The sequence below is a fragment of the Mixophyes fleayi genome, chromosome 11 (assembly GCF_038048845.1).
Source record: "Mixophyes fleayi isolate aMixFle1 chromosome 11, aMixFle1.hap1, whole genome shotgun sequence".
Taxonomy (NCBI): Eukaryota; Metazoa; Chordata; class Amphibia; order Anura; family Limnodynastidae; genus Mixophyes; species Mixophyes fleayi.
Genome location: NC_134412.1, coordinates 70,975,654 through 71,036,245, shown reverse-complemented (window position 1 = coordinate 71,036,245; position 60,592 = coordinate 70,975,654). Strand labels below are relative to the sequence as shown.

At 41.0% G+C, this 60,592-nt stretch overlaps 1 protein-coding gene across 7 annotated transcripts; it reads right to left on the bottom strand.

Annotated features, from left to right (window-relative positions):
- Positions 1–11,406: 11,406 nt before the first annotated feature.
- Positions 11,407–41,206, bottom strand: C11H1orf159 (chromosome 11 C1orf159 homolog). Of its 7 annotated transcripts, none has more exons than XM_075191519.1 (13): positions 41,112–41,206; positions 35,077–35,171; positions 34,591–34,709; positions 33,730–33,834; positions 31,691–31,814; positions 31,479–31,551; positions 27,902–27,971; positions 21,271–21,372; positions 17,651–17,716; positions 16,671–16,805; positions 14,980–15,005; positions 13,716–13,746; positions 11,407–12,024 (listed from the first exon to the last, which is right to left on the bottom strand). In XM_075191519.1, exons 6-13 carry the CDS (start codon positions 31,548–31,550, stop codon positions 11,927–11,929), a joined length of 600 nt encoding a protein of 199 aa, XP_075047620.1. In that variant the 5' UTR covers position 31,551; positions 31,691–31,814; positions 33,730–33,834; positions 34,591–34,709; positions 35,077–35,171; positions 41,112–41,206; the 3' UTR covers positions 11,407–11,926. The 7 variants fall into 7 exon arrangements, with proteins under 7 accessions (XP_075047620.1, XP_075047618.1, XP_075047619.1 ...); XM_075191517.1 differs by having other exon boundaries at positions 35,117–35,171; XM_075191518.1 differs by lacking the exon at positions 41,112–41,206 and adding an exon at positions 40,942–41,094 and having other exon boundaries at positions 35,117–35,171.
- Positions 41,207–60,592: the final 19,386 nt, after the last annotated feature.

Below are 60,592 nucleotides of genomic sequence, written 5' to 3'. Positions count from 1 at the left end.
TCCTTGACAGGTGCCATTGTTATGAAATAATTAATGTTATACAATACACTTGTTAGTGGTTTAATGTTGTGGCTCATCAGTGTATATAGTGTGTGTGGGTGTAGATATGGTACATATATGTTTTTCAGTTGCAACAATAAAAATAAAAGTCAAGGGATAATTATCCATGTATAATGAATACATTTGCATATTACAACATTGGAATTTCCTGTTCAAGAGGATGTCTTGGAAAATCTAGCAGGAACATTAGGAGGCAGTTAAAATTATCTGTACTTTGATCTGTAGTTGTGGAACAAGCTACATTATTGTTTGCTATATTTAATTGCAACTTGTACATTATCTATTCGTGAAGTATAAAATACTTCTACTAACCTGCAAGATCATCAACAAAACTGCACCAACATACATCTCCTGTCCTCACTTGTCTCAAAATATCTCCCAACTCAACAACACCGTTCTGCACAAGATCTGCGTCCCTCATCCACTCTCATTACATCCTCCCATTCCCGTTTACAGGATTCTTTTCGAGCTGCACCCACTCTCTGGAATTCCCTCGCTCGCACAGTAAGACTTTCTTCTGGTGTACAAACCTTCAAGTGTTCTCTGAAACCCCACCTCTTCAAGCAAGCTTATAATATTCCTCAACTACCCGCTTAACCTCCCTAGGTTACCCTATTACTACCCTTTACACAATTCACAAAAGACAACACCACTCTGACCAACATTTCTGTGTGACTGGATCATATAGCATACTAATGAATTTTTATCTTTGTAATCTGAATGGACCAAAATGCAGCATGTAGACTTAACCTTATGTGTCTGACTCCCAATGACCCATAGATTGTAAGCTTACGAACTGGCCCCCCTTGCCTCTCTGTCTGCATTACCCAGTATAGTCTATTACTATGTTCGTCCCCAATTGTAAAGCGCGACGGAATTTGCTGGTGCTATATAAATAAATGATGATGAAGTTCACTGTCTACATGACTTTCTATCTAATGCTCTTTATTTGAAAATCAATTTATCTAAAATTATAAAAGTCCTGAGTGAACAGGACAGTTACCCAACATTGGTATTACCCCACCAGAATGAAGTCAATTAGCAGAATGTCCTGTTTCCTACCTGTTCTTGCAGCTTTCACTACCTTATGTTTATCGTGTCTTACGTTCAGTAGATGCTTGTCTGGATCCTGGAAAGTTGGGTATGTACATATATGGAAAGCATAGCAATGAGTGAACACTCTAGGCCTCCTTAGCCCTTAACCAGCCCAAACATTAACTCAAAGCACCAATGTTTAATTATTATTAGTTTTTATTTATAGGATGCCATAAAATTTCCACAGTACAGAAAACAGACATTGAAGCATACAAGGTAAAATAGTATCGAACGTTAAACAAAAAAAGAGCAGGACTTCAAATGCTCCAAACACAGCTTGCACAGTGAAGTTGGAGCAGAAAAATAGATAGAGAGACAAGGGAAAAGAGGGCCCTGCTCGTAAGAGCTTACATCGTAAAGGGATGGCAATCAGACAGGAGGCACAAAGAGAGTCGGAGGATAAAACGCAAGAGTAGTGAATTGGGGGGGGGGGGGGGGAAGAGGGTGAGGTAGTCAAGATTGGAGAGAAGGTGGATGGCTGGTAGGCTTTGAGAAACAGATTTGTTTTGAGTGCCCGTTTGAAGGAGCACAAATTAGGGGACATTCGGATGGAGCATGGGAGGTCGTTCCAATGGAAAGGGGCTGCGCGGGAGACATCTTGGATTCTGGGGTGGGATGAAGTGATCAGGGTGGAGGAGAGGCAACAAGAGCCACTGGCTGATCGCAGGGAAGGGGATGGAGTGTGAATGGAGACGTTAGAAATGTAAGGGACAGACTGGGAGAGGGCCTTGTAGGTGACAGTGAGAAGTTTGAAGAGGATTCTTTAGAGGAAGGGGAACCAATGTAAGACAAAGCAGAGAGGGGAGGCAGAAGAGCAGTGAGAGAGGAAGATGAGTCTTGCAGCCACATTCAGTATAGAGCTAAGGGCGGCAAGGTGAGAGGAGGCGGCAGGTCAGGATAAGGTTAATGTAATCAATACGAAAAATGATGAGTGCATGGATAATGGTTTTGGTGGCATCCTGAGATAGTAAGTGCCGGATGTTGGCAATGTTGCGGAGTTGGAAGCAACAAGATTGGGTGAGAGATTGAATGTCGGGGGCAAAAGAGAGGGATGTCTGGGCGCCAAGGATGACGCCCAGGCAACAGAGTTGGAGAACAGATGAGATGGTAGTGTTGCTGACAGTGATAGAGAGTTCAAGATGGGATGAAGATCTAGGAGGAGGGAAGATGATATTAATTTTGAGAAAACATGAAGATATCCAAAAGGAGGTGGAAGAAAGGCAGTCAGGTACACGAGAGAGAAGGCTGGGAGGAAACAGGAGAAGAGATGTAGAGCTGAATGTCATCAATGTACAGGTGATATTGGAGACAGAAAGTAGTGATGAGATTGCCCAGGGAGGTAGTTTACAGCAAAAAAAGTAGAGGTCCAAGAACCGAGCCCTGAGGAACTCTTACAGGGAGAAAGTCAAAGGGACTAGTGGAAGAAGGCCCAAGCGTGCCTGGGTTTTTTACGAGCATGGGGTCAGGCAGAACAGGTCAGGCGAAGCGTGGGGGTGGAGGCAGAGTGAGGACATCAAAGCAGGAGCGGGAGAGAACAGGTCCAGAGGGCAGGAGTGGAGAGAAGGCTCAAGCCGCAACCTAGAGAGGATGTCTGCGGCGTCCGGGAACCGGAACAGCAGACAGCATTGGGTAACATCATTTAGTAACCTAACAATTGGGGCTCCCTACCTGCATCCAGCCCCAATATTAAATTAATAGCCTTCACATTTAAAACATAGACCTTAAACCCCCACCCCCCCGAACCAACATTTATAGTATACACATAATAAATAGACCTATTTCTCCCCAAATGCCCAAACATTAATAGCAATTACACTTACTAAATTTATGTATTTCCTCCCAAACATTAAATAATTATTGGGGGTTATCTGACTGTGTACTGTTCTGCAATAAAGGAGGAGGAGAAGTAACATTCAATGTAATATAATAACCCTAACGAAATACTAACCTCAAAGGGATGTTATTCCAGATACTCTAAATAACTTTAAAAAGTACACCATTTTATTAGTCTTCATATAGGGGTATCTAATATAGTACACTTGTATTGCTCTATTTTTTTCCATTTTACTACAGGTATTCAGCTGGTTAATGACCATACAAATGTAACAGCAGATTGCTCATAGATAGTCATTGTTGTTATTTGTTAACTGTGGTGGCAGGAGCGCACTTTGTACTTGGTTTAGCTTTATTTAATAGTGAGTATTTACATTTAAGAAGTAGCCATCCTTCTCCTCAAACTCAGCCCCACATTTAATTAATAGCCTCTAAACCACACCAGCAATAAATGAGTAGGCCCCACCATAACCCCACTATTAAATAGCTCCTTCTTTCCTATAAATGATTAGTCCTCTACCTTCACCCTACCAATGAAATTAATAGCTCACCCCCCCCCCCCCCCCCACAAAACATTAAGTATCACATACCTACCCCTAAACTTACATTAAAAGCCCTTCCTCTATATTTACATTACAAGTTCCTCCCTTCGCACTTGCATGAAAAGGCCCCTACTCCCAGACATCATCATAATCATTAAAAGATCCCCTTCACATTTACCTTCTTCCATCTGGTGTTTTATTTTATCTCCTGCTATCTGCGCACATGAGACATGCTGGCAGTGAGGTGACACAGCGGTGGAGAAAGGGGAGCATGCCTCCCAATATGTCTGTCCCTACCAGCAGGTCAGGGAGCGCAACCATGGCAAATTGGGTTGTGGCCACATCGTGACAGGGCGTAGCTACCCTTTACATAGCTCCCTTCCCCCAACATTCCCACCCGGCGGTACAAACATGGCTCCGGGTGGGACAGCACCATAAAAATCGGAACAGTTGGGAGGTATGGGGGACCACAAGCTGTAAAGTGGCTGGTTTTGGGGGTGGGGCCAGCCAACATGAGGCAAACCTCTCATTAATGCAACTTTATTTTTAGTTATGTCAACATGAATGTTAGTTTATCTTACAATAGTACCCTGCCTGAAAATATAGAATTTGTTTTCCTTGGAGAAAAATAGAAATGTTGTCCTCGCTATCCACTACTACAAATTGTGTTCATGAATATGGACATTAAGGCATATAATACAGCTATTGCCACTAAGGGGTTAAAGAATGGCCTAATTTTTAAACCATGATTCTATATACAGACACTTACCGTATAGTGATAATGTTATCTTAACAATAAACATAGTTATTCCCCTAAAGCCAAACATAAATGAACAACTTAACACAGACAGTAATGAATCAGCAAGTCTCAGGGTAAATTTGGTAATAAGGAAATAAGGATAGAAGTAGGAAAAAAAAAAAAAAAGTGGGGAACATTTTCATATTAAGTTGAACAGAGTTTAGGAACCTACAATACTTCCCTTTCTTTAATCACAGATCACCGATTTTAAGAAAGATTGATATTGGATTATGAAAGGGATTGGTTTAGTGGGATCCCAATAAGGGTTGCAGAGGCCGCAGCTAAAGAAACCAGCAGCCACAGGTGGTAAAAGTGACAAGAACAGGTAGGACAGTCTGTCAAATGTTCGGAGTCTAGTGCAGGCTTGGCTAACCTGTGGCACTCCGGGTATTGTGAAACTACAAGTCCCAGCATACCCTTCCAGGAATAAGCTGCTATATATTGACAAAGCATGCTGAGGCTTGTAGTTTCACAGCACCTGGAGTGCCACAGGTTAGCCAAGCCTGGTCTAGTGGGATAATCCCGATTTTTGGTGACTGTTCTGCCAAAATCTAAGGTACAGGTCAAGACTGTGTATTCTTTATACACACACTGCATTCTTTATATACTACACTATGGTGCTAGCTGTCCTTTGTGGGCTGACCACTCCCCCTCTAGCATCTGGTCTCGCCTCTTTGATGGTTGGCCACACCCCCTCTGGTGGGTCCCTAGCGTTGCAGTCCCCTGGTGGGACCTTCATGCCCCAGTCCAACACTGTAAGTGAATTGAATTTGACAGTTTTACAAGGAAGGCAGTAGGAGAAGTGGGAGTATGGCATACCACCGTATACCAGCCCACTTCCACCACTGGGAGACAGTAAATGTGAGCCTAAACTTGTACATTTATAGCAAATCGTAAGCATCCTGCTTTATCCATATGAAACATTAGGAGGTGTGCAACATTTGTGAAAGTACCTATGGGCAAAATTTTTAATATTTTTTTTTCACAATTAGCCTGTTTTCTCCAAACATTGCACTATAAAATAAATCAATACATATTCTTATATACTACCAAAATAAATCCCTGACAAAACTGAATTTGCTTGGGGAAATATAAAAATGCTTTTATCCTGCATTATAAATTGTGTAAATGAATCTGGTCATTGAGGTATAATACAGCTACTTCCACTAAGAGGTTAAAGAAGGATCTAATTTTTAATCCATGATTCTGCACATATCTCTGAGCTGTCATATTCCTACCAGTATTTACCTGGTAGTGATAATGTTATCTTAACAACAATAAACATAATCATTTACCAAAAGCAAAAAATAAATGAACAACTTATACAAAAAATAATCAGGAAATCTCTTGGGTAAATTTGGTAATAAGGAAACGAGAGTAGAAATAAGCAATAAATACCGAATAAAACCATAAAGGGTACAAATTGCGTTTAAGAGAAACGAGGAACATTTTCCTACTAGGACGTTTGACAGTGTTTAGATAACTACAATACTTCCTTTTCTTTAAACACAGATGACCGCTTTTAAGAATGGGGAGGGCTTTCAGTCAATATAGGGTGGTATGATTGGGCTGTGAACAGCTGGCAACCAATCATATTAGCACATTTTAAGCATGGTGTTCCAAATTATGTAAAAATCGTTATCTGGAAGAATCCCAAGCATTCAGGATAATAAATCCCTTACCTGTACATACAATTCACATTCTTCAGTTGATCACAAGATGAGAAAGCTTTGTTATTAATTCGCCTGTTAAAAAAAAAAAAAGTTTTGTCTTTAAATAAAATTTCTATTTTAAAAAAAAATGATGGCAAAGCGCAGAGAATCAGCATCTATGGGATCTGCCGCTTAGTAAATAAACCCATATGTTGCAACAATATAAGTGGGAAAAAAAAGTACAATTAAAACAGCTCTTGATTAGATATCCAGACTTCCTGGAATTAATATAATTGATATATGGTGAAACCTGGGGGAAAAAAAAATTACATGAAAGTCTTTTATTACATGGAACAATACTTCCTTGTTTTTACATTAGTATTTCTCAATAACATCTAATTCTAAAACGACAATTCCATCACCCTATTCATACAGGTTCTCTCTAGATTGTTATCGCCATATTGAGATTATGGGCCTGATTCATTAAGGAAAGTAAGCCAAAAAAATGAGTCAATTTTCTCCTGGACTAACATGTTACAATGCAAGGGGAGTAAATTGATTTATTATTTTGCACATAAGATAAATACTGGCTGCTTTTTCAGGTAGCACACAAATACTTGAACATTTATTCGTACACTGAAATTTAAAGTTGATCTAGAACATTTCCTACCCCAAGTATAAATCTGCCAATTGCATATTAAATTTACCTCCCCCCCCGATGTAACATGGTTTTGCTAAGGTACAAAGTTACTTATTTTTTTTATTTTTTTTGCTTTACTTTCCTTAATGAATCAGACCCTATATGCTGAACAATCTCACTGGAAAATAAATGACATCAGGCCACAAGAGAGCTTAGCGGAATATTATTGAGTTGATTACATTTCCAAAAACGTAATATTGGCAAATAAACAGACCATTCAACTAATTACGCACAACACAACTAAATTGTCTGTGCAGTTTTCGGTGTGGACAGCTTTAATTAATCCACTGTTTTCCGATCTTGCTTGGGGTCATGTATAAAATGGTGAGTAGGGCCATTTGCACCAATATTTTGTTAATACGTAGAGTAGAACCCAGCAATTGTCAGGGGCATGTTTCACAGGACCTAGTGAGTAGAAGGGTAACGGATGAAGGGTAACAATGTGACCTTGTGAATCAGCATTTGTGAACCTTAAGCCTTGGTATACATGCATTTGTGACAAGATGGCTTATGTTTAGGAATAAGTAAATCTTGTGCCGGCTCATGGGTGGAGCCAGAAGTTTATATGCTGTTTAACAAGGATTTGAGTCTTTTGTGTGCTTTTGTTCTATCCATTTACCTATTTTAACCCCTTAACGGCCAGGGTACTGTGTAGCTTTGTGACCAGACACATTTTTTGCATTTTCTGGCATATATTGTTTTAAAACACTTGATAACTTACCATAAGTTATTGAGAGAATTTGTATAATTTTTCCCCAATCACAGACACTTTTACTGCTAAAGTCTTTCAATAAATAGATTTTAAATTTGATTATAAAAGCTAAAATTTAGACAAATAGTAAAAAAACAAAAAAAATGGAAATGGACGCCTATTTTTCCATGTTTATACTCATTTCCATTAGAAAGACACCTAGTAGGTCAGAATAGACCTTGTGTAACACTACAAATATATATATAATTTTTTTTTTTTTACAGAGGCTGTTTGTAGCGCTAACTGGAACTGGCATGTAGGCAAACTGCAAATAAAACACCAAAGCAAACAAAGAGCAAAAACACAGCGGACTTGGGTCTTCTCAGACTAGTAAAGTTTAACTGGGAGCCATGTGGTGTCTCAGATTGGAATGAACACATCTTGTATAAATTACACAAATGGACCCTATCCAGAAATATTTTAGCAGTCAGCAGCCACTAACGAGTGCTGTCATTATTCCTATAAGTCACGAAAACACAGCGCGTGTTTAAAACCCATGTCCACTTGACATAAAGACGGTGGGCACTCAAAGAGTTAATGTTTTACTAATACATTATTACACATTATTATTACTTTGAATGCATTTGCTTCTGAATCCACTGCACTGTCAACAACCTACGTTTACAGAGGTGCTCAGTAATACCGCTAAAGCTTGGTTAGCAGAAGAACGAGTCATAAGACAGCGTTGACAACTGCTGAGCATCGCAAGTGACTAATATCCAATCCGCTGACATTTCAGCATTTGACGCTAGTTACAAGAGACAGTTCGTAATTACCTGCAACATTTTCAACAATTATTAACAAAACCTTAACACAGGGTTTCCCAAACCCAGTCCTCAGGGCTCCCTAACAGTGCAGGTTTTCCTAATCTCCTTGCTGGAGCACAGGTGTATTCATTACTGACTGACACATTGTAACAGATGCACAGGTGGTCCTAATTATGTCACATGTGATCTGGAAAACCTGCACTGTTGGGGAGCCCTGAGGACTGGGTTTGGGAAACCCTGCCTTAACAGATGGAGTTCATTTCAAGAGAATGATCTTGTATCTTTTTAAGAAAACCTCTAGATACTTTACTATATGTTAATGTCAGCGAGTGTCGCATAAAACAGGGCCTTGAGCTGAATCATTGTGCATGCAGGACCAGCAACCAAGTGCAATATCACCATGGCTTTTTGACAGCTAATTATACCCCCAGTTCCCTGACTGAGTCAACAGTAAGTGGCTCCTCCCACTTCACAGCAGGCCCAGGTACTTTGTACCGGCTTCCCTCTCTGTGCCCTAAAGCTGGGTACACACTACAGAAATTTCAACCAACTTTTTATGCCAAGCGATTTTACATGCGATCGATGGTCCGATCGCTCGGTCCATGGACTGCATACACACGAGCCTTGTTTAGGACGATAAAGAGAAGAGCGGACGTCCCTTTAGCGACTTTTTACAGCCATGTTGTCGTGAGCAATGACTAATTTCGTACTCACTGTTGTGAATCGGTCGGCAGTTTATACACACTGCACAGCGGAAACGAGATTGGAACGAAAATATTAAACGGTACGACCAACCAAATGACGCGATAATCATCCCTTTGGGCAGACTTTCGACCATCGTGTCACTGCACACACTGACCCGACTTTTGAACGAGCGGTCGTATGTCGGCTGTTTGAGCAGATTATTGGATGAAAACAGTTTAATGTGTACCCAGCTTTAGGCACTTAAGCTGAGTACACTACAGACAATTTCTCCCCAAGCTTGCATGTGTACACACTTACAAGATTCACCTTCAGATCTGTGCTCTTCACCTGTCATAACCATCAGCTGAAAAGATCATGACTTTGTACATGCCATAGAGATCTATGGTCACTGCTGGCCGTGAGTCAATATAAAACTTCAGAACTTACCAAACATGGTTTCATCGTTTAGAGATTTTTTTTTTGTCCGGTAATAAAATCAAACAAAATTATACAATGTGCTTTGGTACGATAAAACATGATCTTGGGAGCGTACACACTAACGCAATATTGGACCTAACTTGTCTATTAGGTGATTGGCATAATAATTGGGTTAAAAACCTGTAGTGTGTACCCAGCTTTACACTAAATACAGGTAAACTATTGCAGAACCTAATATTACATTTCAAAACATTTATAGAGAGAAATAAAAAAGCAAAAAAAAAAAGCAACCTTCTTACGAAGACTGATATTTGAATAGACATTGATCCTGGGACTGTTGAATAAATGGTAAGAATTTCAACAAGTGTTTGGATATTCAACTTTTGCCATTGTGCTTATTAAACCACCAATAGTGATCATTTTCTCCTAAAAGATCCCGTAACATATTGGCGGAAACCCTGAGAGTCACATTAACCGCTTACAAGCAGGTATCCGTAGCAAATATACAAGCCGGTATATTTGCATCGCTTCATTGTTATTCCAGAGTTTTTTTTTTGTTTTTGTTTTTTATTACCACCTGTTTTTTGTGCGTAAAGTATTACACATTTTATCTATGCATGTTTGGAAATAAATTGCTCTCGATCTTAGATTCTGTGATGGTTTCTCTTTATTTTGGGTATGCGCAGCCACTCTCCTTATTCTACAATAGCGGATCACACGGTATGATCAGGTGTCAAATATGTCCAAAATCTATAAGCCAGCTAGAAGCCACCACATATGGCTATTTGGGTGCACCAGATCTGTGCAGAGCAGGAGAGTCATGTATGCAAAGATAAGCCATATCCGATGCCAATAAGCCGCCCCCCCAGACACATGTTAGGTTGGCCCCAATTTCCCCCTTCCCCTTAATATCTGTCCTGGTTAGAGTACTCTGCAGCTGTAGATGCTCAGTCTATCAACATATGGTATGCTGATGTTGCCATTATTATAGACTTGCATATATATCATCATCATCATCATCATTTATTTATATAGCGCCACTAATTCCGCAGCGCTGTACAGAGAACTCATTCACATCAGTCCCTGCCCCATTGGAGCTTACAGTCTAAATTCCCTAATATATACACACACTCACACAAAGACAGACAGAGAGGGAGACAGACAGAGACTAGGGTCAATTTTTGATTGCAGCCAATTAACCTACCAGTATGTTTTTGGAGTGTGGGAGGAAACCGGAGCACCCGGAGGAAACCCACGCAAACACAGGGAGAACATACAAACTCCACACAGATAAGGCCATGGTCGGGAATCGAACTCATGACCCCAGTGCTGTGAGGCAGACGTGCTAACCACTATCTCATTTCTATGTGGTAACTAATGACGACGTAAAGCATTATTGTGGCTTTCCAGTCAAATGAATTAAGCTTGAGTAGAACCGTGTTGCAATGTGGCATATTATATAGCACAGCGTCTCATAAGCACAACAATCTGCAAAGCTCATAAATTCTATTATATCTTATCCACCATTTGCATACTTCCTATAGGCTCCTATTGCTAGGTATAGGGAAAAAAAGGGTTATAAAGGAAAACTGTTAGCAATTGGTTAATTATGTAAACTGCGACAATATAAAACACTTGCAATCCTATTTATTTTTAGCCAATATCTTAGAGAACTTTATGGCTTCATGCAGTTAGCATGGTACATACGTCTATAGTTTCAGTGAATGAGTAGCTCAGCTAAGTAATGACAGAGGTAGGCCAATGATCATAGAGCTGGTCTCACATGGTTGTTTGGTCCGACGTGTAAGCAATTTCTTCAGGTGTTGGATCGTTTTAACCGTCTGATAACCTTGCACATGGGCCTTTGAAAGGTCATTGGCTGACTGAGTCATCACCCTGCCAGATCGGATGAGGTTGGATTTAAACCTGTCAGAATTGAGCCACACATGGTGACATTGTTGGGCAGTTTAGTTTCATTAAGCTGGAACCCCAAGTGTCACTGTCGTTGTTCTCACAATCAGGGGGTCCCAAAACCACTAAGGGCTCCAAACCCAATGTTGGGCACCGATTAATTGACTGCAACTGTATTTTTCCTCTTTTTATTATCCTGGCTGATCAAAAGGGATCTGAAATAAACGAACAGTCATTATTCTCATCACATGCACAACTATATATAAATGTACACACACTTAAAATGAGAGTCCTTTTAAAAACACTTTCCATAATTTATTAAAGCCATTCAGAGCTAAAAAAAAAAAAAAAAAAAACCTTCATATTAAAAACATGCTCATCATACATTGAAATTAATGGAGAACAAAAATGTTTCAAAAATTGTCATTTTTCAAAGCTGCTTATCTGTCAGGCTGTGATGGAAACGATGAAGAGTGAAGTATTCGTAATGTTCCCAAGAAACGGCTTCACAGCATTGCACAGATAAATTACAATTGAATCAGAGGTTTGCACTGTCCAAATCTCGCTGCATGGACTCAGTCTCTCAGCTCTTTCAGTAAGGAGTCTTTGCTTCATATTCCATTTGTCCACATATGGTCCTGCTCCTGGCTGCTCCGGCAGAACGAGACAATTCCAGGTTGTGCTGTACAGAACACTAAACGTTGCTCATGTGTGTATCTGCTGATGGGTCCAGCAGCACTGGGGCAGCTGTTCTATGCGATCTCTCACGTCTAACATATCTTTGCTTCCGAACTGAAAAACAAATTCATATCATCCAGAACCATTGAAGTAAAGTTTGTTGCTTCAGTATTTTTATACCTTTTTGTCACTTGTTGCTATGGTGTATTGAAGTAAAATTACAAGCATTTCATAAGTGTCAAAGGCTTTTATTGACAAATACATTAAGTTTATGCAAAAAGTCAATATTTGCAGTGTTGACCCTTCTTTTTAAAGACCTCTGCAATTCGCCCTGGCATGCTGTCAATCAACATCTGGGCTACATACTGACTGATGGCCGCCCATTCTTGTCTAATCAATGCTTGAATTTTGTCAGAATTTGTGGGGTTTTGTTTGTCCACCCACCTCTTGGAAGATTGACCACAAGTTCTCAATGGGATTAAGGTCTGGGGAGTTTCCTGGCCATGGACCCAAAATGTTAAAGTTTTGATCCCCGATCCACGTAGTTATTACTTTTGCCTTATGGTAAGGTGCTCCATCATGCTGGAAAAGGCATTGTTCATCACCAAACTGTTCTTGGATGGTTGGGAGAAGATGCTTTTGGAAGATGTTTTGGCACCATTCTTTATTCATGGCTGTGTTCTTGGGCAAAATTGTGAGAGCCCACAGATTGACAGCATGCCAGAGGTCTTCAAACAGAAGGGTCAACACTGCAAATATTGACTGTTTGCATAACCTTAATGTAATTGTCAATAAAAGCCTTTGACACTTATGAAATGCTTGTAATTTTACTTCAGTATATCATAGCAACATCTGACAAAAAAGTCTAAACCAGGCCTGTCCAACCTGCGGCCCTCCAGGTGTTGTGAAACTACAAGTCCCAGCATGCTTTGCTGGTAGACAACCAGTTGATAGCTTGAAGGGCATGCTGGGACTTGTAGTTTCACAACATCTGGAGGGCCGCAGGTTGGACAGGCCTGGTCTAAACTATGAGGCAGCAGACTTTGCGAAAGCCAATGTTTGTGTAATTCTCAAAACGTTTGGCCATGACTGTACATAGAGGTGATACAAAAAAAACCCAAAACATTTAACAGTGAGTAATCTTACTGTAGGACAAAATACATATCAGTCTGTGTATTACTAAGCTAAATAATAGAGACAAAATACCTGAACCAAAACAGTTTTGCAGGTCATTCATAGATATGTTGGAGCTAGGTGGAATGACTTAGGCCTGCCTGGGTCAACATTGGAGGAATAGTTTTAGATCACACTCATACAAGGCAATGCTGAGCCAATGTGACCTATAACAATCATACAATATTGCTATATATGGGTGTTTTGCAGGTTGCTAAATAAAGATTGCTAGACAATGAAGAAAGGAATTAAGGATAAGAATAATTTTGGATGAAATATCTGAAGTTATACCCAATTCTGAAACTTTACTTACCTGGGCTCTGGCATGGACGAGATTCTGCTGGTCAGAGGCTCAGTGCACACCTGCTGCTCCACTGGCTCCTGCAGGTAGTGTGTCGTTGGTGCAAAGGACTGGGTCTGCAGAAGTAAAGAGTCCACAGAAGTCTTCTGTGCACCACTGCCTGCAGGAGTCAGGAGAATGGTGGCGAATGCAGGACATGTGGAGACACCAAATCTAGCTCGTGATATTCCACCCAAAACTGAAATTTTTGTTTTGGCTGGACCTATTCTAAAAATTTTAAACAAAATGACAATGATGACAGTTTTAAGTTGGCACACTAAGGTTAAGTCACCTGAAGAGCTTCGATCTGGAATCATGGAGGCCTAGAGGAAAAAAAAAATATATAATTGAATAAAATTAATGAAAATAAGAAACTACACATGATGAATGGCAATCTGAATACCTAAAACGTAGACCCTTTATATGCTTAACTGCCAGGTTTCAAAAGGAAACTAGACAACCACTGACAACATATGTTGTTCTAGTAAAAACAAGTTAGTTAAATTATTGCAACTGGAAAACGACTGCTAGAAGGAATGAAAACAAGCATGCATCCAGCATGCTATATTGCCACCCTCCAGCACAGTGCTTTTATTGCACGTCAATATGTTTACATGGGCAAAGTATGCGCTATTGCTAGATATATGCAGTATATAAGGATGGTAGTGCATGGATGGTCTTGTACATTTACAATATACAGTAAATACTACTATCTGTGTTGAAATACACAGACTTATCTTATCCTCCCCTAGATGTATCCTGTGTCCTAATCTAGTTTGGAGAGCATATGGCAGCTTATGAGGACCCAAGCAGTCTCCTAATGCAAGAACACAGTAAGGATAACACACTTGGGGGTAAATGTATCAAGCTGAGAGTTTTCCGGCGGGATTGAAAAGTGGAGATGTTGCCTATAGCAACCAATCAGATTCTAGCTATCCTTTTGTAGAATGTACTAAATAAATGATAGCTAGAATCTGATTGGTTTTTCAAACCCACCGGAAAACTCTCAGCTTGATACATTTACCCCATGGTCTATGTTAACAGAGATTTAACCTCTGTATATTGGCGAAAGTAAAGTTTAGTATTCCTCAAGTCCCAGAGAACCTCCTGGCAACCCCCAATCTTACAGTGGACCGCTCACCTACACACTGGAGAGCGACCAGTTATGGGCAACCTGAAACATTTTGGTGGAGGGAGGGGGGGGGGGGGGGCTCCTTGTTAGTCCCTTTAACCTTCAAAAGGGCTGCACATTAACCTTAATGTCAGTAATAAGTTAAAACAATACATTTAATCAAAGAAAGATACCTATCTGTAATAACATAAGCGCAGGCAATTTAAACAAGTCGTACAAGCTATAAAACAGACAAATGTGACTTGTAAAGGAAGGTGCTGGGAGATTAAGGTGAAGGCTCAGAGGGCTGCTTGATGCCCATCACTGCTACAGAGAATGCCATTTGTGGGCTGAGCCAATATTCAGAAGACTGCATCCTATAAAACCCCACGATATCTCGAAAAGGAAGCATGTAACCATTTTTTTTGTTTTAGGGTTCCCTTACCATTTCACTGGGCTCCAAGATTGATGCTGCAGAGAAGGGAAAAAGAAAAAAAAAAAAAAGTTTGTTGGTAAATATGGACACATGATTTGTCCCAAGACTAACAAAAGGTATATGGAAGGATGCGGTCATGTACAAGCATGTTACACATTCGTTCATATATACACACAACCTAAATACTGTAAATGATTTGCCCCTTTCTGGCAAAGTTTTAAAATTCCAATTTGATCTCTGTGTATACACTAGTTATCTGGTCTGATATACAAATGATTTCCTTCGTTACCCACATGTCCGTTAGATTGCAAGCTCTAGTGAGCAAATCCCTCTCTATCAATTTATGCCGGTGGTAGTCAGTTTCACGGTACTGACTACCCCGACTGATGACAGCACGTCACAAGGAGTCCGACTGAAGAGTAGGCCGACCTGCAAAAAGTAGTACTTATCGGAATGCAGATGTCTTCAGCTGACGACTCGCTATGTTGCCGGCTCCCCAAAATGACGTCATCCTCAAGTGCGACTCGCCTTTAAGGCAGCGATGGACGGAGCCGCCTGTCATTTATGACAAGTACTATTGACAAGTTAGTACTATACTAGTACTAACACAGCGAGTCGTCATCTGAAGACATCTGTATTCCGATAAGTACTACTTTTTGCAGGTCGGCCTACTTTTCAGTCGGACTCCTTGTGGCGTGCTGTCATCTGTCGGGGTAGTCAGTACCGTGAATAGGTACTACACCCATTTATGCTGCTATATTGTTATCAAGTTATGTTCAATTGGTCTCCATTATCCATTGTGAAATATGCCCAACACACTATAAACAGAAGGCATTAGTTACTAATGCCTTCTATTTATAGCGTGTTATTAATGATTAGTCGCTTAAATTAGTAGCAGAATTATATCAAAGTCCCATGAAATGTTCTCATTCTGAGAGGAAAGCAACAACAGATTACAACAAGGTGAGGTGTTAGAAAGATAAAAACAAGAAAATTAAAAACGTAGTAAGACCGTTTGTTTACGGTATAGCAGAAAAATAGTTAACGAAAGTAAAAATAAAAACAATGGAGAGCAAAACTGAAGGAAAACAATGTTTACGACTGTTATGTAATATCACAAGCTGGAAAATAGGTCACTTGAATGACTAGCAATGTCTTACATGAAACAGGACATTTAATTATGTCTCAATGCCAGGGGTGGAAGGGGGTAGGGCTGAAAGATATAATAGTCACTCTATCCTAGTCATTTCTGCTTTATACTGGTCTGTAACAAATTATATTATGTGTTTAGACGGAGTTTAGCGTGACTTCAGTTTTATGAACACTTACAAAAGATAACTTCTTCATATTGTACCTTAGAAGGATAACTTGCGGTACTTTGTAGAGCTATGACCTGTATAAATGCATGTGCAGCTTTGTAGCATTATAGAAGCACAGTACTCCTTGGTGACAGAATACACTTATATCTACACCAGGCCTGTCCAACCTGCGGCCCTCCAGGTGTTGTGAAACTACAAGGCCCCGCATGCCCTTCCAGTTATCAACTGGTTGTCTACCGGCAAAGCATGCTGGGGCTTGTAGTTTAACAACACCTGGAGGGCCGCAGGTTGGACAGGCCTGATCTACACAATAGCTTCCATTATGCCACATATAATGTAATAGGGGCCTATATTTTAGGTTCTTTCCAACGTGAATCGCACCTTTGTTCCTTCTATAGAAGACTTCTGGTAGCATGTGTGAACGCTTGAGGTAAAAAAATGAGGCGACAGACAGAACGAGGAACAGACTGATGAAGAGAGTCCCCAGCAGGAGAGACGCAGCTATCCCGGGATTGCCTGTAAGCAGAAAACAGAATGGGTACATCCGCTTAATGCAGAATGGAGACTACAACACTGTTCCTCTGAATATTTGCTCCATTCCGCACTTGGTGGCAGCATAATGTTAAAGGCCATCGGCATAACATGCAATAATCTTTCCTAGTCTTACCCCTACCGCGCACCACAGCACAATGATATAACCGCTTTCATTTCCGATCTAGTCAGACTGTAAATTCCATGAAATGTGAATTCACAAATACAGCACAGGATGGGCATGACCAACAAGCAAAACTAGAAGGTTTAAGTGTGATCTATTTGCACAGTGTTGCAGAATACTGTTCACATATACAAGGCCGGGAGAATATATTTTATCTCCACATTAAAGTCTTTTATAGCTCAGAAAATAATCTAAGCTCTCCAAGTTAAGCTCGCCACACAAGTAGCGACCCTGCGTTCAGGTCTCACAGTCCAATATAACCACACATTACTTGTTTTCACACACTTATCATATTGTGATAAGCTAATTACACACACAAACAAGGTAAGTGTATTGATCTCCGCTGATCATTAGGTTAGAGGTAAGCCAAATCTGAGCAATACTGTGTTTTGGGCTTACTCGTTGTACCTGGTTTCCCCAAGCAAATAGAAACCACCCCTACACCTCACCACAAAACACAGTGGTGGTCTACAGAATGTTCTCTGGTAAGAGGAAGCCATAATACACAAGTGTTTATTCCAGCCACAAAGTACGATTATGTCCTATAGGACCACCCTGGTTGCACAACCAATGACTGACTATGCCTCCAACTCACAAGAAGTAATTCAGCAAGAAAACACAAAGAATATAGAACTTTAACACTTACTCAAGTGATGAGGAACAGGCGGGGTTAGGCTGATATTCGTATGGATTTCCAATGCATCAGCGGTAACTAACAAACAGCAAAAGCAAAACATGCTAGAATTAATGCTTCAGTAAATAAAACCACCATCTTGAATGTGTCAAAGATATTTCAAATTATGGATTATTAAATTTGCAATAAATAAAAGTGTACACTTAATATCCATTTTCCTGATAATTGCAGGTGAAGGATGGTGATTGTGTGCAGGAAAGAGGTTGCATGTACTTTGTTTTGCACACGTAGCATATAATGGATTAGCTTTCAGTCACATGAATGCATTTTAAGGTCACAGTTCCAAACGGTGTAGTCGGGGGTCCATACGCCACAGTTTGTGTATGCAGCCACACAAAGATTTCAGTGGGCCCAACACATACACATGATGGAATAAACTATTTTGTGAACTGAACAGTGAAGTGTAAGTAACAAGATGCCTCAAAAGTGCACATCTAGTGAAACACATGCAAGTCTGCTCCCCTGCTGTGGAACGATCTTTCTTTATTCAAGTCTATCAGTCCTCCTCCTAACTTCCTTGTCCTGGCTCTCTCCCCCAGTTAGTACCACCCTATTTGTGTCTCCCCCTTCCCTTTAGGCTGTAAGCTCTCATGAGCAGGGCCCTCTTTCCTTGTGTGTTCCTTCTACTATTCCATCACCCTCTGTACCTCTTGGCCTGCTTCCCTAGCCCTGTTTTCTTAAGCTTCGGCCTACTTCTCGCTGATTTCTACCATCCCTTTCACTATCTGCCCCAGGGTTTATCTGATTTGCTTTACCCTGTCACCTGTGTTTGTATCATGTGGTCTTGGTTCTGTTGTCTGTATATGTAATGTACGGCGCTGTGTACCCTTTGTGGCGTCTTATAAGTCAAAGACAATATATTATTATAAATAATAGTCTTAAAGCTGCATTTAATTCCTCTCTAATTCACATTCATTTGTAACCAACAAGCAGCATCAGTACCCATTTTATGTATTGGACAAAGTCCAAAGAGCCCGTATTATTTCTGGGAGTTGAAGGTATCAGCAAATCAAAGAGCAGATAGTGGTGCCCTTCTCTAATATTGGCGTTGTCCCAGCATATTAGACTCAAACTGTCCCTAGCAGCAAGCTCAAACCAAACACTGTGTTCAGAGAGACCTGAAGTTACACACCAACAGTCTGGATTATCTTGTAAACACCAACATTATCCAAACTCCTTAACGAATCCATGTCGGAGAAGTCTGGTGACCGTGTTAGAGCTACAGTACTGTTGTCACATTAGTTTAGGAAAACAAGAGCTACATAGCTGTAATTAAAGTCTGTAATATGAAGTAAGGGTTATGTAGTCACCAGCAACCCCTGATGGATGTTGTTGATGTTCCAGAAAGCAGCAAACAGGAAATATTTTCAAAGTGTCCAGTTAGTCATTAGTCGGTCTCCCAACAGAAAAGCCACACCGAATGCTGGTTCCCTTCCCATATGAAATGTCCTGCATCACCATATGAAATTGGCACCCATGAAAATCCGTTTTTGTGCCATGAGTCCTTTTAAACAGTCCCTCATCAAAACATTTTATTTACTAGTGGAAAATGACCATTGTGTAATTAGGATGAGGCTACTTTTTGTATCTAAACTTGAAAACTTCCCAAGAGCTCATGCAGACATGCGCCAGGAACACAGGACTGTACATCTTGCTTGTTTACCATAGTAAAAATCTACTATGTATTATCTATCCTGTGTTTCGAAACATGTGCTGTAATGGGCTGCAGGGCTGACGCATCTATAGAACGCTGGTCTAGGAGTGTAAGCCTCTCACACAACTATACTGCCGGATGTGGAAGCAACAAAGAACAGCATATTCTGAGATATACACAGCCACTTACCATGTCAATTCAACAGACACGTCTGCACAGTACAAAATAAACTCATCAAAGCATGACTCTCTAATAAACTGCATACTATAACACTTTACAATGTTTTCCCCTTAGATTTCAGTGGGAAATAAATGTGCAAACAAGATAATACTCCTTTTTACGACTTACTCAATTAAAATGATGAATTAACATTGTACAGGAATACTTTCAGTATTTCACAGACCAAGAATTTACTGGTGTTTATTTACTACATATGCAGAATTCTTACTAGATCAGCACAGCATGGTATACACGCCGAGTATTCAGAAGAACAAGGTGGACAGGTTGTTTAAATAAGCAAACATTTTGCAGAAACATTATCGGTATACAAATGATCAGAAAAGATTTGTGTGATATTACTGTCAGTTGCCCCACCCAACTCCAAGCGTCCTGTCCCCTACCAATCTGCAGGTCTGTATAAGACATCTACTTCGTTTTAGAGATCTAGACCTATTTGTAAACCTCAATCAAATCAGTGCATGATAGCTGGACATCTAAAGAGGGAAGGTGCATTCATGCGGTCACTTTAGGAGGGAACAACCGACCCTGGACTCGTCTCCAACACAATATGGAAGACCTGACCGAAGGTTCTACAGCACTCTGCACTGTGCATATTGGGCCCTCCTTTTAGAAGCCACTCTCAGACATCCCCTCCAGGCACAGAAGGGCATCTGGGGAGAACGAGCACTCACTATGCTGATAAGGGTAGTTTTAGAGATCTTGAGTTGGTAAATGTCTGCTAATTAGTTGAGGGCGCACTAGCACAGTTGCCTGCCAAATCTCAGTTGTGTTCACTCAGATGAACTTTTAATAAAAGGACTTAAATTATAGTCTGCAAACATTTTGCTATAATACAATTATGAACAATACTGTCAAGATTGCTGGCACCATCTTGTGCCATTACAATAACATTAAAATATACATTTTCTACATCAATTACTTATCTATATATAAGAAGTTCTCAATTCTTTTATTTTCAAACTGTCCAAATATCATTAGCTTTTTGTAAGTTAGCAATATAAAGCTATTTTTATTTTGCAAACTATTATTGGTCAGACAGAAGATGACCCCCCTCACAGTACTGGGGTCATGGGTTCAATTCTGTCCCATTAATGTGGAGTTTGTATGTTCTCCTTGTGTTTGTTTTTGGAGCGTTTGAGGAAGCCCGCGCACGCACGCACACACACACACACACACACACACACACACACACACACAGGTAGACTAATTGGCATCTGGAAAAATGGTGTGTGGGGTAGGGAATATCGAATATAAGCACTAATGGGGCAGGGATAGGTGTGAATTATAACATGCTCTATACAGTGTTGTGTAATGGGATTGGTGGTATATAAATAAAACGAGTGTAATAGTAACCTGTGGAACACCTGCAGTGAAACAGAACAAAACAGCCAACACCACCTTGTCAGGTGGATTGACATGTCTATTTAAGTGTTAGGGAACAGTGTAATGTCGACACTCCTGTCTAACTGGATGCACTGCTTCAGCAGCCACATGCAGCATAAGAACAGACTGATGACAGTAGTGTCAGAGGCATCTGGAGAGAAATACATTGGGAAATGATAGGGCTGAGGGTGCAAAACAAACACCCGATTACAACAGTTTATTATTGGGGAAAAAAGAAAAGAAACATGTGCATCCCTTAGGTACTACATGCAACATGTGCTACTGATTGACTTACTGTTCCTGCACTCTGTCAGATTCTGCGGGATTTCCAAGCTTGTTTCATTAGCACATTTAATGCAGGAAATGCTTCCGTTACTAGTCCATACACGATAACACCCTAGTGTAAATAAACACAACAGTTACAGGATGTTAAACACATCAGGAATCATTTACTATAATTACTAAGGTTGCTGTTCAGAGTCTTACAAATTCCATAGATCAGACATTGAAAAAAAAGTTAAAAACCATGTATATATATTGTAAGGAAGCATCTTAAAGATTGCAAGCTCTTCTGGACAGATGACACTCTTAATGTACACACGACCAAGATATTATGTATAAAGCTTATTTGTCTCTATAATTTGCAGCAGGATATGGTGACTAACACGACATAATACACACTACCTGACTTTGTTTTCTGCTTGGCATTTCCATGCCAAGCAGAGAGTGCATCATTGAAAAGCAATCCTGCACTCATGAGCCCTAACAAAAGGTGCAACAGTCTAAGAAATTCTCTAAAATCTGGCATGCATCATGCTCTGAAAATGCAGTAAACACAAGCACTGACTCAAAGGGCTTCCACCTTGACTTCATTGTTTTAAATACCTACTACTGTAAGATGCTGTTGCACATGGAATGGTAAATAGTTTACACCATACTTGTCCACTCTCCCAGACTGTCTGAGAGACTTCTGAATTCAGTTCTCCTGGGAGAGAAGACCATTCTCCCGCAATCTGCCCACTAATGAAGTGGGAGAAGATGGGACCTCCATGAAGGGGTTACAAGGCCATTTCAAAACAGTGTGAATTCAATCATTTTACAGAGATTTACAAATTGAGAACACTGCAGAGAGTTTCCCAACCTCCCAGAAGTAGAGATGTTCACTGACCCCTGTGTTTTGGATCTGGATTAACTTTGCGTTTTGGTAAAACCGCCCTTGCGTGTTTTAGATGCCGATTTTTTTTGCTAAAAAAATAAAATCACATAATCTGGCTTTTTTTTATCCTTACATTAACCTCAACAACATTAATTTCCAGTCAATTTTTGTCAAGAACACTGCTACCCCCTGTTTCTGTATGAGCAATGGCTCCTGGGAGGGAGGGAGGTACTTATGGAATCCAGAACCTGTGAGAATAGACAACGCAACAATGACATTTTGCCTCTATTCAGATGCGAGGATGCGCGAAAGTAACGAGCCGGCTCGCGAGCCTACTCGGATGCCCAAAATTCGGGTGGGCTCGGTTTTCAGAAAACCGAGCCTGAGCATCTCTACCCAGAAGTAGTCATCCCAGCAAGTTAACATAAAGATCAGGCCAAATAATGCTCCAAGAAAACCCAAAAACTAAATCCAGGGATCCAGAGAAAATAAAAAAAACAGAAAAACAAAACAAAACACATTGCAATAGGGTTTAGGTTTGGAAAGCAACATCTAAGCAAAACACAAGAGCTCTGGAACAATGTCTTCTGAACAGACAAGACCAAAGTGGAGATGTTTTGTGATAACCAGAGAGCGCACCACCCCAAGATCCTTATACCAACCAATCATATTGGTGAAAGGAATATGATTGGAGACTGTTTTGCAGCCACCTGGATCATTGAGGTCAACATGAGCTCCGAATTAACATCAGAATACTGAGGAGGACAATGTGAGGCAGACAGACAGTGGACCATCCTACAATGATCCCTTGCACAGCAGCATCTACAACTGACTGGCTAGAGACAGAAAATAATCTAGGTTTAGAAATGGACAAAACAAAGTCCAGGAGGTGGATGTATTAAGCCGAGAGTTTTCCGGTGGGTTTGAGAAACCAATCAGATTCTAGCTATCATTTATTTAGCACATTCTACAAAATGACAGCTAGAATCCGATTGGTTGCTATAGGCAACATCTCCACTTTTCAGAGCTGCAGGGAAAACTCTCAGCTTGATCCATTTACCCCCAGATGTGAATCCCATAAAAATGCTGTGGCAGGAAGATAAAAGCTGTGCATAAGCAAACAACTCAAAAAACAATTCGCAAAAGCAGTGCTGTAGAGGAGAAGGGGAACCAGATTCTTCAGTTACAGTATATCTGCAACACAGATCTGATTTTAATGCACTTGTGTGGATAATAAACCAGGAGGTAAGTAACCAGAGCTAATGCTTTGCAAAGAGGGAGCACCGAATTGTATTTACGTCCAGGCAACGTCAACTATGAAAAGCAGACATTGCAACAACTAAACTATTCTGTCTGCTGCTTACACCCTACATACCAAGTAGAAATACACCCCATTCCTTACTCAGCTAGGCTCTAAGGATTATGTCATTTGATACGCCACCTGTAAACTGAATGGATTTTGGGTGTGAGCCTCAGACAGAACACATGCTATTAAAAGAACATGACTGCTTACAACGTTCTAGGGCTTATTCCCACGAGTGAAAACACATAACAAATGACATTCCTTAGACAAGTATTAGGGATAGATTTTTAAACACACCTTCCATGTGCTGCGATTTTTACCAATACAATCTATTACGCTGCTAGCAGGCATAAATGCACAAGAAACTGGTCACGCAGCATTGTAAACGTGGTGTTCCATCACAATGCAATAGTGGGAATGACACCAACCACTCTTATTGGACTTTAATTTTTTAAAATAAGATTTTTGTTTGTCTATTAACGAGCTGAACAGCACAAAATAAGCTTAATAGTATAGCTGAGCATATATTTTATTTTTTAAAGAAAAACAACACACTCAGACCTATTCCACTAGCATAAAATGCTAGTGTAATAGGTCTATTCACACTCATTTACATATAATGTTAGTGGACAAAGCTGTAAAAAGGTATAAAAGGAAGAAAAAAATAAAATAAAAGTCACTAGATTTTGGATGGGTTTGTCGATCTAGGGTCATCCTTCGGTTACTGGACTGCAGCCAAGCACAGATTGGCAGTAAGGGTTGTGGGGCAAACACCATAAGAAGCTCAGTGTGTAGTGAATGTGGCACCTAACTGAGCAGAAGATGCAGCCATCCAAACAGTTGCCCTGTACAATATCCAACCTGATCATCAGCTTAAACATCTTGATAGCCATAAACGTGATGTTTACATGTTGCAGGAATGTTATTTTCCTTTCTCTAGCTCTTATAGATATCTGGTTAGGCAGTGGTCTTATGAGCCCTTCTATTGGTCTGTGGGGAGGGACCAAGTCTGCGGGGGTCGCCATACTTATCAGGGGAAGCCTCTTCACACTAGATTCCGTTCTTAGATAGCTCTTGGGCTGGTGAGCCTATCACGCCAACCTGTGTGTGCATTCCCAGGTAAGAATGAGCATTTGGAGCTTTTCCAGACCCTGCAGGCCCAGCTCGTGACCACCAGGGCAATAGTAGTGGGCAGTAGTGATGAAGCCACCCGGATGGCTCAGTGCGTTCCTGGATTGACTTTGTGTCTAACTCGAGAGCAGTGAGGCAGAATAGGCATGTTATGGTTCCCTGCTTCTTCTCAGACCACAGGGCCATTCTCTTCTAGGGGGTTCGGGTCCACAGTTTTCCTCCTGGCCCAGGCTCCTGGAAATTGAATTGTTCTCTGCTGGAAAGGGAGGATGTGCTGGAGGAGCTGAGGGATGCCTACATCACATGAAAGAATGAAAACCTTTTATTTTGATTGTATGTCTGATTGGTGGGCATATGTTGAGGTCAAAATTCACAGTTTCATTCAGGCTAAAGGTAGACAACAGGCGTGTGAGGAAGAGAAACTTCAGGAGGCTGCAAAGACAACTGCAGTTCCTGCTGGATCTTCAACTTAATAGTTAGGATGTGAAAGATGATCTGGTTGAGTCCAAGGAGGGACTGAAGAGGCACTTCGAGGAGGAGTCCAGGCGCATCATTTCCATTCCAAGGTAGAGAATCTGGAGAAGGTTGAGAAATGTAACTTTCTTTTTCAGAAAACTCCACTCCAGCCACACTCCCCTGAAAGGGGAAAGAGGGCGTCATGGGAGTCGTCACAGACTACTACAGCAACCTCTAATCCCCTAAAACAGTGTTGGCTAACCTGTAGCACTCCGGGTGTTGTGAAACTACAAGTCCCAGCATACCCTTCCAGCAATAAGCTGCTATATATTGGCAAAGCATGTTGGGGCTTGTAGTTTCACAGCACCTGGAGTGCCACTTGTTAGCCAACACTGCCCTAAGCCCATTGACACAGATGCAGCCGATTCATTCCTGTCAGGTTTCACTAATACTACTGATCCTACAGGTAAAGAGTCCCTCTCTGGCATTGACAGAACTGCTCTCCCTCGCTAAATCTTGTAGGACCCCAGGCAGTGATGGTCTCCCAGTGGAGCTCTATGTAGCGCTGTGGGACCTCATTGGCCCAGACCTGCTAAAGCTGAAAGAAGAGATGGCGGTGGAGTGCAGAATGCCTCCTTCTCTGTATAAGTGCAAGGGGGGAGAGATGTGACCTTAAAATTGGAGTCTCATCTCTCTCCTGAACGTGGACTACAAGGTCCTCACCAAGGTACTAGCCAACAGGCTAAAGGTGGTCATTAGGCAGATTGTTCATCCAGATCAGACTTGCGGCATTCCTGGTCAGGGGATTGCAGATAGCCTTGTGCTGCTGAGCGACAGTTCATTACATCAAAGATCTCCAGGCACATGTGGCTCTGGTCCATCTTGATCAGGAGGCCTTTGATCATGTTTTTCATGATTTTATGCGTAGGATCTTGCGTAGGTTTGGCTTGAGAGAAATGTTTTGTTCATACATTAAAATGATGTACCTTGACATTTACAGCTCTGTGTTGGTGAACGGATGGAAGACTGACCCCCTTTTCACTCGTGTCTGGGGTCAGGCAAGGCTGCCCTCTTTCACCTCTTTTTGTTTGTTAGTATAGAGCTCTTTGCAATGTGCATCAGGCAGAATCCAGAGATAAAAAGGCATCACCACACCGCGTCCAGATTGTCTAGTGGCCAAGTGCTTGCTCTACATGGACGACGTCACTGTCTTCTGCACTGACCAGCATTCAGTGACAGCTGAAGTTCTTGCAGGTCTGGACAAGTGCTGAGTTTCAGGGGCAAAAGTCACAAGTCAGAGGCGATGTTCTTAGGGCAGTAGCATCTCATCCTCATTTTATGGATTTCCTGGGTCCCAATTGAGACAATTCAGGAGGCCTGGCACTTTATGAACTACTTTAAGGACGCTATATGGCTTGCCAGGAATTGCCTTATCTTGAAAAGGGAGAAGAGGACCATCCAGGACTGTCACATGCTGACCCACAGCATGCAAAAAGATTATAACACCCTTAACAGAGGAAGAGGATTGATTGTTGTCTCCCTCTTCTCCTTCGCCCCCTATGAGTTTTTTTTTATTAAAGCTTTGGGCTTGTGTCTCCCCCTCTCTTACCCCATCCAATCCATTCCATCACTGTTTGAAGTTTTGCTGAAATGTCTTGGCTTAATTTATACACCCTCCCGTATATTTGTGTCTATCCTCAATAAAGCTTCGGGCCTACCCCTTCATATCCATTGCTTATTTGAATCAGATTGAGTTTTGCATGGTCAGTGCAGTACATGATGTATAGTGTAGAATGTCATATCTTGTACCTTATGTCTTGTATTGTGCTAAAACTATGAATGATTATGTTTCACAGTGTATTGTGCTTTCAGCTGCGCTGCGACGCAGTATGAATGTAATGCATCGTATGTTTCTCGTACCTTTATATAAAATAAATAAATATACCTTTTCAATCAAAAATCAGCTTAAACATCTAAGACAGGCTGCAGTCCAAGATCCATCACCAAGATCTTTTGGGGATGTGTGAACTAGTGCTGAATGATGGCTAGAATCCAGGAACAGTGTAGGGACATGGGGAAGGGGTACACTGGGGGAGCTACTTAATCATCATCTATTTATATAGCGCCACTAATTTTGCACCGCTGTACAGAGAACTCGTTCACATCAGTTAAAAAGTCTTAAGAGTTCTAAAACTTTCGAAACTACTAGGCAAGCACTGTGATAAAAAAGGAAGTGTACGTGGTAATTGGAGTACATGTGAAAGTAAAACCACAAATTCTAATCAAACAGGCAAAACGTTTAATATGTAGTTAGAATGTAGTGTACTATGGAATTAGAAAAGGTCAGAGTGGAACTAAACTTTAACACAATATATCCAGGGGACACTATCTAATCAGCCTCTGAACGGAAGAACAACTGTTAACTTTAATCATTCAGAAGTTGCTCAGCACACTCATACTTCTGTGAATGGTACAGCCACTGACTTGAATCACCTGTCCTGTTATCAGAACAGTTTACTACAGGTCATGATTTTAAATGTATCTCCAGTTAAATATTCTGAACTTGTACTGAAAAATGCACTGTACACGGACCAGTACTACCCATCTCAATATCCCAGAACTAACACTGCACTTCTCCCGCAAGCCAGATACCTAGTGCCCCGGTCTTCACAACAAGTTAGATGGATTTTCTGATAAATAAAACACATATTAAAGCAGTGCACACTTAATGAGGAATTATATAATGAAATATTGCCATCACACAGCTTTTACACTTATGCAACAGTCTGTCATTAAAAACAAATTAAGACAGTCAATCTGCAATTAAATATAAGCATATTGCATCAGACATTTGTGGGCTACCAGCCTGCTCATAATTACCTGGACTGCATCTTTGGCCCATAGGGCAGGAGTCATTTAAAGCCAACCTCTCACTACAACAGTCGGATACCTAATACAAGCAAATAAATGTTAGAACAAAAGAGTAAAACATGAAAGTTACAGAAATAAAGAAACAAGTCTATGCCAAGCCACGTACACTACAAATTAGATCACAGATATCTTTAGGTATGGACGGGGGATAAGATTAAACTTACTGCTATTCTTGCTCTTCCACTTTGTGTATTTTAATCCCATCTGGATATAAATACCCTTTGCTTACAAGTTGTGTAATTAAAGACTAATTCGGCATTTATACAAACAATGTGCAAATTGCAATAGTGTGTAGTAACCCATAGCAACCACAGTTAATATACTGCCTGCATATTATATTCCCTACCACAAGGACACACACATGCAGGTTAATTTAGTCAGAAGGCAATTAACCTATCAATATGTTGCCTAGTGGAAACCAAAGCATGGTCCCCGACTAGAATACAAAACATGACCCCAGGACTATGAGGCAGTAATGCTAACCACTGTGCCACCCTGTTGGATTGGTACAGTACAGCAATTGGTTACAGTAAGGTGTGTTCTACTTACAGTACGTGTTACAGAACCGGTTTCACTCCTCTAAGGAAAGAATACATTGACTGACAGTTGTACTTTAGTGCAGGTTTTTCAGAAACTCTAGGAATTAGGGCGGACAGGTTTCCATTTAGTAACTGGAGTCACCTGTTATATTAAATCAATATGACTAATCGTCCCAATATTATACCTTAATGTTAAGGTACATTTGTGCAAACAACGCACAAGCAATACATTTTCAATTGACATATTTAGGGTATGATTGTGGGATACGAAGTCCATTCGGAGAGCTAATAAGTAACGTTGCGATCAATGCATTGTTGGACATCGAAAGTAATGTAGAACGTTTAGTCCTCCCCAGTGTGTGTGTGCTTGTGGGGAACTAGACATGTCCAGACAATAACAAAGATACAGACATTGAATACTATGCCTATCGTTTACCAATGATATCACTTAAATATAGGAGGTGTAGAGTTACACCATTGTTTAGTTTGTGAGAACATAGCATTACACTATGCAGATATAGCTTATCAGTCACTTGACAGATTTCTTACAGGGACCTTGGTAAAAGCGAAAAGACCCAATTATACAGAAAATGTGACTTGTGTAGTAATATGTTATGTACGTAATTACTTTGTTGTTCCACAATCTAACAACTTTTTTTGTACACAATCTGCTTTGATAACGTCCTACTTGCACTTTTCCTTTACAAGTCTGTGTAAACCCTGCCTGAGCAAACTTCATTAACCTTAAAGTTGCACTAGCAAAAGGTGGGAACACTTGTTCACCACTTTAAAATGGTTGCAGAACCTGGGTATAGAAGCAGGACCAACGAGAAGCCTCAATGGTCCCAATTGCATCTTCTCTTTGGTCTCATCTCCCTCCAAAACATTACAAGCCCTGGTTTTCAGCAGGGACTGTAAGACCATCAACGGAGCCACGGCAAAACGGCTGCACAGAGCAGACCCCCGAACTCCAGGGATGCGGTGGAGCTGTAATACACCGCTTTACACCTAGGTGGCAGTGCAGATTTTTAAGGCGCACAGTCACCAACATGTAGGGACAGCCAATGTATGTGCTGAACCGTTGTACATTGGAATGCAGGCCTATTAATTGCAAAGGAACAAGTGACATTGCTGAATCACAAATGGTTCAACAAGAAATGTATCAGAAATGTAGTCACCTTATTTATTTTCACTTTATTGACCCATAAAGTGTTTCATTAATAATATGCCTATAAGCACACTAAAATTACTAAGCAGCAGAATAATCATTTGCACAATGCCATCAAGACATCAGGATGCTTCTCATGATGTAGTTGACTGAATGCCAATAAAATTGTACGTCTAGAAAGTTAGACCTCAGGGCTTCTCGTAGAAAGGTCCTGAGGACTGGTTTTGGGGATTATCCTGGATTAGTCATCAACATCTGTGCGCATGAAAAATAAAATACGGATACAGAGAAAATGTTTTAGCACCCAGCTTGCCATGAATGAACGCTTATAAACTTAAAGTATAAAAAGGATTAAATTGGACTGAAATTACACTGTGTACCTTAGATCTACACCCAAGATACAGGTCAATCAGTGTGATGCTATAGGTGTGCACTGGTGAAGACAAAATTATTTTTTTACTCGGCTCATCCATTTCAACTCATTTGGGATGTGCAGATTCCAAGCAGTCTAGTTTTTTTTAACTAGACCGTCTCCTCTTCCAGTATACCTTTATCTCTCTTGTCCCACTCACTCTATTCTGCACTTCTAATGATCTGGTGCTAGGTCACTTCAGAATTAATTGAGTTTGGGGCAAACTCCCCCACTGGCTCCTTATTCAGGACCCTTCCCTCAGTCCATGCCATAATACACTGCTCATTTGCTCATGGGCAGCATGATGGCTTAGTGGTTAGCACTTCTGCCTCACAGCACTGGGGTCATGAGTTCAATTCCCGACCATGGCCTTATCTGTGTGGAGTTTGTATGTTCTCCCTGTGTTTGCGTGGGTTTCCTCCGGGTGCTCCGGTTTCCTCCCACACTCCATAAGCATACTAGTAGGTTAATTGGCTGCTATTAAATTGACCTTAGTTTCTCTCATTCTGTGTGTGTGTGTTAGGGAATTTAGACTGTAAGCTCCAATGGGGCAGGGACTGATGTGAGAGTTCTCTGTACAGCGCTGCGAAATCAGTGGCGCTATATAAATAGCGAATGATGATTCACTCCCTGATATCACCCCTGCTCCACCTTTAAAGCCACACATCCTGCAATGGGCCTTGCCCCCCTTTCGATTCTACTGAAATATTGTGCTTTATTATAGAAGGTAATCTGAGCAGAAGACAGATTTCCTTAAAACTGAAGGAAGGGTCAACAAGCATTGCTATGTCAAAGAAAAATGTAATTTGGAATTTAAAATAAAATATGTCTTTATTGACATACATATAGTGTGGAATAAAATATTGTAGACTAGCAGTTTACCAGCACAGAACAAATGGCACTTGAACGCAAAGGAGAAGTCGCTAGACATGAGTTGTGCGTGTGGTATGAAGACACTGCCACTGTCATAGAGGCCACTACGGTAACAATTTGTGCCATGTGGCTTCAAGTAGAGCACACTTAGTCCGGTACTGATGTACAGCAACATAAGGGCTCCAATCAACAGCAGCAGATTTACGGAGGTATTCCTGGAGGGTGGAGGAACTCCACGGGGTAGCTGGTGAAAAACTTTACAATATTTAATGGAACTAGTTAAGCTTAATAATTTGAGAGCTTTCCCTTTAGGATTAAAGTGTTAAAACTACATTTTCATAGATATGGTGTGACCTGGAACTATTGACAGCCAATCTAAAAGTGGTCAGTTCATTATTAAGGAGGGTAATATGGATTAATACATTATGCTGAAAACTGGAGAAGATGTCATTATACTGTAGCAGTCACATGTCCCTCAGTTTATAGCATCTATCCTATGAGGTTTACAAGGTCAGTGCGCAGAATGATACATACCAAAGAGTTCACAAGTTCTCCCATGGAATCCACAATAAACTTGCCCAGGAGAATAACACAGGGCACAGCCATTCTAACACAAGAAAATCGGTGTTAAACATGTGCTGGTAAGCAGTAGAAAAAGAGCACAGATACAATAGGGATATTCATAGTCTTAAAAAGCTATAATATAGTAATTTAACGCATTACTACAAGAGTAAAACACCATTTACCTTGGAGCTAAAGCCAAAATCTTCACCCAAGCATTTTTATGCCAACTGAGGTTTTTTTGGGCTGGTTGCTATGTAACCAGGGAAGTTATCAGTAAGCTTCTGGGTGACTTTCACATGCAAGGACCTGGCATTAAAAAAAAAAAAAAAAAAAATCAATGCAGATGAACAGCTGATAATAAGAGTTTAAATCAGTGTGGCATGCTGTCTGCGAGTGACAGGGAGAGCACACTGCTGGCGTGTGCAGCACCAGACATAAAGGGCACACATACCAGTCAGACACATACAGCTGGATCATCTTTCTTTCTATTCAGGAAACTGAAATACTTTGCTATATGTTGTGTTAGGCAGATTGGGCCTAGTGGGGTTTTTCTAATACAATATATAAACAAAAATTTATCAGAATTAAAGTGATTTGTCACCATTTAGACATAGTAAATATTTGAAAAATATAATCAAGAGTTTTCGTACGAAAAGAATCCCATAAAACACTGACTCCATGAGCAGATTAACTAAACCTTCTAAAAAGGAACAGTGGAGGTGTTGTCCACAGCAACCAGGTTCTAGCCATCATTTATCTAGTATGTTCTAGAAAGTGAAAGTTAAAATCTGATTGGTTGCTATGGGCAACACCCCACATTGCCTTTTTGGATGTTTTAGTAAATCTACCCCCAAGTGTTAGAACTGCCTCAGAGAGTTACTTGTCTGCTGCCCCCGCTTTATAAAGGAAAATAAATGCTGTTTGACCTATCCCGCCTCATATTATTATTATTATCTTTTATTTGTAAGGCGCCACAAGGTTCCGCAGCGCCGTACACGGTACAAACAGTAGACTATACAGGGTAAAACAGTACAGAACAATAAACACAAAGTACCAATACTTCAGGGATGCCGGGCAGGCAGATACAGTAGAGACGGAGCGGAAGAACAGGTTTGGAGACAGGAGAGAAGAGGGGCCCTGCTTATACGAGCTTACATCCTAAGGGAGGGTAAACAAATCAGGCACAGAAGGGAGCCAGTGAAGCAACGGGGAGAGAGAAAGGGGGCAGGGGAGAAACAGAAGAGATGAGAGGTTAAGTGGATGGTTGGACCTATCCCGCCTCATACAATTGGTGTACATTTTATGTTTGCATGCAGAACTTACAGTGCACGCCTATACGACCATTTCACAAGATGACGGAAAGGCCTCAAATAATATCACTGGAGCACTATCTAGCACTTATGGTTGCTGGTTACTCATGATTGATGTGGCATGAACAACAAATGTGCATCTGACAAAATGGCTGCATCCACCATATGTATGTGAGCAGACAACTCTGGTATTTTTTTAGATAACCTAACCTTGGACATATATGCTGTGGGAAGCTAGTAGAGTTCCAATTTGGCAAGATACCTTTGTTACTAAATGGAACAGTGACCCCATCCCTTGAATAGCCATTTTCTGCAGCACAAAAGGCCATAGAGTGTCCATTTACTTTCTCTCTCCAATTAAGACATTTCTGCACACACCATTCTTCCCTGACCAATATATGCTGTTTTAAAAGAAAATAAAGACACCTGTACAAAATAAATTTAAAGCATACCTGTCACCTCCACACAGTTGAGGCATCAATTTTGTGGGTTGAATATTCATGAGAATACAGCCCATCAATTCACTAAGGACCAGTAGCTCATGCATATTAATTAGGTAGATTCTCGGTTCCGTTACCGGTTCCTAGTAAATGGACAAACTGTATACTGGGAGTATGGCAGCTCCGCAGCCTCTCACATCACATCTGTATGTAGATACACTTGCTGCCCACAGGGTCAATGGGAATAGCCAGTGCCACAGTGGGCAAGTCACAATAGCAAACGACCAGTCCGATTCATCTCAATCTGCTATATGGATACCCTGGCTACAGAGAACCATCAAGGGACAGCTATCAGAAAATCTCTGCAATAAGAGCCTTGGGCAAGGACTATAATTAGAAATAGAAGCAATTTTACACTTTCACAGAGGTCAAATATTTTGTAATCCCTCAGCCAAGAGCCGAGTTACGTACTTGCACAGTTCATAAATGATTGAAATGTCTGTTTACTGTACGCTCACTACCATCACTCGATGAGAGGATTGTAGCAATGGACACCAGAGTGCTCTCACTTGCCCGCTGCAATAAAAGGAGTAAGATAAAAGCTTATAGTGAAAGTATGTTATTAAGCAGGTTTTCAATCCCCGCAACCTTACGCTACTAGACTGTACAACAGTATACTTGTAACCAATAGCTGTCACAGGAACACAAGAAGTGAAGGTTTACTTGTATACTTACTGGTGTTTTATAAGGGGTCACACACTGGTGTGTTCCCCTCCCTGGATATTCTGAGGTGGGACTGGGGGATGAAATATGGGGCAAAATATTAAACCATGAGGCAGGAGGTGTCGTCAACTCATTGGTAATTAGGACTCGGAATTACGCGAGATTATAGAAGAATACACAATTTAAGAGCAGCATATTGCTCTTATCAAGTAACTGAAGAATGTTAAACAGTCCTCCATGTTAAGTATCTGAGTATGAAACATTGTTTTAATAATTATATATGCTATGAAAGCCAGATTACCGGAAAGGTTTATGAAAACAAATAAATGGAACTATTATTTTTTTTGTAATTCATATTTCATGTCTCTTATGTGCTGAATAAACAGGCCCTGCCTCAAAAAACATTTTGCTTGATTCTATACATCATACATACTGTAAGGTACAGGAACTATGTATGGTCTGCAACAGGGGGTAGACTTCATCTAAACAGACTAAAGCACCAGTGTAAACATGATGTGCAATATAATTTATTGCATAAGGAGACTTTTCTTTCGGAAGAAAACCCAAAACCAAAACAAACAAAAAAACTTTTTAAAGTGCAACACTCACCTCTCCTGAAGTAAAAATATTTGGCTTCTGAACACTCGGACAAATTGGTTGGACAACTCTGAAGCAAATAGAGACGACTACAGGACAAACTGTGGCTTCTTTTTGGGATCAGCAGTGTTCTAATCAGGGGGAGAGAAAAAAATAAAATGCAACATAAACAGCAAAATAAACACACATACACATGATCACAATGGATAATGTCAACATCATACTGACATTGCACAGGACTGCTTGGGTCAACTATACAATCAGAGAGCTGTTCTTAGGGCAGGTTTCACACATGTTAAAGTAAATATACTGGATCATCTTAAACCATTTCTAATGTTAAACATCCTCAGTGTTTGAGCATAGAACAGCTGTATAACTGTGGTTTAACAGTTCCCTTTTTTTTATTTATTTTTTTACAATTTTGTTTAAGAATACAAGTGAGTGTTTCAGACTACGCACCTCATGTTCTGCAATGTACAAGTCACTGGCAGAGCCTACCTGAGGAAACCTCAGTGACTGCAGTATATATGTTACTCACACTGCACTTCCTTCCTGCACACAGTGTCCGGATTAGATTGTGCACTTCTAGCAACCTGTAAATAAAAGCAGTAAATCTAAATGCGAGTCGGGAAGTATTTTTGGTAACTTGCAACTTTAAGGCTTTAACAGTTTAGTAAAAATGAATGAACACTAAACAATTATTCTGTCCCATCCTCCCCCCAAAACAATGAAGGTAACACCGAGGGCTAGGAAGAGGGTCAGGAAATGACAAGATAAATGGCTAAATAATGTTGTACAAAATAGTTACCAAGTCCGACCTAAATATATCAAAGTACAGGCTACATATCATCCGGTGAATTAAAAGGAGAAGGTCACGAGGGCCAAGATCAAATAAAATTCCATTACATATATGGACAGTCATTTGCTCCACTGAAAGTAGTAATTTTATTTTATTTTTTTAAGCAATGATGTTATTTGTTTGCAGAGTTGAACAGTTAGCATCTGAAAGACTTGACAAATTAAGCTAGGTACACACTACAGAATTTTCCACCAACTTTTTATGCCGATCGATTTTACATGCGATCGATGGTCCGATCGCTCGGTCCATGGACTGCATACACATTAGCCTTGTTTAGGACGATAAAGGGAAGAGCGGACATCCCTTTAGCAACTTTTTACAGCCATGTTGTCGTGAGCAATGACTGTAATTTCGTACTCACTGTTGTGGATTGGTCGGAAGTTTATACACACTACACAGCGGAAACGAGATTGGAACGAAAATATTAAACGGTACGGCCAACCATATGAGGCGACAATCGTCCATTTGGGCAGACTTTCCACCATCGTGTCACTGCACACACTGACCCGACTTTTGAACGAGCGGTCGTATGTCGGCTGATTTAGCAGATTATTGGATGAAAACTGTGTAGTGTGTACCCAGCTTTAGATAAGTGGTCAGGCACCCAACACTCCAACATCAAAAATATTTGCATTTGCAAAACTAAAAAAAAACTAATCTAAATGAATATAGTGTAGTAGTATTAGAGCCTCCCAAGTTGAAATACAAGTACACTGAATAAGAATGGTAGAATCCACTTTTAGCACATCGGTTCAGCATAATGGCAAGCAAAGGGTGAGGGGAGGGGAGGTTTATAGTAGGCAAACAAAAAATATTGGCTTATACTATGTAATGAACAGCATTTAGACAATTCTTTATTCAGCAAGATTAATGTTTCGTCCCTAATTAAACATTAAGGGAATATTCATAGTTTTAGCTCTCAATCACACTGTTGCATAATACAAGTAAACAGGTCTCAACCAAAAATAATATTGGGAATTGGGTGTGCGGTCCATAGTCACATAAGGCCATGCACATGGGACTTGTGATTGGCACTGGGAACAATTATCCTAATGGTAACTGCATTGTTTATGTTTTATGTCACCAATAACTTAAACTTCATCTTTCCGAAGCTGACAAAATGAAAGCTAGTCCATGGCCATCCAATACCTACACACAAACGGCAGCCATCTTATGGGTTCAACCAATTTTCATGTAGCTAATCAATTACTAACGACATTAGTACCATCATAACAATATGTTTATAAGTCACTGCAGAATCCACAGTGCCATACAATCAACAAAATATAAATAGAACAAAATAGCATTCGTAAAAATCAACATGAGATGAAACAATTGAAATCAATAGACAAAGCAACTATGTTAGAAGACAACTAGAAAAAAGGAACAACCTTCAAAGATGACAGAGACAGGAGGTAGAGGTGATGTTACAGGTTCATAATGAAATGGAAAGGAGTACACTTTAAAGTGGACCAGTCACTTACATAAAGTGCAAAGTGGAGGTATCATGTGGATCGGACCACCCATCAATTTGCAAGGAACCAGTAACATCACTAAGGTACTGCCTAATATTTATCAGATACTGGTTTCTAGCGTACTAGTAAGCTCCATACTCATGAATTTTATATTAAAATGCTTCTTATTTTTAAAGATACAGCTTTATTGATCTACTAATACTTTTGATATATTTGACCGTTTCTATCAAATCACCTCTGTTCCTTTTATTCTCTAATGTTCCCTGCAGCCCATTAACCACTATATGGGCAGCACGGTGGCCTAGTGGTTAGCACTTCTGCCGTACAGCATTGGGGTCATGAGTTCAATTCCACACCATGGCCTTATCTGTGTGGGGTTTGTATGTTCTCCCCATGTTTGCGTGGGATTCCTGCGGGTGCTCCGATTTCCTCCCACAATCCAAAAACATACTGGTAGGTTAATTGACTGCTAACAAATTGACCCTAGTGTGTGTGTGTGTGTTAGGTAATTTAGACTGTAAGCCCCAATGGGGCAGGGACTGATGTGAGCTCTCTGTGCAGCGCTGCAGAATTAGTGGCGCTATATAAATAAATGGTGATGATGATGATAATAGTAATAGTAACAAAATCTAGGACTGATTCCATGTATGTTGGTTCTCCAACTTATTGCTTCATAGATTCCCCACACAAGCAATGTAGAAAGTCGCTACTCCTAGGTGATTTAGCAATCTGAAGACTGCAGTCTCCATCAGGCATATTAAGATCTCTCATCATTGTCACCTCAACTTTTATTGGGATACCAGATTACCTCTTATTCTATCCAATTCCTCACATTACCCTGGTGGTCTACAAATTGCAGTATTAAAGTTGCTTTTTCTAATTATTTACTTATAAAATAACCCCATTTCACTACTCTTTTCTAAATAGGGTATAACCAGAAATAATAACTATATCCCAGTTATGATCATCATACCATGACTCAATAATAGGAATGAAACCTAATCTATGCCTTGTCATAGTTTTATTAGTCTAGGGAATTTAGTTCATGATGGAGTATTTTTAGAAATAGCATTTACACTGTACCTCAATTTCTTAACTTGTCACCAATACACTTTACATCTTCTTAAGGTAGACAGAGGAATCTTCCACTTTATTGGCCATCCCTTTCCTTAACTAGTTTAAATAAACACTAATGGAACTATCTGAGCTCCTCACTAAGAAGCTCTGTCTGCCTACTACCAGGATGTAAGACGTCTGTTTAGAACAATGTGTTTTCCTTCCAAATTCCACTCTTAGGACTCATAAATCCAATCCGCTCCCTTCTTGCACCAGTTCTTTAAATCAAGTGTTTAAGTGTCTGGCACACAGGACAACTTACCTTGGTTAATTGTACTTGGTTACTGAAAATACAAATTTTAGATAAAGTTTTTACAGGCTACAAGCAAATATATGTGACTGTGTTCTTTGCCTGTGCTCATGTTTTCTGGCCTGATCATGTCCCTAAAGACATCATACCATGTCTTCAATTAGATCAGACACACCCAAGAAACCAGGCCGGGTTCCAAAGCCGTTGTATAGTGAGAGAATGGGAACAAATGAACTTGAAGCATATTGATGTTTAAAAAGTGGCATCTGGCAATCCCATACCGCAGAGTTACATTTTTTAACACTCATGGAGACCTCCAATATCCTGGCAGTAGATATCAATGACAATGAAACTGTTCCTGGCCTGATTGCTGCAACCAGCCTCAGTTTTTGGGCCCTGGAATTCGTGAAACGGTGTTCAAAACTGCACACTGTGTCTACAATAGAAAAGTACTGCAATTCTAATATACAGTCAAACACCATGTGACATCATTAGGAATTTCCTCCTAGTAAAAGGGCAGATTTAAAAAAAACATACCCTAGAAATCCATATAATCTTGATAAAAAAGTACATAAATGATTCCCTATACTTTGAAGAACTAGACAGTAACCCAAGTCATTTTCAGTCATTTCTCTGACTATGTATAGTAGAAATGTGAGAAATTATGGACAAATACATTATTTGTGATTTCTATCTATTTTATATCTAACAATTGAACATAAAATAATATTTTTTTTTCAATATTGTACCAGACGAAACAATATTGAGACTCACAGAAAAATAAATTAGCTTGGATAGGTTAACAAAAGTTACAGGCTAAACCAGTGGATTCCAAACTTTTTCAGTTCAAGACACCCTTAGGGCTTCCATAATTTTCTCAAAGCACCCCTAAGCCAAAATAATTACCAAGTAGTCCCCCGCCTTGCTTTCCACTGGCCCTGGCCGAGGGACCCTTGTGAGATCGCCGAGGCACCCCAGGGAGCCTAGGCACACAGTTTGGGAACCACTGGGCTAAACTGTCTAAACTGTGCAAGTCTATGGATGAAGGTTTGATAGACATTTAAACCACCTTTGCTCTTGAAGGGGTTACATCTGGTAAAAAGAAAAGTATTAAGCGACAAACACAAACCGGTGGCTCTATAGCAAGGTAAATACTGCAAACCAAAGTACGATCACCGTTAGGGCCCTTATACATGCGTTTTTAAAAATGTTGCTCATCAAAAGTGTACACAAAAACAATCACCGCACCAAAAAAAAAAAAATAATAAAAAAAATCAATATACAAAACTGTACTTAGTCCACCATTTTAACTAAATATTAGTAGCGTGTCCTCATCAAAGCTAACCTGCAGCATAGAGTATTATATACTTAATGAGACTTCCCATAGAATTTCAATGTGCTTTACCAAGTGTCAATGCTTTTTGTACACTGCAGGCGATGTTAAAATTAACCTGAAACAAGCGCTTGGCAGACAATTTGCTTACAGGTCCATTTGCTTACATTATTTTTTGAACAATCAGCATCAAAGTGTGTTTAAAAGCTTTAAAACCATGCATTAAACACTTGTAATTAACACTCGAGTATACAAAGCGTTATGGAGCTAGTTAGATTTCTGCAACTGACTCTTATACAGACATCTCTTAAAACAGACAAATGCAGAAGTGAAATTAAAATAACAGGGTTAGCATGCCTCAATCTATCACAGTGGCCCATATTCCACTTCTCAAACAGTGAATGTGTTCTGGAATTCCTAACAGAAATACAGGTTAATGTATAAAATTTGTTATAATCCACAAAACATGCATTATGCCTTGAGTAGAGGATTACAAACCACTAATGCGCATGAGAAAAGCAGATATGTGTTTTAGCTCATCAATGCAAAAATATGAACTGGTACACTATGGAAGCAACCATTTTGTGGCCTAAAGTACTATCAAAAGGTCTGTCTACATTGCGTGCAGGCATCCAAGTGCACTATCAACTAATATTCAATAATTAAATAATCATAGGTATGAATGTTGCCCTTGTGGCATCTTATATGTGCTTTAATACTAGGGCCCCAATGTGTCAGTTTTCTTTTCTTAACGCAAAATTCTTTATTTTTTATCATTTAAAACTGATGATGACACCCAAGTTAACAGGTCAGTTGAAAGCAGTTGATGGAACGGTTTTAGATTATTTGGGACCTAAAGAGAAAGTACAGGGTGGATGTTATGGGTAGAGTAAATCTCAGGTCACATGTGTGTTCCAGTTTTCCTTTCTAAAATAATTGGAGATCTATTAATGATGTCCTGCTAATCAAAGGGTGATGATCATCAATTTCTGATTTTCCTGGTTGTTTTCAATTGCTATAAATTGTGTTTTATTAACAAATTATATTTATATTACCTTAACTCCAGACCATTTTATTGCAGTTACCTCACGGTAAAAATGAGTCAGGGTAGTAGTTCAGTTTTCTGTAATTTTTCTTTTTTACTCCTGTTTTGTTTCAGGAGTGTGAAGTTTAATTGATTTTGAACTCTGAGTCACATCCTCGCCCAGAGCCATGCATTACTAATGATTACTATATGCCATTAACAGATTATTAAGTAAACACACATTACTTCGACGTAGAATTTGGATAAAACCTCAGTTTAAGTTATTTTGCATCCTCACTACCTTACCTCCGCAGTGAGAAGTCAGACTTTCAGCCCCGCAGGCTCAGTTTCACCTCTATTGTATCGCTCTTATGGGATTTGTAGTCTCCCCAGCCCTTAACCTCATTAACCAACAAGACCAAAGACCTGTCAGTCAAACTACGCTTCCCATAATCCCCAGCGGGACCCTCGCCTACCTGTCTGTCCCTGCTCCAGGTAACAAAGCCGCTTTCAATCTCTTCTCCGCCTTTGAAGAGAATGGGCGAACACGCTCGAGTGGGTGGCGTGATGGGAATTGTAGTTCTAAACCCCCAACAGAAGACCTGGGCTTTGTAAGCGAAGGACTCGCATTCCCAGCATGCACCGCGCGAAGAAGAGGAAAGGACAAATTCAATGCGCACTTTGGTCGGGCGCCCAATGTTGCCGTTGCTAGGTTACCTAGACGCCTGATCTGCAGAAGAAACGTGTTGCTGCTGGTTGGAGCAGTCTGTGAAACGTTTAGCTATCACAGAGCTAAAGTGTCTTGTAGTTGGGCATGCTGCAACTTGTAGTTCCCCAGCCGCTGGATACTTACAAGTTTACCATAAATGGGTTTAACTTGGGAGCAATCTCTCTTAAACGTAAATGGCCTAAAAACAAATGCTTTAAAGGTTGTGGCATGTTTAGCCAATAGAAGAACATGCTAAATGTACAATAACACATCTTCAAAGCTGTCTCATATGGCAACAAGTCATTTAAGGCCCACCTATGTATGCCTTAGTGCAGTGTCGGCTAACCTGTGACACTTCAGGCGTTTGTGAAACTACAAGTCCCAGCATGCTTTGCCAATATATAGCAGCTTATTGCTGGAAGGGTATGCTAGGACTTGTAGTTTCACAACACCTGGAGTGTCACAGGTTAGCCAACACTGCCTTAGTGAATGCAGCAGCTTGAGTAAGAATTCACAAAGAATAGATAGTGGGACTGGTTTTATTCATACTTGCCAACTCTCCCTGAATGTCAGGGAGACTCCCTGAACTAGGGGTGATCTCCCTCACTCCCTGAGGAGTCTGGCATTCTCACTGATGCTGAGCCAGAACAAGACCTGGTTGGCTTCACCATCTGTGGCATGATGACACAGTTCAGAAATTGTGTCCATGTATTGATGCCTATGGAGTTGGCCATTTTCATGGAGACCAATATTTAATCAAAGACTGACAGGTAAGACAACATGGCTTCAGTAATGGAGACAGAAATGCAAAAGACAATTCAGTCTCTAACGCATGGTTTACTGCATAGTTGCCTACTCTCTCGGAATGTCCGGGAGACTCCCGCATTTCTTTGAGGCCAGGCAACCTCCCGGTTCTCGGCCCCGCAATAGATAAGTGACAGGGGCGGGGCTTAATGATGCAAATATGACTGCTGTAATTGGCCAAAATTGTGACAATCGTTTAGGGAGCTGGGCCAAAATGATGCGATTAGTCAAGCCCCGCCCCTGCACGCTCACCTCCCCAGGATCTCCCTGAAGCCAACCTGGAAAAGTTGGCAAGTATGGTTTTATTATGTGTAGGGTTGGTGGAAAAAGATCATTCCTATTTTTTCCTTTTGAAAACTTTTACTTGGAGTCTCAATTTTAAATAGCCATATACCCATATTGCCAGATAAGCTCTAAATGAAGATATACTAATTTAAATGAAGTCTTGATCATACAGAGGGTATGGTAGTTGTACCTTTGGTTGTAGTTAAAAGGTGTGTATATATTCATCATCATCACTATCTATTTATATAGCGCCACTGATTCCGCAGTGCTGTACAGAGAACTCACTCACATCAGTCCCTGCCCCATTGGAGCTTACAGTCTAAATTCCCTAACACACATACACAGACTGACAGAGAGAGAGAGAGACCAAGGTCAATTTTGATTGCAGCCAATTAACTTACTAGTATGTTTTTGGAGTGTGGGAGGAAACCGGAGCACCCGGAGGAAACCCACGCAAACACAGGGAGAACATACAAACTCCACACAGATACAGCCATGGTCGGGAATCAAACTCATGACCCCAGCGCTGTGAGGCAGAAGTGCTAACCACTGAGTCACCGTGCTGCCCACATATATTATATTGGGATTAAAAATGGGACCTAATAGTGAGTTTTTAGCCGTAAACTTCACATTTCTTCATCCTATGGTTATATCTGAGTTGCCTGTTTATTGTGCTGTTAGAAGTAGCCACAGGGTAATGAGTTTTACAGGGTACAGTGCATTTAATAGTATGTAAATTCCAAAGCAGACAGTTGTACATGCTTAACTATATCTGCAACCTTTATTAAATAGATTAGGCAATATTCAAGCTAACATTTCAATTGAGGTCACAAAGCAATACTTCAAAGGTAGATGTGCTCACTTGGTGGGTGCCGTAGTTGACAGGGATTACAGGTTTTTTTTGGAATTGTCGATACATAGGGGACAAAGGGAGTGTGAGTTTTTCCAATTCAGTGCACATGAGTGGGGCAGAGCAGAGAGAGTGGGAGGGAGTGTGGAGGATGTTGGAGAGGCAGATGCAGAGGAATGGGAGAGAAAAATAAGACCAGCAGCAGTGTTAAGAATGGAGTAAAGTGGGAAAAGGTGGGAGAAAGGAAAGCCAGGGAGGAAGAGGTTGCAGTAGTTCAGGGGAGAGATGACAAGCGAGTGGTGAGAGTCTTAGTTGTGTCCATGGTGAGAAAGAGTCTGATCCCGAAGATGCTTTGTAGCAGGGTTGCCAACTCTGAAATGAAAACAAAGCAACCGCTTAGTGAAAAACAAGCCCAAAACAAGCCCAAACCAATTCTAAAAAGCCCAACTTACTGGGGACCGTCCTTTTCTATAACACTAATTTCTACACTGAATCTCCATTTAGAAAACGCAAGAGGACACATTTATACACTGATAGGGCAAATGAAAACGCAAATGCTGTAATTTAGGACACTGGTATGTCTATACCACACAGCCCCATGATATAACAGTATAAGCAGTCTTCTGACATGAGCAGCTTACTGAATGGGAGGGGAGAGTGTTATATAGCAGTGTTACCTGCTATAAGTGCAGCGATCGTGTGTCTGTCACCAGACTCACCACTTATTTCAGTAGGTTGTTGTAGATCCGTCTTCCTGTGATTTATTCCACGTCCTCTGACTCCACCCACCCACAAAAGTGCCACTTTATTGGAGGATTTCTCTGCACAACCCACCCACCCAAAAAAAACAACTGAATTCACCAATCATAAGATGGTAACAGAGAAAAAACCCCTCCCAAAAAACGATTATGCAGCCTGAGGACTTGGAGAACGTGTCCAAGCCCAAAAACAAGCTACCCGCGGCAGCCCAAAAATACCCGCAGCTCCGGAAAAAAAGAAGCCCAATTCCGTTTGTTATAAGCGGAATTGGCAACAATGCTTTGTAGGTAGAAACTGCATAATTGGAAGGGGAAAGGGAGGAGTGGAGGAATATGTCCAGGCAGCAGACTTGTGAGACAGAGGAGAGGGTAATGTTGTCAATGGACAGAGAAAGGAGGGTTGGTGAGGGGACTCGGAAGGGTGGGAAAACTATGAGTTTGGTTTAAAACATATTGGGCCTATGTGAAACAGGCACAGTATCCATGGCTTTATGGTTTGGAAACTGCATGGTGTCCACTGCATTAAATTTGGGCACATTATACATGATCCCATAGCATTGAGTTGCTGGATACACCTGTCCCCTCAAAATGCAATACAATAAAAGGCTGTGCCCAAATTCTTCATACAACACTGTGTTATGTCATTTTTGGTTGGTTTTGGCTTGAAGTGATAAGGTGCATACAAAATCTACAGTCATGGTAAGCACGTGAGCAGTTCAAGCTTCTACTCAGGGTTGTACAATGTCTTCGCACAACAAGCAGTGATGGAGGGTCATTGTTAAACCTGTTTTCTTGTCCTATTCAATAAAATAGAATCAGATGTTCATAATATATAATGATTGTTTTGCAGCCCACACACTATAAAGTGGTTTTTAAATTTAGAGTAAAAAAAAAGACCAAATAGGCCCAAGAAAGGACACAAAAAAAGAAGAAAGAAATACTAATTTCTCTATGTTCATATTCGATCTCCGACCTCTGCACAGTGTCCACTGCACTGTTAGATAGTGATCTCTAGCTGAGTATATGTTTTTCTACAATGCTGTTCTCAAAAGACTGAATGAAGGGGAGACAAAAAGACAATATGTCATGTGCATAGGGCCTCAGCCAGTGTTATTTTTACATTTATGAATGATCAAGATGCTTTTCCATGTTGGATATAAAAATATTGGCACCCTTGCGGTTTTTATCTAATAATGCACCATTTCTACCTGAAAATAGTTTAAACTAAAAAAAGTATTTTGGTATCCATATATGAATTGCTTTGGTTTGCAGCGGAGTAAAACACAAAAATCAGAAAAAAATAATAGGTCATAGCTTATTCTACACAGAACCCCTGAAATAGGCCATACACAATTATTGGCACCTTATAGAAGTACTTAGAAATAAATAGATTTCAAGCAAGTGATTCTCCTTCACTTTAGAGAGGGAACTCATCTGTGGTGAGTCGCAGGTCACAATATAAAAAGTAGCACACAAATATCAACTTTAAATTTCAGTGTACAAATAAGCTATCAAGTATTTGTGTGCTACATGAAAAACAGCCAGTATTTAACTTATTTAACTTATTTGCAAAATAGAAAACTAATTTGCACCCCTTGCTTTGCAACATGGTTTTGTCCAGGAGACTGCTTGCTCAATTTTTTTACTTAACTTTCCTTAATGAATCAGGCCCCTTGAAGATCTTTGACATTTGTGCTTATCAATGTCATCTGCAATGGGACAGGTGTAAGAATGTTAAACTTAAAGGTTACTCTTTAATATAATTTTCACATTAATGATGTAAGTAATTCTGTGTACATTGAATACCACTATCAATCTACTGCAAAATCTCAGCACAGAGTAAATGTCAAGGGTGGAAAGTTACAGCTACTAACAATCTGACTTATCTCTACAGTTGCTTCAGTATACAGGTAGTTCTGTTGTAGATCCCATTAGCATATTGCTTTTCTAATTAACGGTTTAGTTTGCTTATGCCCTATCAACATTTGTATGGGCGAATACAGGGAGTGGCTTAATGAATAGCAGCTAGGATTCTGATAGCAGACACTGCTTTGTTGACAGGCTAATACAAATCTTGCTGTTTGTTGTGACCATGGAAAAGACATTCTCTGTAATATACTGCACGATTTATCAAAGGGCGAAATTGATTTTTCTTGTTTCCATCATACAACAAAGTGTTACTGTCGTTGACAGTAGTGTATAATTCTGCAGAGTTGGCTTCCCCATGTCCTCCCACTGGCTGGGGTGCAGAGAGGGTGGGAGCAGGTATAAAGTGAAATACATATAATAAAAAGGTGTAATGTAGAGAGATATGAAATTAATGTGAAGTGTAAAAAAACAAAAACGAAGCCAGGATCGGTAATGACCACCTCAATATGATATGACAGATTTTCTATCATGCTCATTGCAACAATAGAAAATTGTCTGCCGCCCGTGTTAAATTAGAAAAGGACTTGAGATTGCAGCTCCAGATTCACTAAGAAATAACAATCAAGTTATTGAAAAACATTTTGTAAAAACAATAGAGAAAAACTTTGTTGAAAAACAAAGCAAAACATGAAAATACTTGATTTAAATAATAAAAGTTTTTCTTTAGGAAGCCTCTGCTATCACCATCCTGAGGCTGCTATTAAATTGATCCTAGTCTCTGTCTGTGTGTGTGTACGTTAGGGGATTTAGACTGTAAGCTCCATTGGAGCTGGGACTGACTGACTAAAGCTGGGTACACACTACAGAAATTTCAACCAACTTTTTATGCCGAGCGATTTTACATGCGACCGATGGTCCGATCGCTCGGTCCATGGACTGCATACACACTAGCCTTGTTTAGGACGATAAAGGGAAGAGTGGATGTCCCTTTAGCGACTTTTTACAGCCATGTTGTCGTGGGCAATGACTGTAATTTCGTACTCACTGTTGTGGATCGGTGGGAAGTTTATACACACTACACAGCGGAAACGAGATTGGAACGAAAATATTAAACGGTACGACCAACCAAATGAGGCGACAATCGTCCATTTGGCGAGACTTTCGACCATCGTGTCACCGCACACACTGACCCGACTTTTGAACGAGTGGTCGTATGTCGGCTGTTTGAGCCGATTATTGGACAAAAACAGTGTAATGTGTACCCAGCTTTAGGCAAAAATCATTACATTTTCTCCTGGACAAGCCACGTTACAATGCAAGGGGTGCAAATTGGTTTATTTTTTGCACATAAGTTAAATATTGTCTGTTTTTCCATGTAGCACACAAATACTTGATAGCTTTATTTTTACTCTGAAATATAAAGTTGATCTAGGACATGCTCTACCCCAACTACAGTATATATGCCATCACATTTTACATTTACATCCTACTCCAATGCAACATGGTTTTACCAAGGTGCAAAGCTACTCCTTTTTTTTGCTTTACCTTCCTTAATCAGTTACGCCCATTGAGAGCTACTGACACTTTACTCTCCCCGGGGAGACTGACGAATTCTGGGGCAGGTTTTGCAGACCCTGTTTTTTTTTTTTCTTTTTTAAACTCTTTATTTTCCGCAAAAACATGAGTTCCAAACAGTACAAAGCATAAATATTGAGATATTAGGCACAAAACAGGTCAGTGAAGATAACCAACGTAAGAACCAGGCAAAGAGAATAGTACAGTTAACATTATATCTTTCTAATTGGGAAAACTTGAATTTTATAAGACACCTAGAGGTCTGTAAAAAATGGTAAGGAAATATCCTATGTGATGTTGTGAATTGTCATGAGTTCACTATAAATTGACCTATGGAGATGCTGAATCTAGATTATTTACCTAACCCAGCCGAAAACAAAATAGGTCTCTACTGTTATGGAACCTCACATTGTTGCTTTTTCTTTTTCTTTTTTTGTTGTCAAATAGTAAGGTGAAAAGGGTATAGGAAAGGGAGAAGTTACAGGGGGAAAGTTAGAGCCGTCCTCCTTCAAGAGGAAGTAACATCAGTCCCTTAAGGAGTATACGTAATCAAAGACCCTGTTTTTTTAAGTAACACACTAGTAACCGCTGATATTAATATTGTATACTGTCTAGCAGATATTACATTTTGTTTGAGTAGTAATGTTATAGTGATAAATTTGCCATTATTGTTAAATATGAAAATTAATATCTGATGTACGAAAATATTTGTATTGGGAAAAAAAATAATGACAGAGTTTTGTTCTGATACTAAATATTTATCTGCAGATTCCACAGATAAGGTACGTTTATTACTACATGAGGCCTATTATAAATAACTATTATACAGTTCCAAAACTTCCATTTCTTGTGCTATTACAGTATGTTCTATGCGAATGAAGTTTCATAATCCCTATAATGAGTCAATTTATGTAAATACCATTGTAAATTTCAAAACATGGGTACATGAGTACACAGGAAATCATTTATATTCTCAGGTGAAACATAGATAAGAAAGATAGGTATGCTGGACTTTGCTGATTACAAAATGTACAGCAAGATAAGATCAAAGTACATAAGTGAGCAAACTTGTGCGCTAAAACATGCTTTTAATGTCTAATTTGATTACAAACACACTCACATAATTCTGGTGTCTTACTATTCTTATTTAAACAGATAATATACTCTGGAAATTGCATAATATCATTAATGCTAATTTTACATGTGTTCTGGATATTTTCTGAGGTCCAATGTAGCTGCTTCAATGCAGACATGGAAACTCATGCAATTTTGCCCTATTATTTGCTATTTTGTTCACTGATGGCAAGGCAACTCTTAGAGGTATATTTTTGCCCTGTTAATTAACATCACTTCTCACCACTTTTCGCAGTGAATTAAGTTTTCAAACCATCCAATAAGAGGCTGAGCTTGATAAATAGCTTCTCTTCACAGTCACTGATATCTCCGGTTAGGCTGTTGATAAATAGCCCTGATACTTAGATATGCCTAAACTATGTGGAAACCTGATTTACGTTTTTATAAATGGCCTCTTAGTACCTATACACAATGTGTTTGTTCATAGTAATTCACGGGTACAATTTTCATGGTACCTATAGTAATTTCATTGTCATGTTTTACACGATGCCCTAGGTTCCTAAAGTGTGCACCACTGCACCCGGCGCTGTCACAGGGGTGCCGTGGCCAGGAACAAACAGAAAAAAAACTTGCCAACCCGCCCCGCCCAGGACCCAGCATCCTTCTCCCTTCTCACTGAATGTCGGGAGTGACGTCATCACGTCCGACATATTCAGTGAGAAGCGACAGGAGAGAGGAGGATGCTGGGTCCCAGGCGCCGCTGGATTGGTAAGAAGAAAGAAAAGAAGACAGAAGAAATAGAAGAAAGAAGGCCAAGTATGGTAAGTAAAGAAAAGGATGGGATATGGTCAGGGGCGGGCTGGCCCGGGGGGTAGGCCGGCCAGCAACCCCCCGGATGCAAAATTCAACACTTTCCCCCGCGGCCGCATCTGATGACATCAGATGCGGCCGCGTCAGCGCACAGGCAGCCGCATCACATGACAGGGGATGCGGCCGCGTGATGTGGCCGCATCCCCTGTCATGTGATGCGGCCGCCTGTGTGCCCCCCGGGCTTCCCTCTCCCAGCCCGCGCCTGGATATGGTGATAGGAAACAACAATGGAGGGGCAAAAGAATGAAGGAGGGGGCAGAGTGAGGATGAAGGGGCAGAGACAGGATGTAGAGGGGCAGAGTGAGGATGAAGGAGGGCACAGTGTTTGTGGATGAAGGAGGGCACAGAGTCTGTGGATGATAGGGGCACAGAGTTTGTGGATGAAGGGGGCAGAGGGTGTGTGGATGAAGGGGGCACAGAGTGTGTGGAGGAAGGAGGGCACAGAGTGTGTGGAGGAAGGAGGGCACAGTGTGTGTGGATGAAGGAGGGCACAGAGTGTGTGGATGAAGGAGGGCACAGAGTGTGTGGATGAAGGAGGGCACAGAGTTTGTGGATGAAGGGGGCAGAGGGTGTGTGGATGAAGGGGGCACAGAGTGTGTGGAGGAAGGAGGGCACAGAGTGTGTGGATGAAGGGGGCACAGAGTGTGTGGAGGAAGGAGGGCACAGAGTGTGTGGATGAAGAAGGGCACAGAGTGTGTGGATGAAGGAGGGCACAGAGTGTGTGCATGAAGGGTGAACAGAGTGTCAGGATGAAGGAGGGCACACAGTGTGTGGATGAAGGGGGCACACAGTGTGAGGATGAAGGAACACAGTGTGAGGATGAAGGAACACAGTGTGTGGATGAAGGGGGCACACAGTGTGAGGATGAAGGAACACACAGTGTGTGGATGAAGGGGGCACACAGTGTGAGGATGAAGGAACACACAGTGTGTGGATGAAGGGGGCACACAGTGTGAGGATGAAGGGGGCACACAGTGTGAGGATGAAGGGGGCACACAGTGTGTGGATGAAGGGGGCACACAGTGTGTGGATGAAGGGGGCACACAGTGTGAGGATGAAGGGGGCACACAGTGTGTGGATGAAGGGGGCACACAGTGTGTGGATGAAGGGGGCACACAGTGTGAGGATGAAGGAGGGCACACAGTGTGTGGATGAAGGGGGCACACAGTGTGAGGATGAAGGAGGGCACACAGTGTGTGGATGAAGGGGGCACATAGTGTGAGGATGAAGGGGGCACACAGTGTGAGGATGAAGGGGGCACACAGTGTGAGGATGAAGGAACACACAGTGTGTGGATGAAGGGGGCACACAGTGTGTGGATGAAGGGGGCACACAGTGTGTGGATGAAGGGGGCACACAGTGTGTGGATGAAGGGGGCACACAGTGTGAGGATGAAGGGGGCACACAGTGTGAGGATGAAGGAACACACAGTGTGTGGATGAAGGGGGCACACAGTGTGTGGATGAAGGGGGCACACAGTGTGAGGATGAAGGGGGCACACAGTGTGTGGATGAAGGGGGCACACAGTGTGTGGATGAAGGGGGCACACAGTGTGAGGATGAAGGAGGGCACACAGTGTGTGGATGAAGGGGGCACATAGTGTGAGGATGAAGGGGGCACACAGTGTGAGGATGAAGGGGGCACACAGTGTGAGGATGAAGGAACACACAGTGTGAGGATGAAGGAGGGCACACAGTGTGTGGATGAAGGGGGCACATAGTGTGAGGATGAAGGGGGCACAGCGTGTGAGGATGAAGGAACACACAGTGTGTGGATGAAGGGGGCACACAGTGTGAGGATGAAGGAACACAGTGTGTGGATGAAGGGGGCACACAGTGTGAGGATGAAGGGGGCACACAGTGTGAGGATGAAGGAACACACAGTGTGTGGATGAAGGGGGCACACAGTGTGTGGATGAAGGGGGCACACAGTGTGTGGATGAAGGGGGCACACAGTGTGAGGATGAAGGAGGGCACACAGTGTAATGATTTTTGTACATGTTGTTGTTTTATTTTGTTTGATCTTGTTTCTCTTAAAATTAACTGTAAATTATTCTTTGCGATACGTCACATCCGCCCTCACGAGGATGGGGAGAAACATCTCCATCTGACTTCCGCCCATAGTTCCACTTGCATCACTTCCGCTTATCATACAATATGTCATACCCGCCCTTACGCTATGCAAGTGAATCAGGTTCTCAGAAAACAGACATCCGCCCAAAGTGCTGACATAAAATACATCATATAGAGAAAATTATCTCATACAGTCAAAGTCATACACATATCGTTCCCACAACCGGGAGATGTTTCTCCCCATCCTCGTAAGGGCGGATGTGACGTATCGCAAAGACCACCGCAAGTGATGCAGACGGGACTGTGGATAAAGTTTTGGCGCCTACAAACTTATGTTATTGACTATAAAAGGAGGCAGTATGCTACTAGTGATCATTACCTTTTGATAAAGTCTACTAGACGAAACGCGTTAAGGTGGAGGAGGTGTTCTCTGGATCGCTGTGAATCCTGTCCCACATAAGGAAGTTCTTTGGGGATATCGGAGACACCTTCAGATAAGCTATGTTTTATCTATGTTAATGTACGGGCAATTGCTTACTCTTGCATTTGGATATGTAATAAAAACTTTTTATATTACTGCTGGACATACTACACTATGTTATTATCTCTTTTCCAAGTTCTAGTGTGAATTTGGTCTCTAATGAGGAGGAGCTGCAACTTTTACAGATAAGCTCAGACTTTTTACTATTTGGTATGCAGCTATACACACACTTGAATATATGTGTTATTTCTAATGTGGTATCACACTATGTTTGGGGCTTCTCTCCTTATTTTTATTTAGGTTATTTGCATTTGCAATTTGGTGCTCTTGGAAGCGAAGCAGCCTACTGTATGTGATTTCCCTTGTTTTCTTGCTATTGAGCACTTTAAGCACTTTGTTGGTGATATTCACTAAGCGCCGTTTGGTCTAATCACCTTTTTCTATATATATATATATATATATATATATATATATATATGTATAAAACAACATTAACATAAAAAGAATATTTATTGATACAAAGCTATGCTGTATGATATAATTCTCTGACATAGCGTCTTGGTTTCAGGTTCACATAAAGTAAGACAACATAAGTTTTTTGTTTGTTACATTTTTTTCTTTCTTATGAAGTACGTTTGTTATTATACTGTTAATGTCTACTAAACATAAAACAAATTTTCACAGTTGCTCCTGATTGCAAACACATGTTACAGCATGCATATGAGACTCTCATGACCACTGATCAGGACTTAGACTAGCCCTGTAACTGGAGCAAGAGATACGGCAGGAAAACAAGTAACTGTGAGACGCTCAGAGCTTGATTTGGACATGGCTGCGTGCGCTTGAGTTTGGCATGCCCCTACTGTACATAGACTCCGGCAAAACGCCCCTTCCCCTCTCCGTTCACTCCCTGTAATCATAGGCCGAAGTAAGTGTCCTTTGCATTAGAAGACGGAGCGGACACGACTGGATTTACCGATCTATGTCCTGGCTCAGGGCACGTGCAGAGTTAGTTTGCTTACGGTGCGCTCACAATTGGCAGATTCGTGCTTTGATGAATCAGGCTCATAGTGTTTGCAGCTATGGCAGACATGGTCAGATTGCATTACTGAGAAAACCTGCATAGTTGGTAAATACAGATTTTGCTATTGCAAGTGATAAATTGTCTACAGAAAATTTGTTCTCTTTCTAATGAAATACAATGTCCTGAGATTCAAACATCTACTTGCAGTCAGAGATTAATTTGTTTTTTTTAAAAAATCTCACAGTTGCTAGTCTCTTTAATGTTCTCATTGAATAATGGATAAGGCTTATATTGTTTGTCTTCACAAAAGCATTACTCCAGCATATTGTTATGGGTTTAAAGTAATCTGAATTCCAGAAAAGGGATAAAATAACAGAGAGGTTGCTTTGAAGTCACTCGCAACTAAATCTTGCAGGTGTGTCTATATTTGCAACAGTTGTGCTGATTGTTTTTCACCACAGCATAAAGCTGGGTATACACTACAGGGGTGCACGGAAAAATACAATACAATATACAATACAGCACCGCCGCGGACGCTTGACAGCGACGCGGCTGCTGTATAGGAGAGTGGCCACTTAGTTAGTGCAGGGGGGGTTTCTAGAGACTCAGAAACCCCCCCTGCGTACGCCACTGCACCACAGAAAATTTAACGCTGTTTTTTTTTATCATTTTCAAGCGGGTTAACATTACCCACAATTCAATTCCATTTTTAACGCTACTTTTTTTTTATGAAACTGTCCTCTCGCGCTCCAGTCAAAGGTCTATTGAAAGTATTAGGCGTGTGAGAGGCAGCCGCGTTAAAAGCTATTCAATTGTTTTTTAACGCGGCGGGTAAAGCAGGCAAATATGCTGTTTTATCTCGCACCTCCTTGGAGTTTGTTAAAAATAAAAAAAACCTGAAAAGTATTTGAAATCATGTAAAAATGTGGAAAAAAAGTTCAACTTATGTTTATCACTAATACCTAACTTGTGTAAGTTGATTTTCTTGTGAAAAAATGTTGAAATAAAAAATAAATAAATCACTAATTAATTATATTTTTGTATGTTTTTGGTACAAATATGTATGTAGTGATGTGTTTTGACATGGTATAGATGATTGTATGGTAACAAATAGTTCAATAAAAAAATATGCTAAAGAAAGTACTTAATATCTACTAATGTAGATATTATCAATGTGTATCAATGTGCAATGCAATCTAATGTATGGAAATGTATGCAAAACCTTTTTTTTGTGTTATAAATGAAAGCGTTAAAACTCCCCTTCACTCCCCTACAATCTCGCAAACACAATTTTTAACGCGAGGGGCAGCGTTACCTCTTTTTCAATTGAATTGCACGAGTTTGACCGCTGCGCAAACTCAAAGCGGTCGCTATTGCCGGCAAAAATCCGCAGATTTTTTTTTTTCTAACATGGCGGGGGAAAAAAAAATATCTCTGTTACTTGCTTCTGTATCCAGCGCTAATGAATAAGTAGCGCCTTATAAATAAATAAATAATAACAATAATAATAATAATAAATGGCCCTTTCTCTATGCGGTCCTGCTTTTTCCCACTAGGAATCTCTTAACTCATGTACGAGTCAGGCTCCTAATCTATTTGAATTATCACAAAATTAGATCCTTTGCTATCTATATTCTTCAATCCGTCTGGCCCAGTGGATTCCAAACTATTTCAGTTCAAGGCACCCTAAGGGTCTCCAAAAAATTTTCAAGGCACCCCTAAGCCAAAATAATTACCAAGTAGTCCCCTGCCTTGCTTACCACTGGCCCTGGCCGAGGCACACCTGTGAATCCTCCAAAGCTCCCCAGGGAGCCTAGGCGCACAGTTTGGGAACCACTGGTCTAGCCTGTATAGAGAATGGTACATAGTTTATATATACAAGTGATAACCCAACAAGCAAACTACATATATTTAAGCTGTGTGGCCATAGGTGTTGTTTTAGAACTATCTTTTACTGGTATTATAAGGATGCTTGTTGATGAAAATTATTATTTTGACAAGGAAGGGGCACATGGAAATATATAGTTTATGTTTTAATCAAACCACGTATGTTAATTTTATTAACTAAGTTGGTTATTTTATGATAAATTTGGCACATATGTAGATCCCCAAATGACTTGAAGGAACACTACCAAACAGTTTAATGTAGAAGGGGATGTCTAAGGTAATATGGTAAACAACTGGAGGAATGTACTTTAAAGTGCATAAAAATCCCATATCTAGAAAACACGGTACAGCTTGTATTTTAGGTTTATGGGTCCTTTAAGGCAGCGGAGGGTAGATTACAGCACCTCTGCTGTTGCTGGACTATTTTGTACACCAAAACCAAAAACTATAAATGATGCACACAATAAAAATGAACACAAGAGAAGAAATAAATCTTATCTGGCGAACCAAGCAAAGAAGACACCACAAGGGAAAGGAATTAATTAGTTGCACACAGTATAATTCAGTAGCGTACAAAGTGGTTTGTAATGATTTGGTCTTATCTTCACAGGGATGTTATATATCAAAGTAATGGTTTTGTTCAGAACTTTTTTGTTTAAGGCTAACTCTGTGCAATTTCCAAAACAAATACATCAATTATTAGAAACACCAATTATTTATGTATTTTGAATTGCTTGGAGCATTACTGTAACTATAACTTGGGTCATTTAACTATTGTCACTTAGAAGATTAAGAGGATTATTTGATTATTTACTAATTCCCAGAATCTTATGGTATGTGCTCATGATATTAATCTAGAGTGCAGAAAGTATCATGTCAAATATTTATTAGTTTTAGGGGTCTGTTTTATGAAATCTATATCTTAAATTCTGCAAAATCATCAGTTTTCACAGAACTATAGTGAATTTAAGTAGAGTACCTATTCATTTATAGTCTAACATTAGAGATATCACAGATATCTCCTGGTTTACTGCAGTTAGGATCAGGGCTGCCATCAGAAACTGTGGGACTCAGTACTAATTAATCTGGCGGGACCCCCCTCCCCATACATGTGCACCCCTCCCCATACATGTGCACCCCTCCATCTTCACCTTACATGCACCCCCTATCCCTCCTTACAGTACATTCCCCCCCCACTCCCTCGTCACAGTAAATGTTCCGCTCCCCCCAAAGTAAATGTCCCCCTCTCCCCTCTCCGGAATCACAGTAAATGTCCCCCTCTCCCCTCCCCGCAATCACAGTAAATGTCCCCCTCTCTCCCTCCCCCACAGTTAAGGCCCTCCTCTCCCCCCCAATCACAGTTACGGTCCCCTTCTCCCTCTCCCCCCCTCCACAATTAAGGTCCCCCTCTCCCCCCCTTCCACAGTTAAGGCCCCCCTCTCCCTTCCCCCTCCACAATTAAGGTCCCCTTCAAACCCCCTTCCACAATTAAGGTCCCCCTCTCCTTCCCCCCTCCACAATTAAGGTCCCCCTCTCCCTCCCCCCTCCACAATTAAGGTCCCCCTCTTCCCCCTCTCTCTCTCTCCACAGATCAGGTCCCCCAGACTCTCCCAGGCTCTCCCTGTCCCCCCACCCTCCCTCCCTCCACAATTATGGTCCCCCAGGCTCTCCCTCTCCCCCCTTCCTCCACAGTTATGGTCCCCCAGGACCCCCAGGCTCTCCCTTTCCCCCCCCTCAAAAAAAATAATAGCTTATTTACTTACCTTCTACTCCGCGATGCTGCAGCTCTGCCTCCCGGTCACTAATACACTGTGAGTGCCACGCTCCCAGCCTATCAGAGTCTGGGAGGCAGAGATGCAGCATTGCGGAGAAGGTACGAAAAAAAAAGGGGAGGCACAGTCGGTGACTGCGGGGCCCAGACAGCCCAGGGAGTCTGGACAGACGGAGAGGTCTGTCCGGGCCCCTCACAGCAGTACTGGCGTAACCCCCTGATGGCGGCCCTGGTTAGGATCAATACTGTACTTAGCTGGAAAAAACAAACTGCAGCGAGGCCAGTATCTCCTTCTGTGGGCGGCACTGGTGACTCGTGTGGTCGCGTCACCGGGTAGGCGTTCCCACGTGATGACGTGGGTGACCGCAGCATCGGTGGACAGCGCCAGCGCCGGGGATAGAGAGGGCAGGTGGGATCCTCACCTTCAGGGGTACACCATTTGAGAAACCAGAACCAGAGTGGGTGCAAGAACAAAGGAGAAAGAGTCACCACAAATGAAAGAGAAAGGAATAGAGGAGCCTTTGAAGTGGATTGCCTGTAAGAGCTTGCCTGGAGCAGAGAGGCATGAATGGATGGCAGACAGAGACCCTGGGAAGGGATGAGTGCGTGACACATGTCACAGAGGACTATTTGTTGAGCAAAGAGGGGAGAGTCCCTGGATATACTAAGAGTGTTAGCACCTTGGAGAGGGGTCATGGTTAGATGCCATGGTGGACTGTGATTTACTGTGCACCTATATGGAGGGAGATTTTCCTGTGCAGCGTATGGTTGGACCTTGCTGTCAGGCAGTGCTGTGAGATGTTGAGAGACTACAAGTCTGTAGTGGAGGAATCCCTGATAACTGGGATGTGCAACACCCTAAAATAGGGAGGTCCCTGCATAGTGGGTCCATTCCATACAGTCGCAATAGGATAGCCCCCTTGGAAAGTACCCCCATACCGTGAGGGGAAGTTGCTGCATGAAAGCAGAGTGGTTAAACGTTGTAAAGCAGGGTACCTGATGTAAGAGATGGTGTGCACGGACATAGTGCAAGAACCTCTGGACCTTACCTACTGTCTGCCTCTATCCATCAACATATTCTGCTTGTTGTTTTTAATGTCCCCCCGTTATAGAGAATGTCTTTGTACGTGGAACTAAAAGTACAGCACACTGATGCATAACAGGGTCTGCCTATATATTCCCTACCTTGCTTTCAGGGCCGGCGTTGGCATTTCCAGCACCCCCTACTGGCAATTTGTGGATGTGCACATGTGCCGCTCCTCTCCACCGAGGTGCCTGGCAAGCCTCTTCCAATTGCAGGGACTCAGAAGTTAAGGGAAAAGACTTCCATGCTGGAAAATTTGGGGCTGGTTGGCAGGGTGCCCCAGTAAATGAGGCGGCCCTTCTGCCTCGCTTACCAAGCTTACTGTGTTCAGCCGGCACTGTTTGCTTTAAAGAAGTAAGCAAGAATCACACAGCTCTTTTCCACATTGGAAAGCGTGAGAGCACGTGGTGCAGACTGTATCTCCTCTGAGCTTTGATGTGCTGCTGGCACTCCGTCACCTCCCTGTGTTGTGATGAGATCATGTGATGCTGGATTTGGTTGCTCCTGGCAAAGGCAAGGAGGTTTAGTCTTATTCTCTGCTTTATGAACCACAGAGTTTCATCCATTGCCCCAACTTTTATTAAGTTATTGAATAAAAGCTGAGCAGCAGGTGAAGCTCTGAGAGGCATAAAACAGAGATTAAATGCTGGGGTTGATGGGGCATAAAGCAGAGACAAGAAATGATGAGTCAAAAGTCAGGTAGGAGCCAGGGGTCAAAGGTGATTGCTCGAGGGGCTCCAGGTGCCCCTAGGGCTGTTGCCCATCATTACACTAAACAAAAAATAAGATAATAAAAAATGTAAATTTCTTTATTGTCTTTCTTTAGTGCTGCAACCTGCAGCCCAAAATGTACCAGACTGGCTTATATTGGCATAGTTACTCCCCTACATTGGTCCTGTGGCAGTGCAAATATTAAACGTTCCCTCTTTTAATGGAAATGTGGTTGCATATAGTGATTAATAAAAAATGTAGAAATTAAACAAGAAATCCAAGCTGTAAATTATACTGTAAAGCGTCATTCCTCACATCTGGAAAATCAATGGATACTTTCCAAGATCTACAGTGGCCTATAAGTCCTCTTGGACTTAGAGGTACATTTGGCATAAGAGGTACATTTATCCTATGTTTATCTCATGCACTTTTCCATTTCTATGTTAGCCTGCCCCACTTTCTTTGCCTTTCTGTTACATGAACTCCCAGAACAGATGATAGACGTATTGGCCTTCAGCAGCCTCCTTTCCCATAGAGCTCATTACGCTCACAGGTACTAGGATGCCCCCAGGTCTTAAACTCAGCGTAGTTGGAGCTTATGTACAGACACTGTAGCACAGAAGATGGGAGGAGTAACCAGAATACGAGAGACTAAACTAGGGACAGTCCAAGGGTCGTGGGTCCAAAGCAATTAGAATAACCAAGGACAGGCAAGTTGCAAGCAAGGAGAATCCAGTAAATAGGCAGAGGCCAGGGCCAATCAGCAAACAGCAGGGTCTAGAACAAGCCGAGGTCACAACAGGTATCTGTCAGATCACAGGCAGAGTATACACAGGGATATGGAGCAGGTCAGCAAGTGTGTGAACAGAAGCTATAACCAGCGAGGAGGATAAGCCCTCCCTGCCTTATATACTAATAGTAGCCAATCAGCAGGTCAGACTGATCTCTCCTCCTATCGTTCCAGGGGGCCAATACAATTCATCAATGAAGTGCCTCCTATACCATCAGGAGGTAAATAATTAATATATTGCATCCGCGCAAGCGCCCGGATGCATTTCGTGCCAGGACATGGCGCTCACTGACAGAGCCAAAAGAGGAAGTGACGTCCCTGTCGTCATTGTGATGGCCGGGATGCGGCCCACATGTAAACAATGAGCAGCTGTGGCTCGTAACAGTATCAAAGAAGTTTCATGTTTGGCACAGCAACATATACAATTTTTGTCCAGTTTACAGCCAAAATTACATGTCAAAATTAGTCCAACACAATGTGAGCATTAAAATATGTTTTAAATGTTCATGTTATGCAAGCACCTTTATGTATAATTTGCTATTTAATGGCTAGGGGCCTGATTCATTAAGAATCTTAACTTGAGAAACTTCTTATTTCAGTCTCCTGGGCAAAACCATGTTACAATGCAAGGGGTGCAAATTAGTATTCTGTTTTGCACATAAGTTAAATACTGACTGTTTTTTCAGCTTATTTGTACACTGAAATTTAAAGTTGATATTTGTGTGCTACATGAAAAGGTAAAGACTGTGCAAATTTGGAGGGCTTCCGGATTAATTAAATCCACAGAGCTTTTTGAACCATGTCTAGATTTTTACAACACCGTGGAGGTGATGGAAATTGTGACTCGGACAGTTTCTTTAATGGAACACCTTCTGTTCTGTCTAAATGTAATTTATAGGCATTATCAAAGCGCTGCAAATAAAGTCTAAACATGTAAGATTGTAACCCTTGAAATGATGGGTGTCCTATTGCCTTCTTATTTTTATGATTATATAATGCTGTACGTAAATGAGCATCAAACGAGAGAATAACACAAGTTCAAAGTTGGTGACCCAAATGTGATAGTAGACAGCACTTTAAAGGAGGTGTTTACTTTTAAATGAATGCACATTTCTGTCACACAGAAGAATCCAGAAAATGGCGTCTGGAGTACAGACCATAAAATGTATAATAAGGACATATTTGTATATATATATTTATATATATATATATATATATATATATATATATATATATATATATACATACATATATATATATATATATATATATATATATATATATATATGTGTATATATATATATATATATATATATATATATATATATATATATACACAGTAA

What these genes read in the sequence shown, in the direction of transcription:
- C11H1orf159 (XM_075191519.1), bottom strand. Translation starts at nt 31,550, where the DNA reads ATGGCTGTGCCCTGTGTTATTCTCCTGGGCAAGTTTATTGTGGATTCC. An exon ending in GGGCCAAAGATGCAGTCCAG is followed by an intron (nt 21,373 to 27,901) that starts GTAATTATGAGC and finishes TATTTACACTAG; the next exon opens with GGTGTTATCGTGTATGGACT. An exon ending in CTTCTATAGAAGGAACAAAG is followed by an intron (nt 15,006 to 16,670) that starts GTGCGATTCACG and finishes CCTTCTCTGCAG; the next exon opens with CATCAATCTTGGAGCCCAGT.